At 36.8% G+C, this 72,089-nt stretch overlaps 4 protein-coding genes across 5 annotated transcripts in view; 3 read left to right on the forward strand and 1 right to left on the reverse strand.

Moving 5' to 3' along the window:
• The first annotated feature begins 28,594 nt into the window (after positions 1-28,594).
• Positions 28,595-50,783, forward strand: LOC145605756 (multiple RNA-binding domain-containing protein 1-like). Its single transcript, XM_081661823.1, has 16 exons — positions 28,595-28,698; positions 29,931-29,982; positions 30,401-30,508; positions 30,622-30,736; positions 35,173-35,807; positions 35,924-36,055; positions 38,008-38,097; positions 39,442-39,562; positions 44,044-44,367; positions 46,020-46,084; positions 46,603-46,768; positions 48,959-49,063; positions 49,144-49,245; positions 49,363-49,536; positions 50,165-50,296; positions 50,489-50,783. Coding segments are annotated over exons 2-16 (2,412 nt in total). The 5' UTR covers positions 28,595-28,698; positions 29,931-29,980; the 3' UTR covers positions 50,630-50,783.
• Positions 50,784-53,534: 2,751 nt separating this feature from the next.
• On the forward strand, positions 53,535-58,176 carry LOC145603660 (putative prolyl 4-hydroxylase 4). Its single transcript, XM_081659608.1, has 7 exons — positions 53,535-53,815; positions 53,918-53,975; positions 54,073-54,177; positions 54,758-54,815; positions 57,069-57,244; positions 57,524-57,596; positions 57,686-58,176. The coding sequence occupies exons 1-7, from the start codon at positions 53,676-53,678 to the stop codon at positions 57,973-57,975; spliced, it is 900 nt and encodes a 299-aa protein (XP_081515734.1). The 5' UTR covers positions 53,535-53,675; the 3' UTR covers positions 57,976-58,176.
• A 1,276-nt stretch (positions 58,177-59,452) lies between these two features.
• Positions 59,453-66,873, reverse strand: LOC145605262 (protein VTE6, chloroplastic-like). Of its 2 annotated transcripts, none has more exons than XM_081661311.1 (7): positions 66,406-66,873; positions 63,916-64,169; positions 61,830-61,953; positions 60,368-60,472; positions 60,099-60,190; positions 59,861-59,963; positions 59,453-59,772 (listed from the first exon to the last, which is right to left on the reverse strand). In XM_081661311.1, coding segments are annotated over exons 1-6 (1,008 nt in total). In that variant the 5' UTR covers positions 66,838-66,873; the 3' UTR covers positions 59,453-59,772; positions 59,861-59,962. The 2 variants fall into 2 exon arrangements, with proteins under 2 accessions (XP_081517437.1, XP_081517436.1); XM_081661310.1 differs by having other exon boundaries at positions 59,453-59,777.
• A 3,286-nt stretch (positions 66,874-70,159) lies between these two features.
• The window catches only part of LOC145605788 (large ribosomal subunit protein uL13c-like), a 2,220-nt gene continuing 290 nt past the window's right edge, over positions 70,160-72,089 (forward strand). The window contains exon 1 of the mRNA XM_081661855.1: positions 70,160-70,542. Coding sequence (XP_081517981.1) covers positions 70,276-70,542 — 267 coding nt within the window. The 5' untranslated portion in view covers positions 70,160-70,275. The remainder of the gene's footprint in view (positions 70,543-72,089) is intronic.

Genomic DNA, 72,089 nt, shown 5'->3' on the forward strand with positions numbered 1-72,089 from the left:
TATATATATACACACACACACACACATGTCTTTTTTTTTGGGCCAATATTTATATAATGAATATCTTGTAGCTTTCTGTTTCATTATGTATTAAATAATGATGAAACCTTGTTTACTAGATAAAATCAGGAATGTTCCTCCTAATTTGTAAAATTTAAGAATTAAATTGAAAATAAGTGGATAAAATAGATTTTTTAAGTACGAATTAAACTTTTAGATAATGTTACAATGTATATGTGTAAAAACAATGTTGTTAAAAAGGTTTCCAATTAATGTAAATCAAACATTAACAAATGTATGAATGGAATTTCAGTTCTAGTCCAAACGCGTGATATAGGTACGGCATGTTCTCTTATGTTGAAATCACGTTCAGTACAATTTAGTTCATCTCAGTTTATTTCAACTTATTTTAGTCTACTGCAGTTCGATGTAGTTCAGCTCATAATGTCCTTCACTTACATAATATTCATTTAAGTGTAGTTCAGTTCAGCTAAATTCATATCGATCAGTTCAGTTCTGTTCAAATTAGTTCAGCTGAGTTCAGTCAATGAGAACAGACCTTTACGCGGTACATGTGTACCTTTAGCTTGTTAATGCACACTACTAGGGTGGAGTGAAATGTGTAGATAAATGAGTTCATATAATAAGAACAAGCAGAAGGAAGTTACAGTTGAACTTAAGTAATATGAACTGGATTGAACTGTATTGTTGTGCACTAAACTTAACTTACCTGGATTGAACTGAATTAAAATGAAATCAGCCGAATTGATCTCGACTAAATTTCAACTTATGAGCACACTAGTTAGCTACCTATCACACCGTTTATGTTATCTTCTCAATGGATGAACTTAGATGAACTTAAAAAAACCAAACTGAAATAAATTAAAATCAAATAAATTGACACTAACTAAACTATTCGGAACTGAAACGAATATTTCGTAAGATAAGGAAATTAGGACGGTAAATAAGTTGATGTTGGCTGGAATGGACTGAACATAACTCCACTTATGTATTTTGAAATGAATTGAACTGACCAGCCTAAATTGAACAACACTGAAGGTTATTATTAAACGTTACAATATGTTAATTTTTCCATCAACTTCCAAGTAGAAATGAACATTTAAAAAAATGTATACTGTCCACCTAAGTACAAACTTAAATTCGATAATATAATCACCAAGTAATTAGGCATATAAAGATTTTAAATAAACAATACATAAAAGTAGCTTAATTTAAACAAAAAAAAAAAAAAAAAAAAAAAGAAAAAGAGGATAGGGTGGTGATCAGTACTAACAAAAACCATCACCTATTTGACATATGTACTACTAGCCTATCAATACTGTTAAAATAAAAACATATACTTCCATACGTTAGACAATTAGATCTAACAATGTCTTAATTACTATCTAACATAATCTATGGGAAGAATTTTTCGAAGAAATTCCCCTTATAATTAGTTATAGTAAATTAAGTAATTGGTGAAAATCAGTCCCCAAAACTCGATGATTAATCTTCAAGCAGCTTGCAGACTTTAGCAAAGTCACAGTAGAAAATCATCAACTTCAAAGTTTGTTGAGAGCAGATTATTTGGACCCTTCAAATCAAAATCGCCGTTTAAATCCTCGAGACGACCATATTCAGACGACGTGTAATCAGGAACATAATTATAACCATCAAGTATGGTTTTAGGCGCGTCATCGTAATTAAAAACTCCATTCAATAACCATGATATTTCCAACTCCTCCATATCAGAACTTCCATTCACTAGTTGACTCAAAACACGATCTTCCGGTTTCCGGTCTGCATCGAAATCGCAACAAATACTGCTAGTGTTATTGTGGGTAATAGTTCTAGTACTAGCTATGGCCCCACAACTTTTATCTTCTATGTTTTTATTTTCTATCTCCGCCACGTCATGTCCTCCTCGCTGAAACCGTTGCACAGAGGAACTCGAACACGGTTGCGCTGCCACCTCGTCCGTCTTTTCAATCTCCATAGAAATTGACGGCAAGACGCTTTCCGGCAACGGTGGTAGGTGAAAGTTGATTTTAGCGTCCGGCCCACGTATTAGGAGAGCTGCTTTGTCGTAAATCATGGCAGCTTCTTCGGCGGTGTCAAATGATCCGAGCCAAACCGTTGAACGTTTCCCCCGATATCGAATCTCCGCTACGTATTTCCCCCAAGGACGCTTCCGGACACTTATGTATTTCGGAGGTTTCTCACTTTGAACACGGTTACCAGATTTCTTCTGTTTTTTGGGCTGGGGTAGGGATTGACCTAGCGCCTGGACCGCCGGTTGGGCAGGTATTTCTGGTTGGTTTTTTTGAAATCGGATCTCAGAAATATGCTTGACAAATCGGGGTCGAGATGTGGGACTGTCATCCTCGTCACCGGAAGAGTCAGTAGCGTCGTCATCTCTTACTGAAATTTTAAGGATTTTAGGTGAAGGAGATGGGGAAGGTAAATGGAGTAGCTTTGTGGTAACACTTTGATGCTCGATGTATTTAACCGATGGCATCATTTTCGGAAGTTTTGTTCACCTGAAGTGAAAAATGGAAGATCAAAAAGAGGTTATTGAGTTAATAGGAGAGTATGAAGAAGAGATACTCCTTAGATGTGCGGCGTTTTATTTTTTTGGATAAATGGAGGTGGAAGTTGATTTTTATGGTTTGATAAAAGGATGAGAGAGGCTGAGAGAGTGAACTAAGTAGTAGCAGAAGTAGTTAATGTGGTTGATGGAAGAAGACTGGGGAATAGTGCCTGTACAGGGAGGAATTTTTGTTTCTTTTTTTTTTGTTGTTTTTTTTTTTGTTTTTTTTTTTTTTTTACACGTCACATATGTTGCTTCTTGATTAACACTACATAATACTTAATGAGATTGCCTAACTTGATTGTAATAACCTTTAAAATTCTTTGTTGAGAGATTTTGAAACTATATAATATTTAATAGAGATTTTTAAATTTTAGTTAAAATAAAATATGGGTGCCTAGTTTTATGTTACAAATGAATTTATGTTTGGATTTAAATTTTTGAAGAATCTAAAATTTGTGTGCCAATTGGCCGAATTATAATTCCCCCCAAATTTTCTCTTGTTGCAGTGTATTTTGTTCAATCTTAAGAAAGGTATTGTTGGTTTTTAAAAAGTCAATTATAATTTTTAGAACTCCAATACCTCTATAGTTCTAATCTTCTACGTGGTTTATCTTTTTGAATTGATCCAATCTATATCTATACTTAAACGCGCGAAGACTACATGCAAACTTGACACATGTTGCTATGTCATTTAATTATTCCCGCTCACTTTCATATTCCTAAGTAACACAATTTTAATAGAGTAACTAGTGTATGGCCCGGGCTTTGCCCCGGATGATACTTTGAATAACTTAGTTTATATATATTTTTTATGTGAATAAATTTGAAAACAATGACAACAATAACACATTTTGGATTATTTTATGTTTTTATTCTACGTTATAATACTAGTACTATATGTATTTATGCATAAATGTGGATACATTGATTATAATTTAATTCTAGCTAAGTTGGTAATGCATGCGGTTTCCATTCAATGAAGTTAATTAAGGTTCGAATATCTTTACATGCATTTTTAATATAATTTGGATAATTGAATGATGGTGTGTTTTTTGTCTAGCACACGTTCCTTTCTTTTATATCATGCATGTGTTAAATTAGTCATCTCCAATAATATACGTACCCAAAAGACATAGTAATTTACAAACAACTATAATTCTAGCTAATATAAATTAAACAGTATTAAAAACAAAAAAAAAAATTAAATCTGCATTCCTATAACACTTTTTAACTAGAACAACTAATGTCTTATCCAGAACTACACTTTTTAACTTACGTCTTCATTCATCTCCAATACCAATATTGTCCATAGCGACCAAATAACGACATGTGGTAATTGTTGTATGGACGCCTTATCCCCCGATTGGGTCCCCTTTCATATCTGAATTGAGGATCACCCAAGTGCCTCCATTCCCAGTTAGCCCTATAAGGACTGTCATGCACAAAGAATGGGATGAGTCTACCCCATTCCCTACAAGTGAGCATGACCTTGGATAGGGTTCTCTCGGACATAAAACCCCATATTTTTTCAATTATGTCCTGATGTTCCCATAAGCACACGTCTGTCGGATCTTGCGGCTCAATCTTATGAAAATTACATAATTGAAAGTATAAACCCTTTGGCAACCGTCGCTTCCACCTCGAATCGGGGGCCATAGCCATCAATACAAAATGAACACAAGAGCATTGATTGGTATCACGATGGGGGTAAGAGTCTCTTATCATCTCCTTTTCCAAGGCTTCCCTATCATATTCCAACCTGTACCAAGGCTGACATTTGATGCATACATAATTAAATTTATCTTGATTATCACATTGATACAAATTTAAATTATGGAGGGAGATACAACTAGGATGGATTAATAGCATAAACAGTATAACATAATATATTTGTGATACAGACAAAATTACACATCTTAGCATGAAACTCAACTATTTTACAAGTATTAGGGTCCCAGGAATCTGCATTTTATACCTCAATAAATTTATTTGTTTCCAAACACAATATTGAGTTATGTTCTTATTAACCAAGTAATATTGTTAGTACTCAAAAAATAACATCAGTAATTGAGTAAATTGGGATAATTACATATTTCTTCCATTGTAGAAGCGCATTATTGTACAGTTGCTGGTCCCTTTGCTGACATCATCTTGATATAAAAAAAAAACAGTTACGAGTTTTATCTTTTATGAAAATATATTAATTAGTCTATTTGCAACACAAATTTATACTACACAAATTAACTACACAAATTAACTACACTTAGTATCTTAAATAGCATGTATGTTTGATGCAAATCTAGTACGTTAGTTGTTATCACATAGAGAAACTTTTGGAATGGAATACTCTAGAATGAATTACATGATGTGTATAATTTTATTATGCAAATATACCTTTTTTCGTTTTCCTTTAGATGATGATCCATCATCGTGCTCATCCTCTAAAGGCCGTTTTCCCTTATGGTCAATATCCTAGCATTAGAAGAAAGTCAAAAGTCAAAAGAGCCAATAAAGACATTAAGTAGACTAATAGTTATTGGCATTTAACTTATAATATTGTTGTTTCCAGTAGGACTTTATATATGAAACAATAAAAATTCAAAGAAAATGAAAAACAAAAATTTGGTTGCATGCTTAAAATCATCTTCATTGTTGGTAGGAAATGTGTGTAAATTTAGTACCTAAATTCCGTATTTTTAATGAACATTATTTATTTATTTTTTAAATAAAAAGGGATAAGATACTACATCACAGTGTTTACAAAAAGAGCAACTGCAAAATGATATACAATTACATATATTTGAGCGGAAATACGTACGCGATCACCCATGGAGATTTCGTCTTCTTCGGATAACTCTTTGATAACCACCATGATCGTGATGGATTAGAGATGTTTGATAGGTTTGAAAGTTGAATAGAGTGGATGGAATGTGAAGATGTATTGTGTTGGAATTTATAAGAGTATATAAATACAATGACGGTTTTGTCTTATAAATGGGTTAAGTGTGGTTAGTGGGTAGTTTTTTTTTTTTAATTAATGAAAATCGTTAACAATTAAAAAAATATATCATAATTGAGATGAGATAACCTCTTTGATAATGATAATTGTAAATGCGTCTGATTGGAATCGGTTTTTTTACTAAATAAATTTTGCAAATATGATAAAGTAGCATTATATAGTGTATTGACATACTTATTAAAAATTTGGACCCTAATTGTCAATTTGATACATTGTGATAAACCAATAATGGTTAAGCATTATACTAAGAGGTCTCCATGGTTGTGAATACTTAGGTCGTATGTTAGTATGTATGCATAAAAGAAAAGGAACTATTTAAATATAAAAGAAAAAGGCATTATGTGGAAGTAAATAAATAAATCAATCAAATTTAAAATAAATAAATAAGTAAGTACATACATAAGTAAGTAAATAAATAAATAAATGCTGATAAAAAAAACTAAAAATAAATAAATGATAAATTATAAATAGGGTTAATTATTAACATGTTGAAATAGGATGTTGTACCTTCGAATTGGGTTAAGTAAGTGACTACTTGAGTGAAATAAGTAGAATGTATTTATTGGCACATATTTGAAAATTAAGTCTATTATTAAATTTCTTAGCCCTGGGTCGTGAGTTAACTAAACTAAATCACCAATGGATACAATTGTAAGTAATAATGTAATTACAATAATATATATTGTGACCAATACGTATACATAATACCATAGCCGAATATTTACATTTTCTTATAATTTAAATTAAATTTTTTGATCAAAATAATTAAGCAAATAATAGAGTATGTTATATTAAAATACTTAGGAAAAGCGAATAAATGAATACTTTATATCAAGATACAACAGACCATCCAACAATAAAATTATATACAACAGTCAATTGCAATAATGCAATTAGATTTTGCACTTTATATTTTTTTTAATATAAATAGATTAACTATTGTTAACGAAAGTATTTTCTAAAAAAAAGGTGTGCTTTGGCATATGTATTTTGGCAAAAATACAGTGTAAAGTATGAAATGAGTCTTAAGTTGGGTCTTGAATATTCTAAGCTCCATTTAAGACTTTGTTTTAAGAATTTGCGTCAAGAATGCTTAATTTTTCTGAAGACTATACATGACAATATGACATCAACACATAATTGAGGTAACTCCGGGCTAGTGTGGTTAGTGTATTTTTCTAAAACTAATATTGGATGCAACAGTGACAAAGATTGGATAAGTGGGTAGTGTTATTTTTTCAAAAGAAAACCGTCAATAATTAGAAAAGTTAAAATTTACAAGAAAAGTTAATAAAAAAAAATTATGTGAGTATCAAATAAAGGGAATTCTGGGGAGGTTATGTTGTTACATCATAATAAGTGAAGTGAACGTGTTTGGAATTTGGATAAATGGATGTAAGTGGTAGGAGGTGGAGAGGAAGTTATCCAAAAACAAATATCAAATTTAAAAAAATTAAATGAGTAAACGTTAAAATATAAATTACATTAATTATTATCATGTTGAAATAGGATGTTGTATCATCAAATTGGGTTAAGTAAGTTACAATTTGAGTAAGATAAATAAACAATAAAATATCTATCAATAGAATACGTACGTTAGATTAAAATACATGAAAATAACGAGTGAATGAAAAATGATGATGTAACCGAGAGTCTTATAACTACGTCCAAGATTATCCATGTATTTTCTTAAGATTTTTATCACATGCCACATCATATTTTATTATTTTTTAATATTTTATATTTATGAGAAGACTCTATAAGATGTAACTGACTTTTGAACTTCATTCGTCAAACGGTTCGAATCCTGAGAAAACCCCCTTTCCCCCAAGTTTTATTATTATTTTTTTTTTTTCGAATTTTAGTCCCAAAATTTTCACCCCATTTGCTTTTTTCAACAACCATTAATATTAATTTTTTCTCCAATTTGCAACGATAATTCGACCAAAATTTCCTCCAATTTGCAACAATAATTGTGTAAATTTAAATTTTCAATGTAAATTTTGTTTTCACATTTACTTCCATTAATTTCTCTCTCTACTTCTTACATATCCAATGTCAATTTGCTTTTTCAATGTAATTTGACTATTGTTATTTATGTTTATTAATTCCCGTGAAAAATGCACATAAGTGACTAATCGGACTATAAAAAAGGGACGGAGGTAGTAATTGGTTTAATCTTAAGTGTATGTATGTACACCAAAAAAAATTAACATACGGAATATTAAACTTTACAGAAAAAAATTGTTATAAAGTAAATTATAGTGCTCCACTATATTACGTAGTATGAAATTCTGAATTTATAAAAAAATTAAGAAAAACCCAGAAAAATCAAAGAAATTAGAGTCATTACAGAGTACAATAAAAGAATTAAATACATGAAAGTTGAATGGGTATGGTCCAAATGAAAAGTATTTAATTCGGTGCAAACAACTAGAGAAAGATTAAACATATGTTTCGAAAATGCTGAGCAGGTGAACTGCTAAACGTCGTTCCCATTTTACATACTAACGCTCCCTTTTGACATGGAAGAACAATATTGTCCTTTGTGTAAGTGGTAGTGTATAGTGGTATAATATAATTCCCGACCCCTCTACTTACTACTACGTAGGGTAAGTATAATATAGTGAAACGCTGTGCTAAACTTCAGGATAGTACCAAATGCTTGCTAAAACATCTCCCAAAACTTTGATAAAAATCTTGGATCTCTGTCTGAAATAATATCTTTAGAAACTCCATGTAGCCTCACAATTTCTTTCACATAGGCATCTGCCAACTGATTCACATTCCAAGTATCCCTTATTGCTATGAATCTTGCTGTCTTCGTTAGACGATCAACTATGACCCAAATAGCATTATTTGCTGCCCTTGTAAGTGGTAATCCCATCACAAAATCCATAGAGATAGACTCCCACTTCCATCCTGGCACATCTAACGTTTGCAGCTTCCCTCTAGGTCTCATATGTTGTATCTTAACTTTCTGACATGTAAGGCACTTTGCCACAAACTCGGGTACTTCACGCTTCATGTTTGGCCACCAGAAATGTTACTTAAGATCCTTGTAAAGCTTATCTCCTCCCAGATGTACAGAGTACAGGGTGTTGTGATCTTCTTCTAAAATCTTCCTTTTGAAATCTTCATTTTTAGGAATACACTATCTCCCTTTGTATTTCACTGTTCCACTATCATCTACATCAAACTCAGTTGTCGCTCCTTCTTCTTTCATCTTTCTCACCTTGGTCAACCACTCATCTAACATTTTCTTCTCACGAATCTCATCATATATGGTAGGTTTGACTGACATTGCATTCAATTGAGCGTTCACCTGACCATACTCTACAACCTCCAAGTTCAACTTCCTAAATTCTTCACAAAGTTCCTTGGCTAAAATCATCAAGTTCACTGTATGACTTGTCTTCCTACTCAAAGCATCAGCTACCTTGTTCGCCTTTCCTTCGTGATATAGAATGTCTGTGTTGTAATCAGTTAGCACCTCAAGCCATCTCCTTTGCCTCATGTTCAAATGAGTCTGTGTGAATATGTATTTAAGACTCTTATGGTCCGTATACACCTTACATCTTACACCATACAAGTAGCGCCTCCAAATCTTGAGAGCAAACACTACAGCTCCTAGCTCCAAATCATGAGTAGGGTAATTATGTTCATGTTGCTTGAGCTGCCTCGATGCATAAGCTACAACCTTCCCATGTTGCATAAGTACACACCCAAAACCATTCTTAGATGCGTCACTATAGATTTCAAACCCCTCCCTGATGGTAAGGTTAAGACGGGTGCTGAGGTGAGTCTTTGCTTCAATTCTTGAAAAGATTGCTCACACCTCACATCCCACTGAAACTTAGTGGTTTTCTTCATCAAATTTGTTAAGGGTTGAGCTATCCTCGAAAAGTCTTGCACAAATCTTCTATAGTATCCAGCAAGCCCTAAGAAGCTTCTCACTTCAGTTACACTTTTGGGTCTCGGCCAATCAGAAACTGCTTGAATCTTAGATGGGTCCACCGCAACTCCTTCCTTTGAGATCACATGGCCTAGAAATGCTACCTTCTCTAACCAAAAATCACATTTTGAAAATTTGGCATACAACTTCATTTACCTAAGCTAGAATCTCCAACACTTTCCTTAGATGTTCTTCGTGCTCGTCTCTATCCCTCGAGTAATGGTCGTATCTTGTGCGAAAGGATGTCTTTGGTATATCTTCCTCAGCAATCCTCAACTAATGGTATCCTGTCCTCAAGTCAATCTTTGAAAAGATCCCAGCACCTTTAAGCTGATCAAACAAGTCCTCGATCCTAGGCAATGGATATTTGTTCTTTATAGTGACATTATTTAACTCTCGGTAGTCAATACACAGCCTTAAGGATCCATCCTTCTTCCTCACAAACAAAACCGGTGCTCCCCAAGGTGAAACACTTGGCCTTATATAACCCTTCTCCAGCAACTCCTCCAACTGTACCTTCAACTCTTTCATCTCTACTGGTGCCATTCTATATGGTGCCTTAGAAATAGCTCTAGTTCTAGTTCTAGGCACTAAGTCTATTTTGAAATCCATCTCCCTAATTGGTGGCATCCCTGGGATTTCATCTTAAAACACATCTTGGAATTCTCTCACTATTGGAATGTGATCTATGGACTTCTCTTCTACACTCACATCTTGCACGTGGCATAAATAAATAGGGTAACCCTTTCGGATATAAGAATGAAAAGTCATGGATGACACAATACTAATCCCTGGTTTTGACACAACTCCCTGGTAAGAGATTCTATTCCCCCTTGGCCCCCTAAGAGACACCTTTTGGGTATGACACTCAATTCTAGCCTTTTACTTGCTAAGCCAATCCATTCCCAATATCACATTAAAGTCAGTTAAGTCAAACTGAATAAGGTTTGCAAGCAACTCAGTTCCAGCAATGTTAACTGGAATGTCTTGGTATATGGATCTACAAGGAACTACCTCCCCTGAAGGAATTGTTATATTGATTTGACACAAAGATGAAGGTTTTAAAGCATGTTTATTGACAAAAGCAGTGGCTACAAAAGAATGAGATGCCCCAGAATCAAAAAGTAATTAAGCAGGTTTTGAGTTCACGAGAAAAGTACCCGTCACAACGTTGGCATTAGAGTCAATCTCCTTCTGGTTCATGACATAAATTCTTCCATTACTGGTCCTACCATTGCCATTGTGGTTTCTTCCTCCGCCATTGTTGTTGCTTTGGCCATTCCCTCCTTGAGCAATGCCATTTTAGCCCAGAGAATTGCTGTTGTTGAAGCGGTTGTTGTAGTTTGAGTTCCTCCCATAACCACCTCCATTATTGCCATTGTTGTTACCTTGCCCATTCCGAGCCTGATTATTGCCATTCTGCTTCTTTGGGCACTCAAATTTCTTGTGACCAACCTCCCCACATTCAAAGCAAGTGAGCAAATCTCCATTGCAGTTGCGTTCTGGATGGCTCTTGTCACATTTACGGCATGGTCGATTGCGAGATCCTTGCTGATTTTGTTGCCCCTGACCCCGATGGTTATTGCTTCGATTGTTGTTGTTACGTCCTCCTTGCTGACCATTTCCACCATTCCCATTGCTATTACCCCCGAGGCGTGGTCTCTTGTCATAACCTTGATGGTTCGATGAGCTCTCACCATTCCCTTTCCTCTTATGCCTATCCTTGACCTCCTGTTCACGTTTCAAAATCCTTTCAATATTACAAGCTCTATCATAGGCCTCCTTATAGGTAGTAGCAGTACCAGCCCCAATCACCTTCTTTTGAATCCTAAAAGTCAATCCATCTTCAAACTTCTGAGCTTTGGATTTCTCATTAGGCACTACATTGGGACAAAACCTAGCATAATCATTAAATTTCTCAGCATACTCCTGCACACTCATACCAGCTGTTTGGTTAAACCTACTAAACTCACTGTACTTCTGCCTCTTGATATGCTCAGGAAAGAAACGATCCCTGATTGCTTTCTTAAAAGCCTCCCAGTTAAAGTTCTGTTGGGCTCTTATAGTGGCTCCTTCATTCTCCCACCAAATATCAGCAGCCTCACGTAAATAAAAAGTGGCTTGGTCCACCTTTTGAGCATCAAGGGTACCAGCAGCAGTAAAAATCTTGTCAAAGTCGCGTGCCCAGTTCTCAACCAACATGGGATCTTCCTTCCCCATGAATAGTGGAGGTTTCAATGCAGCAAGTTTCTTAGCCTTGGCAGCTTGAGGGTCGTTGTCAATGTTGTTGTTGTTGTTGTTGTTGTTCAGCTGGTTTTGCAACAACATTCTAAGATTCTGGTTCATTTGCTCAAGAGCTCTCAACCTTGCAGCAAGTTGTTCAAGAGTCTCAGCCATTTGTGCAATTCTTCTTCGACGAGACCTAGTGTAAACGTTGTAATTTTGCATACACAATCTGCACAATTTCAACACTGGTGTTACCACCACACACATTTTTAACACGACTTATTAGATCGTGTGAATATTAACAACCACATTCTTTCATGTCACACATCAGCACCTATAGACAAGAATTAAGCAATTTAAAGAGTCGTCCAATTATCCGAACCAATTATTGCATCAACTTAGCATTAGACTATCAATTCGCGCATTGCTTTGTGATTTCACTATCACCCGACCAAGTCATTACTAGTCTTGACTAAAGTAAGCATAAGAAAATAAGAGCTTTGTTCTATATAAATACAATAGATAGAAAAATGAATTGATTTTTATTAATAATCATAAAATAACAAGGTATAAATATATTAATCAAAATTATTTTATTGTAAAACCAGAAGAGAATGAAAATTGTCTTTTGAAATAAAATACTAGTACTAAATAGCTCAATAAACTACTAGTTACAAATAAACCAAAACTATAGTTTCTAGTCATAAGAAACTAGCTTTTATTTGCAAAGTTAATATAAAAATTTAACCAAATAAACTAAACGCAGCTTTAAAAAAAAATCCAATTATTATTTTCCCCTTGACTCTGACGAGCTTCACTTTCCTGGGGCTCATCTTCCTCATCATCATCCAGGTTATAGTCAAAGTCTCGCTTGGCTTCCATCATTGCCTTTTCAAGGTAGTTCACAATAGGGATCCATCTTCCATCATAATAATACTTATCATTCGGTTTACCATTAATGTATAAGTCAACATACTTCTTTGTAAGTTGAGCATAGGGTCCCTTCCCAATTAACGTGTGCAAAAGGATTTGAGATCGCCTCTCTGGAGTGAGATAATCAGATTGGCCCCCAAGTGATTAGGGGATTTTTTACCCTAGCTGCGTGGACCAATGAGGGGCTGCCACGTGTCAAGGGCTGGCAGGTCACCTCTGACCTATCCCCCAGTTGACACGTGGCCTTCCCAGATACATTCTCAGAATGGCGGCTTTCAGAGGCCCAATTTCCCAAATGCATTGATTGTGGCGCAGCCCATCTGTCCTAGGCCAGATGACCTAGGGGAGGGCACCTTTCCCAAGGACCCTATAAATAGGGAGATATTCCCCCAAAATGGGGGATATTCAGAAATTCACTTTATTACATCCTATTTTCTCTCTCATCAGAGAACTCCTGAGCTTAGAATCCAAGCAGATCCCCACCTTAAATTCCGCACTTTTTACTTTCCTTCAAGTTACTAACTTGAGCGTTGGAGGCGGAGCACCACCCAAACGGTGTCTTCGTTAATTTTGCAGGTACAGAAGCCCTCCAGACCAGTCTTCGAGTTGTAACTCTCCCAAGGGACAAAAACACCCAAAACATTTGGCGCCGTCTGTGGGGAGAGTACCTCAAGATGGTTCAAAATTCTGTACCAATTCACAATTCTACCTCTCTACGTCCGGGTACTCAGTCGGGTAACCCGGAAGACTTGCAACCGGTTATTCAGCCGGTAGGATTTGAAATCCCCCAGCCTCCACCTCAGCCTCAGCCAGAGGTATTCACTGAGGAGGAGGATGAAGAAGAAGACAATGATGTTGAGACTTACATCTTTAGGGATGGTTCTCTCATCTCTAATTCCATCCGTTCCAGAGATCAGCTGGAACGAAATCTAGATCAGGCAGGCCCTAGCAGCCGGCCCACTGGGAGGTCAGATGGGGAAACCCGGAAGACCAGAGGAGAAGCTCCAGTCACCCGGAACGAGCTCATGAAATTCATGAACTCCTTCAAGGGTGAAATCAAGAAGATGATCAACAACAAGGCAGACTCTTCCAAGAGTCAGCCGGCTAAAAAGACTCCCAATGATGGGAAGAAGAAGAAGCCGGTCAAGGACAGGCAGCCAACTCCCCACCCAAAGGAGAAGGCAGCCGCAACACTTGATTGGTCTAAGATTCTGATGCCCCGGCGACCCCAGCCGGAGGCTAGAAAAACGTCCACCTTCGATGCTAGAGAAGTCATCAATCGAAGGAGGCAGCAGCAGTCTGAGTCAGCTTCTACCTCAAGCTTTCCAGACAGCTTCAAGCAAGCTTCCGCAAGGAACTCTATGTCCTTGCATGAGAGTCGGACAGGCGGTAAATCCGTCAACACCGAACCTCAGCTGATGATAGGGTCTATGCCATACGCACCCCAGGCGCAGTATGGGCAATATGGCCTCCAATTCATGCAACCACCTCCATTCGGAGGTCAGGCGGCATATACTAATGCCCAGCCACTGGACTGGCAGCTCCGGCTGATGAGGCTAGGCGAACAGCCGTCTGCCTTTGCAGCCAATATAACCGAGGCGGCTCAGCCGGCCAAGGTTAAAAACATTTTGGTTGGTGCTTATGATGGCACCACCAACCCTGAAGATCACCTGATGGCATACACCAACCTAATGTGTTTACAAGGTTGGGATGATGCCACCTGGTGCCGCTGCTTTCCGGCTACATTGAAGGGCATTGCCCAGCAATGGTTTGGCAACTTGCCAGCCGGATCTATTGATTGCTTCAAGAAGCTAGCCTTCTTGTTTGCCACCAACTTCTCAATGAACATCCCTGCTAAGAAGACAAGTTTAGACTTGAGCACCATTAAGCAGGGAGAGAGAGAAGGGTTATGCTCATATGTCAGGCGGTTCAACCTGGTCAGAATTCAGATCCAGGGGCTGTCTGACGAGGTAGCATTTACAGACTTTTTCAAGGGTCTGAGAGACGGGTCGACTTTTAAGTTTGACCTTGTCAGAAAAGGGGCTTTCACGCTACAGGCGGCCCTGAGGGAGGCGGAAAGCTATATACAAGCAACCGACCTCTGTACGCCTGGTAACCAGTCAGACTCCAAGAAGTCTGACAAACAAAAAGAGAGCCGGTCTGCTCAGCCGGCGAAGAAAAAAGAAGAGAGCAAGAAAAGAAAAGAAGTCTGGGCGGTCAGTGATTCTGAGCAGCCGTCCCAGAAAAAGAAAAAGAGTTTAAACCGTACGTTCCCCGGTACGAGTTTAACAAGGATTGTAACTCCATCCTCATGGAGGTAAAGGACCGGCTCTCCATTGAGAAGCCGAATCCAATGAAGAGTTCCGTCCAATCCCGGAACAAGAACAAATATTGTCAATTCCATGAGGAGGTTGGCCATGACACCAACGACTGCTTCAGTTTACAGCGGACGTTGGACCGTCTGGCTGACAAAGGACATTTGAAGTCCTATATTTCTAAGTCCCCAGCCGGGGCTAAAAAGAAGAACAAGATTCAGTCCTCTAAGGCTGCCTCCAAGCCTGCAAGTAGTTCGGAAACCGACAGGGATCCGGTCTACACCATAGCAGGCGGATTTTCTTGTGGTGGCCCTACCATCCGGGGCACCAAAAGCCATCTTCAAAAGATGGATAAGGATGATGAGGAGCAGGCGTCTGCCAGCTCCACTTTTCCGGATGTCCTCATTACTGAGAAGGACAGGGGCAGCGTCCGCCGCCCGCATGACGATCCGGTTGTCATTGAATGCAAGGTCGCCAACCAGTTAGTTGGGCGTATCCTTATTGACACCGGCAGCTCGTCGGACATCATCAGTCTCCGGTGCTTGCAGAAGCTGAAATACAACTCCAGCAGCATGCATCCGGTTACCCACCCCTTGGTTGGTTTTGGGGGTGGGATGGTCTATCCAGCCGGAAGAATTGACCTACCCATCCGGCTGGGTGAGAAGGGCCAAGGACGACATATAGTCGTCAGATTCTTGGTCGTTGAGGAGTTGACCGCCTACAACATCATTCTTGGCAGGCCAACCCTCAACGAAGCCAAGGCTGTAATCATCCCTTCTCTCATGCTCATCAAGTATGAGAGGGATGATGGTTCTGTTGGTTCCCTGAACGGGGATCAGAAGACGGCCAGGGAGTGTTACCTCTCAGCCGTCAAGGATACTGTGGCCGCAGACGGCCAAGGGAAGGAACCAATAGACCTTGACAATGTCAAGGATGCTCCCTCACCTCCACCGGCAGCCGGAAAAAAGAGAAAAGCTGCAGAGCTGGTGGTGGTGAAGAAAGAAAAGAAATAGCAGTCACTGACCGGTGAACGGTCAGAGGAACTCCGTCCCAAACCGGCTGGTGAAAGTATTGATCTTGTTCTGGAAGACCGCCGTCCAGAGCGAACTGTTAAGGTTGGGACGGTTGCTAATGCTGTTCTGGGTGCAGACTTGCACCTCCTGCTGAAAGAGTTCAAAGATGTGTTTGCCTTTGAAGTGGAAGAGATGCCAGGCATCAGCCCGGATCTTGCTGTCCACAAACTCGCCGTGGATCCAAAAATGAAGCCCATCCGGCAAAAGAAGAGAAACCACGGTGAGGAAAGAAGTCAGGCGGCAGCTGCCGAAGTAAAAAAGCTATTGGATGCCAGGTTCATTCGGCCTTGTAATTTCCCCGACTGGGTGGCAAACGTTGTGCTTGTAAAGAAACCGAATGGTACCTGGCGGATGTGTGTAGATTACACAGATCTCAACAAGGCATGCCCAAAGGATAGTTATCCGCTTCCAAAAATTGACAGTTTGGTCGATTCAACAGCCGGTCATGCCTTGATGAGTTTTATGGATGCCTACTCCGGCTTCCATCAGATACCTCTGTGGAAAAAAGATCAAGAAAAGACGGCCTTCGTCACTGATCAGGGGTTATTCTGCTATACTGTGATGCCGTTTGGCTTGAAGAATGCGCCGGCTACGTTCCAACGGATGATTAATACAGTCTTCATTAATCAAATTGGGAGGAATGTAGAAGCGTATATTGATGACATGATAGTCAAATCCAAGCAGCAGGCGGATCACCTTGCTGATCTCCGAGAAACCTTCACCACACTCAGGCGGCATAAGGTTATGTTAAATCCTAAGAAATGCGTCTTTGGTGTTGAGTCTGGGAAGTTTCTCGGATTCCTGATTGATTAAAGGGGGATAGAGGCTAACCCTGAGAAGATACAGGCGGTAATTGACATGAAGTCACCCCGCACTGTCAAGGAAGTTCAGAGACTCACCGGTTGCCTGGCCGCCTTGAGGAGGTTCCTCAGCCGGTCAGGTGACAAATGCCTCTACTTCTTCCAAGCAATCAGGAAGAAGACTAGATTTGAATGGGGGGATGATGCTGAGGCGGCATTCCAGAAGTTGAAAGAACACTTGCACTCTTTGCCAAGGCTTGTTAGTCCTTTGCCAAGAGAAAAGTTGTACATGTACCTAGCCGTCTCAGACCATGCTCTCAGTGCCGTTCTCCTTGCTGAACGAGACGGTACACAGCTCCCGGTATATTTCATTAGCCATGTGTTAAAAAATGCTGAACTCAGGTACCCCATGGTGGAAAAATTTGGTCTTGCTCTAAATATGGCCTTCAAAAAGTTGAAACCATACTTCCTGGCACATCCGGTGGTAATCTACACCGACCAGCCCCTCAAGCGGCCAATGTCCACTCTGGAGTCATCCGGCAGAATGCTGAAATGGGCTATTGAAATGCAAAGTCTTGAAATCTCCTACGAACCAAGGAAAGCAGTGAAAGGTCAGGCGTTTGCCGACTTCATTGTTGAAATGACTCGTCCGGTTCTCCCGGATAATGTTGACCAGGTTTGGAAGGTGTATGTAGACGGGAGCTCTACAAAGAACGGCTGTGGTGCAGGCATAGTTTGTGAATCTCCAGAAGGAGATAGATATGAGTATGCACTACGGTTCAAGTTTCAGGCCTCGAATAATGAGGCAGAGTATGAAGCCTTGCTAGCCGGAATCCGCATGTGTAAGGCAGCAGGGGCAACAAAGATTGACGCCCACTCTGATTCTCAGTTGGTTGTTAGCCAGTATGAGGGCACTTATGAAGCGACCCATCCGGCAATGATCAAATATCTTCAGGCTGTCAAAGATGAGGCTGGGACACTTGAGGAGTTCAGATTGAATCAAGTGCCCCGGTCAGATAACCACCCGGCGGATGCACTATCAAAATTGGCATCATCCACCTGCCATGATACGCCTCGGTCAGTCTTTTGGGAAGTTCTTGAAAAACGAAGTATTTATGAAGAGCCCATTGGAATTCTGGATCGAAGTTCTACTTGGATGGATGGCATCCGGGCGTATCTTGCAGACGGCACGCTCCCTGATTCACCTCAGGAAGCAGCCGTCATGAAAAAGAGAGCAGCAAACTTCGAGTTGAGAAACGGAGAACTCTTCAAGGCTGGTTTTCTCAAGCCCTTGTTGAAATGTGTTACCCCAGAAAAGGGGAAGGAGGTACTCGAAGAGCTGCATGCGGGATTTTGCGCCTCCCATATAGGCGGCAAGTCCCTAGCCGTCAGAGCCAGGCGGCATTATTTTTGGCCTACCCTTGAGGCAGATGCCAAGGAATTTGTGAAGAAATGTGATAAATGCCAGAGGTTTGGCAAGCTAATACATCGCCCGGCTACTGATCTGACGGCAATCCACAGCCCAGTCCCGTTTGCTAAATGGGGCATGGACATATTGGGTCCATATACGCCTGCTCCAGGCGGAAAGCGCTATATTTTGGTGGCTGTGGATTATTTCACCAAATGGGTGGAGGCGGAGGCAGTTAAGAATATCAAGACAAAGGATGTCATCTCTTTCATATGGAAGAATATTATCACCCGGTTTGGGGTACCTATGTCTATGGTGTTTGATAATGGTCCTCAGTTTGAAACGCCTCAGCTCAAGACTTGGTTAGGAGATCAGGGCATCTCAAGTTATTTTGCCTCAGTCGGCCGTCCTCAAGCAAATGGTCAGGTTGAGGCATTCAACAAACTCATCTCTGACGGAATCAAAAAGAAAATTGAAAGAGCCGGTGGCCTATGGGCTGAAGAGTTAATTCATGTGTTATGGGCCATCCGGACAACTGCTAAGGGGTCAACCGGAGAAACCCCGTTTCTCATAGTATACGGGGCTGAAGCCGTTTTACCCATTGAACACTATGAGCCTACGCTCAGAGTGATGCTCTATGATGAAGAGGCAAATTGGGAGGCCATGCGGCTGGCATTGGACTCCCTCCCGGAACGCAGGGGAAATGCTGCCCTGCGACATGAGATATACCGTCTGAGAATGACGCGAGCCTACAACAAAAGAGTGCACAAACGCCCTTTGAAAGTGGACGATTTTGTGTTACGGAAAATGGAGGCAACCGGTAGGGCCAATGAGCTTGGAAAGCTAACTCCTAATTGGGAATGCCCCTACCGGATCTATGAAGAAGTTAGGGATGGCACATACCGCCTGGAAACCCCAGACGGTAGACGCCTGCCTAGAACTTGGAATGTAGACAACTTAAAAAAGTACTACTTCTGAGTATTGTAAGTTTTTTGTAACAAGAAGTATTAAAGAGAAATGCTTTTGTTTCAGGTATTGTCTTTTTATTTCCGTCTGGGTTTACCCATACTAATGTTGAAAAAGTACAGTAGTAAATTTAACGTGTGAATAACTTGAGGCCAATGGCCAGATAAAAACTAAGTTTGATACTTAGTATATGAAATCAAAAGTCCATAGTGACAAGAGGCTAACAGCCGGATCCTAAAACTAAGCACAAAACCGTTTAGTAGCTATCAGCCGGTCTAAAAGCTAGACCTGAGGCCAAGGGCCAGATGGTTGTCCATTTTCTCAAAATTCGTCTATTCCAACATGGCTATAAGCGTCCGGCGACACCCCTCCGGGTGCAATCGTCGCAGAGAACAGCCACCATGCTTGTTCTATAAGCCCATGCGGGTGGCAACAATTGAGTGGCTAAAACAGCCAACTCATAGCTATCTGTCTATATTGCTTCTCTTAAGTAATTTCTGATTAAGAATTTTCTGGCTGTCTACAAGAATCAGCCGGAATAACATCGAAAGTCTTTTACTTAGAGAAATTTTCCTCAAGTTACGTACTTTTGGGACAAACCCCTTTTTTGCGTAATGGCTATAAAGCATACTCAGACGGTTTGATACCGACTGGGGCAGAGGTTGCATGCCTGTTATTTGGCCGGCTGTGTACTTGGTTTGGGGCAATCACCATTGTGATTGATTGCCTTACAAACATCCCATACTCTTTTAAGTATGAGAAGTTTCCAAGGCAATCAATCCTCTCTTTGTTTGGATTAAACCAACCACACAGCCGTCCAGGGGCAAGGACAGTCGGATATGTGCCTGCCGCATGCTTTTTATAAGATAGGCAAATTCACAATCACAAGTATATATTGAGTATATATGCAAAAGTGAAAAATTGAGAAAACCGAAAAATTGCAAGTATAAGAAAAACCGACTGAGCCGGTATACTTCATAAATAGAATTGGCTCAAAAGGCCAAAATAATTGTTACCCGAAAATGCATCCGGAAGAGAAACCATTGTTACCCGACCCCGTGGTCGGTAAAGGATACATCAGTTACTCGGCACGCAGGCCGGAAATTCAAAAGAAAATTAAAGTTTGATTGGTTGGCATACTGCCGCTGAATCCAAGAGTTTGATTACTCTTGGGGAGTTTGCTGTTCTGGTTGCTGCGCTGGCTGCTGGGGTCCCGGCTGGTCCTGCGCCGGGGGAAGGTCTGCTTCAGCATTCACAGCCTCTTTAGGCTGGTTCTCTTCGATTTGACCTTCTGCCTGCTCCCCCGCCTGCTCCTCTTCCTCGTCGGAGACATCATATCCTTGCTCATCAGCCCAAACCTTGAAGCGAGGCGGTGCTTCCTCTCCCAGAATTTGAGCATCATACACAGCCGTGGCATAATCGTACCTCAGCTTGTAATATTCGAAGTCCACTTCTGGGTTGAGGAGTTTCCAGGCTAGCCGCAGGCGGGCTTCTGTGTCTTTCTCATTCTCCTGGACCAGACGGGCCTGCTCCTTGGCAATCTCCTTGGCAAGCTCATCCTGGTGCTCAGTCTTCTGGTTGGCCAGCGCCACCACCAACTGGGAGTTATCAGCCCGGAGTCGAGTATTTTCAGTATCAGCACCTTCCAACGCCTTGAGGCTAGATTCAGCAGTCTTCAATTTCTGCTCAAGGTCGTTGGCCCGGTTGTTCGCAGCCTCGTTAGCAGCCGTCAGGGTCTGAATCAGCTCCTCCTGTTTCAACTCCACTGCTTTAATTGAAAGTTCAGACATATAATATGCATGTTCAGCAGAGTTGAGATTTTCGATTGCCCTTCTTTTGGCGTCATTTACCTCTTCTTGCTTCCGCCTGAAGGGCACTCGGAGCCCGTCTACTCTCAGCATTACCTGAGTAAGCCAGTCGGGAAAGTTAGCACTTAACACAATGAAACGAAAATATAAGCCTAAGAGTTAAGACAGTTTACCTCCGCCAGCTGGCCCATTATCCGGTTAAAGTCCACTACCTGTAAATCAGGTACTGAGGCTTTCTCTGTCCGGGTGAGGGTCCTCACCATCCGTTTGGCAAAGCTCGGAAAGTCAGGTGCCCCGGAGGTAGCATCTGCACCAAAAGAAGTACTTGGTGAGAGGGAAGCGGCATAGGCAGCATTCATCCGTCCCCAGCTGCTCACTGAGCCACCGGATGGGTCTACCTTAGTCTTGACCCTCATAAAGTCAAGTGGGTAAGGGATTTCAATGGTAGCCTTACCTTGAGTTCTGGGCTGTGGAGTGGAACCCTCCCCAGCCGCTGCAGTGCCGGCTGCAGCATTGAGTGGCACGCCACTCTTCGATGCCTCCTCTGAGGCATCCGGCATTTTCTCCTTCGTCTTCTTTGAGCTTTCGCTCAAACCTTGTACTTTGGAGGGAGACTTGCCACCAGTCGTAGGACGATCTGGTTTGGCAGTGGAGGTTGTCTGGGAAGGGGTCCGCCTGACCTTGGCAGCCGGGGTCTTGAGCTCCTCACCAGTCCTTTTTACGTGCTTGGTGAAGGAGCGTGGAATAACTTTGTTGGTGCCCTGCAGCAAGGAAAACAAAATGTTAGTAGCCGGCAAAATACTTGAGCAAATTCATTAAAATGAACATTGGGGCAGGCGGTCTTACCCCGCCTTTCTTTGCATCCTTGGCCTCCAAGGACGCTTTCTTAGCCATCAGCTGCTCCTTGCGCAGCTGGGCAGCAGGCTTAGCCGGAGTCTTTGCCGGATCCACCATCCTTTTAGCTTCGGCTGCAAAGTCAGACGGAATATCAGTCACTGAAAAACATAAGAGAAAAATTATTATTGAAAGCAAGGCAAAGTTTTTCAAGTATAGGGATCTACCCTAGGGAAACATTGTGCTAAGCCCGCAGGCGGATAGGAACCTCTCATCCTTGAAAAAATCCGGATGGGGGATCCAATTCTTAGGGACAATTATCTCCGTCCCGTCGTCCATGTGCGCCGTGGTGGTTTCAAAGAAACCAGGATCAATGATCTGCCGGCGGGCTCGTGCAGAAAGCTCCGGGAGACGCATTTCCTGCCTAGGAGTGTCGGCTCCTGATTGTACCGGCGCAGTGTCCGGTTGTGTTCAAGGGATGGAGAGGAAATCAAATAAAACCTTTCCCTCCATCCAGCCCATTTGGACACCTTGTCCAAAGTTATTTGATATTGGGGCAAGGTTGTGAGAGTATACCAAGCCCCATGGCCGCCTGGGGCCCTGCTCAAATAGTGCATATGAGCAAAGGCCGAAAAACTAGGCTCTATATCTTGAAATTCGCAGGCGGCAATATACCCGAGTATATTCCCCCACGAATTCGGAGTTAACTGCCAGACCCCTAGATCATACCCCTTGAGGATCTTCCTGATCCCAGTATGGAGGGGGAATCGGAGGCCGACTTCAATAACCGCCTCGTAGCAGACGAAGTAGTTGTCTGCATTTGGGATATCATCCTTCCAGGCCATAACGGCGTCCGCAGGCGGAACCGTCACATACCACCCGTTCCAAAATGGATGCTTTTCTTTAGAGACCTTGAAGCTGCTCTTTAGTAGGGCCCTGTCAGCCGGCAGCATTCTTATTTTTCTGGGGTCAGGCTTATCTGCAGTCTTCGCCGGCACTTGATAGTCAGCCGCGAAGTTCTCTTGTGTAGAGCCAGAAGCTTCCGACCCTGATCTCTCAGCAGCCTCTTCGCCGCCTGACCCATTTCTTTCCTCTGGCTCAGAGGATGAGGCGGCCTCTTCGCCGCCTGACTCACTCACTTCTTGTGAGGAGGCGCCACTTTCAGAAATCTCCGGCTCATCCGGACTCTCATAGCCCTCCTCCCTAGAAACCTCGTCAGCGCGCACTCTTCTAGCGCGCCGGTGTCTCGGCTTGATAGCCGTTTGTTTAACTCTGGCCATTGTGTCCTGCACAGACACAGAGAGGGAGGGATTTGGGGATGAGCAAAGGAGATCTGATTGTCTGGAAAGGGCACCCCCGGTTCTAGACTCAGCCGTACCAGGAGACCGGCCGAGAGTCCTAGGCCGTGCCGTGTGTGTGGATGAAGAGTCCATTTATTTTGTTTTGAAAAACGAATGTATACAAGTAAAAGAAAACTAAAGGAAGGAAACGGATAGTTACCTTACTTTGAAAAAAGCTCTGAAAAATCTGAAAGCAGCTACAGCCGGTGACCGGGTGTTCTTGAGTGAGCACGCGGGAATCTTGAAATGGCAAGTACACAGTCGGAGTTAGAGCACCTCTCTCTAAAAACTTCTCCTTCTCTCTCTAGAAAATGAAAATGATGAATGAAGTGAGAGAAGAGAAAGGGGGGGGGGTAAACTCCTATTTATAGACAGGGTAAACGGAAAAATGACCGTTAACCCTAGCCGTTTTTACTGTTCACCTCTCACAGGATGACACGTGTCACAGGCACCACGTGGCCTGCCACGTGGCACCTGTGAGGGGCAAATGATTAGGGGATTTTTTACCCTAGCTGCGTGGACCAATGAGGGGCTGCCACATGTCAAGGGCTGGTAGGTCACCTCTGACCTATCCCCAGTTGACACGTGGCCTTCCCAGATACATTCTTAGAATGGCGGCTTTCAGAGGCCCAATTTCCCAAACGCATTGATTGCGGCGCAGCCCATCTGTCCTAGGTCAGATGACCTAGGGGAGGGCACCTTTCCCAAGGACCCTATAAATAGGGAGATATTCCCCCAAAATGGGGGACATTCAGAAATTCACAAAACATTTATTACATCCTATTTTCTCTCTCATCAGAGAACTCCTGAGCTTGGAATCCAAGCAGATCCCCACCTTAAATTCCGCACTTTTTACTCTCCTTCAAGTTACTAACTTGAGCGTTGGAGGCGGAGCACCACCCAAACGGTGTCTTCGTTGATTTTGCAGGTACAGAAGCCCTCCGGACCAGTCTTCGAGTTGTAACTCTCCCAAGGGACAAAAACACCCAAAACACCAAGTATATTGTAATGAAAGTGCTCAATGCAGAGATTTAAGTGGTGCACGTAATGTCGAATATTTTCATTATAATTCATACGAATCCCGTAAGGAGAATCAGGTAATAAATGTGTACTCTTTCTAGCACTCAACTTTCTTGCAGTTTTAAGTACTCGTACCATCTAATAAAATAAAGTAAATAACCACATAATAAGTATTAAATAAAAGTACTATAAAACACATAAATCCCTTATCGTGATTCCCACACTCACGGCTTTCCTAAGCTTAAATCAATTTTAAACTTATATACAGATTTTAAACCTAACTCTTTAATTTAATTCATTTTAGTCCCTAAATTTTGAAAAACCTGGGCTCTGCATACCAATTTGTAACACTCCCAGAGTTCGATGGTTGGATTTTTGAAAGTTAAAGGATACTTTTATTGTTTTTAAAAGACTCGAATTTTGGGGGTGTTACACGGCGCTAATGAACCACCCACTCTCCAATCCTAAAAGCCCCTTCATCTCTTCCTCGAAAACCCCTCCCTTCCCCACCGTCGGTGTTTGAATTACCATCCCCATGCTGGCGAACCCAAACCACACCTCCCTTAGTCATATCCACCCCCTGAACCACCACGCCGAACCCCAAAATTTAAAAAGCGAAAATCGAAACCCTAGATAGGGTTTTGGGGTGGTGGTTTTTGGCTAAGGTGAGCGGTGCAACGTGAGGGATGGAACTTGGCTGCGGGAGAAGGGGTTTTAGGGTGGTTGGTTACGAATTTGGGAGTGAATATGGGGGTTTGGAATCAGGGGTGTTTTCGGCTGAAGTGGTTTGGAATCGGGGGTGGTTGACTGATTTTCGGGTCAGGTGGTTTGTCGGGGAGGTGCGGTGTAACACCCTAGAAATTCCTTTTCTTAAAACACCTCCTAAACCCTATTTAAAATACGAAATAGGAATATCTAAGACGTTACCGCCACCGTGAAAACGGTTAAGGCAACTATCAAAGATACACAGCGGAAGACTTAAATTCAAAACCAGTCAAAATAAGTCAACTTAAAAGACAACCAAACGAAAGTAAAGTTTAAAACCAAAACAAACGAAATCAAATAAATTCAAACTACAACTTGGAACCATTAAAGACCTTTATTTAAAACCAAACCAAATTCTAAACTTTGCGTTAGTCCACATATAAAATAACACCACAAATATCCAGTGCATAAAACACATCGTAATCTAATAGAAACTAGCATGATTCGCTCTTCACTCATGCCCTGTCATGAATATGCTTCAATACCTGAAAAGCTTATCTCTACTTGCTTCCACTACTCTCCATTAAAAATGGGTCATCATAGGGTCAAGATAAAGACATGACCAAAACACACAAGCACACACAATCAGCAAAGCTGAGTACATAAGCGTAATTAAACACACTAACATGCTTTCACCTATCAACACACACTTACCTCCATGCACCTGTTAACAAGCACACACAACACTCAATAAGACTCATTATCTAGACATTAAATAATTTATTTAGCATTGATTACGCATCGAACGAGTTTCCAACTCTACCTCCCTCAATAAATTGAGGTTAACTGACACGGGAGCTAACCGTGCCAGCGACAAAATCACACATAGGTGGCGGAATTCCTGCGCATAATAATAGATAAAAAGGAATGTACAGCGTCCTGTACTCCATTAGAAGTTATGGTTAAATATAAAACCCCATAACTCCCCCATTGTTCATACTCAAGGTATATACGTTACAAGAGTTTTGGTGCGTAACCTCTTTCACTTTACGTTATTTACATATTATTGGACTTGGTGATGACTCATCAAAGCATAATAATTCAATCATCAACAATTATTCAATCAACAAACATCTCAATTTAATTCTTGAATATTTAGTGACCACATAATAATTAATGTTGAACCCTTTTTTATTCTACCTCAGTGTCAAAGACACCTTAAACGCATAAAGCGCCAAAAATCCTATCCCTCGGTGTTAGAAACACCTCAAGTGCACAAAGGCACCAACATACATTTTATTCCTCGTGTACATAGACACTTATATAGCTCCTTCCTCATGCTTAAAGCATCAATAAAAATTATATGAACCATAATAAAATTCCTTTCCAATATTCCAAGCCAAATTAAACATGTAGTTTAATTAAACATGCTCTATAACATGCCATAAATAAAAATGTAGTCCATATAATCATGCCAAAATACAATTTTGCAGTCCATAAACCATCACAAATAATTCATGCTTCACAATTTAATCACCAACACCAATAATTCACAATTCCATACATAAACCTTAGCATAATACTACATGTAATTGATTGAAATCAAGCCTAGCATGATACTACATCACCAAAATATACTAAGTACGCGAACGTACCTCAATTAAGCCATTAAAATAACCGAGTACTCTACCACAATTCCCTAACCAAGTCTCCTACATAAAGGGACAATAATACTAAATTAATTACCTTGTATACACAATTTCCAGCAACTTAAACTCACTTTAAACTACTTAAAATAATCTGAAATTTATTTAAAAACCCCTAATTAAACTCTTTTTTAATGGGTAGTCACACCCTTTTATTAAAATCACAATTATACTAATTTAAATAAAATTCTAGCATTTTAAACTAATCAAAAACCCTTTCAAATTTCATCAAAATACATCTTTGTACTTAAATTATCCATAGAAACATTAAATTATCTTTTACCCTTTAAACTCAAGGATAAATTTAAAGCATATAAAAAAAAAAAATTCGTAAAAATCAAAAACTGCCTGAAAATCATATTTAGAGGCTGAATTTGGCCACGAGAGGGTGGTGCTTACTACCAAAGGTAATGAGTCTTTTTTAAAACGTTGTTTCCACATGAAAAACACTACTTTTTTTTATCAAAATCGGATGAGTTTAGAACCTGGTCGGGATTAATACGGGATTAATATTAACGAACGAAAATCTAAAAATTAAAACACGAATTTACGTGTTCAAAATAATCTGGAATTAAGTTAAACTAATTAGTAGTTATAATCACCAAAATTTCAAAAAATCATTACTATAAAAGCCCTGAATCAGTTGTTCATTAAAACCCTAAAAATCATGATTTTGAATAATTAAAAACCCTAGGTTATAAAATTTACAAAATCTGAAAATTATGACATTTATTAAATCTGAAATTATAAAGTTTAATCATCAAAAATACAATTTGATACTAATTAAATTAATTTTAAACAATAAAATCAAAACCCATAAATCAATAATTATAATTACACAAATTAATAAAACAAAGAAGAAAGAAAATAAGTCTAGCCTTTTTGTGTGGGAAATTTTGGGGATTCATGGGGTATTTATAGATCGAGTGGAGAGTGTAGGGTTAAATTTGGGATTATAAAAATGTGGGCTTAAATTATGGGTTTTGGAATGGGTTATTCCAATAAGAGTATGTAGGAATAATTTACATTGCCTAATAGTTAGTAAACATTTGGCCCAAAATATATTTTACTTTTATAAAACCTTATATTTAAAATATTTTAACCCTTTAAAATATTTAATTAAAATACTTGAGCCCTTAACAATACATTTTATTAATACTTAAATACTTTATAAAAATACATAAAAATACGGGGTATTACATGCGGCGCCGTGTCGCGGGGTTAGGGTGAGGTGCGGCGCTGGTGGGGAGGCTGGGTAGGCCGGCGGTTTTGGGGAGGTGGCTGGCTGGGGTTTGGTGATTGGGAGAAGGTGGCTGGTAGGGTTAAAGGTGTTTTTTTTTTAATAAAAAAATTAATTAACTAATTGAAAAAACAACCTATCAGATGCCGCCACGTGGCAAATTTAGCCTGAATGACGAAGTTAACTACCGTTAATCATTAAGGGCATTTGTGACATTTGTGGGAAATTTAAGTGTATATGACGAATTTTAAATTTTTATGGGTTATCCGGTGAAAAAATAAATAATTGCATTTGGTGAAAAATCTATTTTAAAAAAAAATAGGTATACTCTTTCCTCAAAAAAAAAAAAAAAAAAAAAAAAAAAAAAAAACTCTCCCTATACTCTTAAGAATAACTTTTTTAAAGTACATCGGGGGTCACTTTATCAAATTTAGGGTCACTTTTACAATTTTTTTGGTAATTTTATCAATAAAGCATAAATACTTCGTAACATTTATATATGTCAGGGTAACTTTTATCCATATTAGGATAACTTTTGCTTATTTTAAGGATAACTTTATAAGGAATGTACAATATCTATGGTACATCCGATTTATTTAAAAGCTTTTTTTACTGTTAAACCCCTAAAAAAGAAAACCCGGATAAACAAAGCCCGCCCCCCTACCTCACTCAGCTATTTCGATTGAAGCGTAGTTGACGTTCTTCGTTGAAGCGGCGCCTTATAATACTTGTATCCCCCATTAAAGCAGCTTCTGAGGTAAGTTGTTTGTTTTTGTAATCATCATATCAATTTCATAATCTAATTTAATTGTCATTGCATTAAGTGTAGGGTTCGAAAATCTCAACTATTGCTTCTAAACATTTAGACTATGAAAACAATTTTATGAGCCTAATTTGATTTTTGAATCAAATTTCCCTAAAATTATGTGATTATTCGAATCAAATTTGGTTGTTTATGTATTGCCAACAACCCTTTAATATTAGGATTGAACTATGAACTTTGACCTCTTTTCCCCTCCTGCCCTGTGTCTTGTGTTTGTTGGTTCTTCAACCAATTGAATCAAATTTGGCTGCTAATGTGTTTTATAGAACCCCTTAGGGGGTGTTTGGTATAAATATTGTAAATGAAAGGGAAAGGATTCAAATAAGTAGGGGAAAGGGTAATGATAAACGTTACCTTTACTATATGTTTGGTATTCTAATGGAATGGAAACAATTGAGTAGATTGTGATTGAGTAAGAAAAAGTATTTTGTTTCCACTAGTTTGTCAAGGGTAACAAATTGGAGATTTTGTTACCCTTGGGAAACGGTATTTGTTACTTTTAACACATACCAAACAACTAGAAATGGAAACGCTTGATTGAATCCGTTTCCTACATCTAAAATTATTAAACCAAACACCCCCTTAATGTTAGTATGGAGCTATGAAATTCGACCCTTTCTCGCTAAGGCCCCGGTTTAGTGTATCGAACAATTGTCAAAAAACTTTAGTTTATCTATCTTTTTCAATAGCCTTCTTATGATTAATTGTCAGTCTAATTCTTCATTTGTGTTTCTTTATATTGAGAAAAATCTCTTTTAGTGGGAATCATAACAAGAAATGAAATTAAGCTGCTGTTTTCCTCCTTACACATTTATGTAAAAAAGCTCAAGGCACAAGCCGTGCAATAGGCAAACAGGCAATTGGGGGTCTTGTGGCGTCTTGAGAGCACCTGCTTGTACCCTTTTCGCCTAATGCATAAGGCACACTTTTTTTATATCTCCCATTTTTCCTTGTAATTTTCAAGTCCTTGGTGTTTGTTCATGTTTTTTGGCTGTAAGATTATACCGGAGTATCATATTTGTTGTGAAATAATATATCTTTGCGACTAATAGTCTAGTATATTTCTTTATATTTGTTTGGCCTTTGACTACATTTTGCACTTCTTTCTAATTTTTGTTTCACTTGTAAGTTGTAACAATGTGTGATGTATTCTCTTGTCCTTGTAGGTTATAAATATTTCAGACGCCAAGTGCCACTAGTGTATGTGCAACGCAAGATGTATGTTAGCTATTGCATTTCAGATAAATGATTTTTGTAAATAAGATCAGAGAGCATTTTTTATTTTCTATGTACATCCAGTGTAAATAATCTGAATACGTGCCAATCATTTTTTTAATGGAAACAAAAAATCCTAAAGATGATCCTCCCTGACATGTTTGAGGCTAATTAAGATTTTGCCAAAATTTTTAGCCTCATGTCTCTCCATGGATGGCAACAGTTACGAAAAGATGATCAAACTTTGCTACACTCCTACGGGGTGCTTTATATTCCTTTCACTTAATAAGATGACTCTTCTATTTGGCTACTCCGATGGGGTGCTCTATCTTCCTTTTATTTTAATAAGATGATTTTCTTCTATTCGGCTATGTGTACAATATCTTGTTTTTCTTTTTTAATTATTTTAAAAATTCTGTAGGTCTCGAATTATTGTGAAGAATTTGCCCAAATATGCAACTGAGGATCGTCTTAAAGAATTCTTCTCTGAGAAGGGTGAGGTTACTGATGCCAAGCTCATGCGTACCAGGTCACATTTTTTTTTGGGCTTTTATTGCTCCCAGTTTCATGGTTTCCTTATGTTTTTATAATCTATTGTAATTTAACGGAAAACTGATTGATTGGATATATTGCAAATTGCAGAGAGGGTAAGAATAGACAGTTTGCTTTTATTGGGTACCGAACTGAGAAAGAAGCTGAAGAGGCTATAAAGTACTTCAACAAGTCTTTTATGGATACATCAAGAATTATATGCGAGGTTTGTTGCATATTTTAATGCCTTTTAATTTAATTTTCTTTTCTTTTAAAGAATGAAATGGTAAGTGGTTGCTAAAGAGTTAGGACAAACCAAGATTTGGAATACAATAATGACATTAGTGAGTGATATGCAAATTGTTCTTTTAACTTTATTAGTTACTTATTCTTTAAGGCTCAAGAAAGAATGAATATTATCTTACCTCGGAATTTGTATAATTAATTACCTATAAACTCATAACCGAGCTCTCCATCCCCTTCTTAATTGCATCTTCTTAAGAATTGTATAATAGAATCGGTTAGTGAATTGGTTGGGTAATAGTAAGTAACCATTGATGTTCCCATCATCTCTAATTCCTTTGAGGCAATTTGTTCAGCTTCCCAGTGCCAAATTGAAATCTCTCTTGTGTAACATTTATGCAAAACTTTGAGTTGTGTTCTTCCTCCTTTATTGTCTACTAGTTTATATTATTTATTACTGTGAGATTTCAAAGTTTTTTTTTTTTATTTGAGTATATATTTTTATATAAGAAAAGGTTTAGTGACTAATTAATTAAAAAGTTCCATAATTTCCTACTATTTCAAATGCATCTCCCTCATTAGCAGGGTTGTTATATATTTATTTATTTATATATACTTTTTTTTTGTGACTAAACTAATGGCTCTAATCTAATTGTTCAAGTTAGCTAATTGAAAATTGGAAAGGGAAGGAGTGAAAATTGAGAATTAAACTCTATTGAATGAGGGATTGAGTTGGAGGGAAGGAAGGAAAATTGAAAATTAGACGCTATTGTGTGAGGGATTGAGTTGGAAAATTGAAAGAAAATATTTATACATGGGAAATTGATCTTGATGTTTGAAGTGGGAAGATGAAGATTCATTGTTAAAAAAAAAAAGATGAAGGGCGAGAATGAAAGTGAATAAATAAAGATGGGTTTATTGGTAGCTTTGAAAGAGACGAAAGGAATGGAGTTAGAATGGTCGTTGATTGAGTTGTCTATGAGGAAATGATAGATTTTGAAATACAGAATGGGTGAAAAAGTGATAGTGATTATTTAGTACTCCCTTCGTCTCCTAATACAAAGCCTCATTTTCTTTTCGGGTAAACCAAAATACAATGCCTCTTTCTATTTAAAGGTTGTATTTTTTTGTCATTATTACCCTGTCTTTGATGAGTTGTCATCTTTTTTCCTTTACTTTTGTGTACTTTTAACATCAACTTCGAACACATTCTCTCTTTATCTCTTTAATTGTTCCCAACCTTTTTCTTTCTATCTCTCTCTAACCCCACATGCACATATGTACTTTTAATCATAAGTTTTAAAAAATTTACGACTTTCTTAATTCCCACGCAAAAACCAAAAGAGACTTTGTATTAAGGGACGGAGGGAGTATAAAATGATAGAAAAACTAATCAGCATAATTTTGCATAGAATGTCTCATGTGAATGTCTATTGTGATGCATCTTTGCAGTTTGCTCTAGCTGTATGTTTTTATAATCTATTGATTTTATTTAACATTTATGCTTGAACCTTTGGAATCTATTTGTTCTAATGGGAGGTTATAGATTTATACTTTTATAGAGGAAAATATGAACTTGATAGTAGAGCTGTATATGTATAGATACTTTCGTAAGACATTTCTTGAAGAATAATTATGCAGATATTTTTTATCGCTCCTAAATTTATGACCCAATATCAATTGAGCCGGAAAAGTTATCACATTTATATTGTTAATAGTTGTATTAATAGTGGTGACTAACTAGTATTGATGCTTTCATGTTTACATGGAAATTGTCCTATTTTCTTTAGCTGCCATGATATCTTCATTCACTATCATCATAGTGCTGCATAATTTGGTGATATATTACCCATTACCTAGAGTATAATTTTTATTCGATGTGGTTTTGGGTAAGGAGACCTTATCATGGAAGAGATAAACTATTGAGGAAACAGAGTAGATACCTTGAATCACTCCACACATAGCTAAATTCCTTTTAGGAATGGTATATTGGGTCTGACTATTAAGCACTTGATGTCACTAGAGCTACTAACTGAATATAGGAATACATGCATATTTTTGTAGATGCAAATATTCCTTAACAAGCTAAACTCAAACCAAGCAAGGCTTGGCTTAGTGGAAAGTTTGCATATGCGGGATCAAACCCCACAAGTTGTACTTTGGGGTGGAGATCCCCTTACCCTTTCCCCCACTCCCAACACGGGCCAGTTTTGGTATGGTATGCCTTCTCCTTAACTACCAAAAAAAAAAAAAAAAAAAATATCACAGCTCAAAAATGCAAATACCCGGCTTAAAGAGTTCATATGCAGTCCTAGAATCAACCTAGGTGCACTTCTAAAACATAAATAAACACTTAAATCTTTCAATTTGAATTTAACCCGGTTTTTAAAAGCAAATTTGAGCAAAGGCCTTTAATCAATTGTATGAATTTACTCTAATTCAAACCCTAATGTGATAATTCTAATTATTAAAACCCTTATTTGCGGGCTGTTAAGAAAATTGTAAAATGGAGGTTTCTTGTATGACACAAGTTGTTTGGCACATGGTGGCCAACACTGCATCTCTTGGTAGAAGTCTTCAGTTATGAGTTTTAGGGAAGTTTCTCTTCTTTCTCTCTTCCATTTGTGTTTCTTGCTCTCTTCATTTTCTTTTGTTTCATGTATGTATTTCTTCCGTCATCCTTCTTCTTTATAGTTCTCTTTCTTCATGTAGAACACATAAGCATTTTACTACTGTTATTTTATTTGTCATTTTTGCTTCTTTGTGGGCCAAACACCTTGCTAGTGACTAAAAGTCATGTGGCCTCTTCTTTCTCAAAAGTGATCTCAATAAATAAAAGTTTCTATTTTCTTTATTAAATATTGTAGATCTTACATTGATTTTTTAATCATGATAAATTTCTCTAAATGGAAGTAAAGTACTTTCTCTGCTTCAAATGATAGTTTTGTTTAACTTTTGCACAGTTTCCAATGCGACATTGAAGCACAAATATTTTTAAATATGTATATTTTAAAATTATCTTCTTCATTCTTATTAAGTTAATTGTTTTAACTTTTGACACTATTTACAAACTCTACATTGATTTGTTGTTAGGAATAAACATACTTATGTGGGATCTTGTTAGAGCTGTCTCGATGAATATTTATATAATATCCACTTTTTATTAATTTCTCTTACTGATAAGTAGAGATATTAATCGTTGAACTTATGTGTTGGCAAACGTGGAAATAAGAAACGTGTCAACTATAGAAGAATGGAGTATATATATTTGATAATGTGAAACTATTCATCAAGATGTATCAAACAACACCCACGTGAATATTTTTTTAAATAGGTTTATTGAAAAATAATTAAATATCAATTTCAATTTTCATTTGAATCTATTAAAAATTCAAATAAGATTATCAATTGGAATCGATGGGACTATGGGAGTATCACAACAAAAGCAAAAAGGAAATGAAAATGTAGAAAAATACGACTTGCATTCACAAGGTCTGCGTCTTTGCTGTTTGCTATGCCTTAGAAACAATAACATATGTTGGCAAGCGTGAAAGCATAAAAAATAAAATAATTGGAGGAATTACATTGATGGATACTTTTTTTCATGTTGCTGATTGGTACAACATTTCATGAGGGGTCTTTTGGTCTATTGTTGTTTTAGTTTCGAAAATGAACAGATTTGATGTAATGAATTGTACATGTAGTATTGATTTTTTTCGTAACAAGGCACAAATCCACATCAACATTGAGAGATAAAAACCAACATATGGGTAAATATCACCCAAAAATTGGGTATATAAACTTTCCAATAGAGAGAAGATGGAGGTTTCTTACGAACATGAAATAGAAAAAACTAGCCAATAAACAAGAAATTAGGGGCGCATCAGCTAAAAGGTCGGGGTAGCCCATTTTTTTAGGGTTTTGAAGGAGGAAGAGAGAAAAGAGAAAGGAGAGGGCCTAAGGTGGAAAACGTTAACAGTACTTTGAATTGAGATAATATTTATTGAATACAAAGTATATTATTATCAAGAATGCATTTTCATTTGAATATAGTCTGTTTGATAAAGTGTTATCACTACACCCTTGTGCATTAAGGACAGTGCCACTGTATCCTAAATTTCAAAATTATATCGAATACATTCGAGAAATGCTTGTATCTGATATTGAGTGTATGTATAATTGTATATAGGTTTTATGTGAGGTTTTCCTTCTGCCAGCTGGTCGTTTAATGTCTGTTTTAATTTTTAATTTTTTAATTTATTTTTATATTAAGTTTGGTAATCATTCATGACATGGACAATTTTTTTGCACTATTCCAAGCAAGATTAGCTTTAATCTACCTTCTATAAATGTTTAAGTCATTTTTTATTGATTTCAGATATATTGACCAGTTAAAATTTTTTTGGGGTTTCTGTTAAGGTTGCTTGGAAAGTTGGGGCTATGGAAATTCCTCGTCCTTGGAGTCAGTATTCTAAGGAGAAGCAAGAGATAAAGCCTGAGAAGAGCAGTGAAATTCTTAGTGGAAAAACTAAGCCAGACAAGAAGAGCTCCAACATGACTAATGAGAATGATGACGCTAAACTTAAAGAGTTTCTTCAGGTTATGCAGCCACGAAGCAAGTCGAAAATGTGGGCAAATGATCTTGTAGTTCCCACTCATGACCAAAGTGGTAAAGGTAACAAGGAGCATGGTATGTCAAAACAAGATCTCAAACAGCAGAACACTGATGAAAATTCTGGTAGGAAAGTTGAGATGCCTCGTGAAAATCAAGTGCTCGTAGGGGATGAAGAAGATTCAGATACAGATTACTTTAAAAGTAGGGTAACAAAAGAATGGTCAGATTCAGAAAGTGATGGGGATGGTGAAAACGAGTTGAATCTTGATCCGTCTGAAGGTAATTTGGATAAGAAGGATTTTGATGAAGAGGATATTAATGGAAGTGATTTTGTAGAAGCTAGTGTGAACCCTGGAAATGTGTCAGCTAACTCTGAAGACACTAATGAAGTGCTTCAGTCTGGTCGCCTTTTTGTCCGCAATCTTCCCTACGCTGCAACGTATGACTTTTCCATTTTTTTCTATTTTAATTCTACGTACACTAGCATTAAAAACTAGCTAATTATTAAGATTTGATCTTTGTTTTCTTGTTTTGTCTTAATTGCATATTTCTCAGTGAGGATGAGCTGGCAGAGCTCTTTAGTAAATTTGGAAACATTTCAGAGGTCCATCTTGTGATTGATAAAGAGACTAAGCGGTCCAAGGGTTTTGCCTATGTTCTCTATAGAGCTCCAGAAGATGCTCTCAGGTAATTAATTTATTTGGCCTGCTGTGTACCTGCTGATATAGCTTATTGTTTGACGTTGGAATCTTGTAGATTTCAAATAGAATGATATAACAACTTATTGATTTATTGGATTAGATCTTAATATTTTTTATGCAAAAATTGGCCACAATAACATAAACTATTGGCCCTGTGCATGGGCAGCATAGCCACAACCTTATCTCATGCACAAAATATGGGGTATGGATGTGACGCATTACATTATAGTCCTTACTCTTTGGGTGATTTATGTTTTGATTTTTTCTTCTTCTTTTCTGCATGAGCAACAATTTTTCTTATTATCTAATTTCATTAATCCAACTCCCAACTTCACGTGACCTTTCAATTAATCAATCAAAGCCTTAATCTCGTAATAAACAAGGTCCACTACATGAACCAAAAGTGATTATTCCTTATAATAATCCACAAAAATCTTCCTCCATCTCTTACGATCAAATATCTCATTCTCATGCAAATCCATATGCAAATACCAACGCTGGCGATTTTTCCTTAGCTTGGCTGCAATGCGTGCGACACCCACTTTCTTGCTAATAACTTCATTCCTGATTCTATCTCTTAGAGTGTTACCGTGCATCCATCTTAACATGCGCATTTTTGTAATCTCTGTATTTTTAATGTGCTTCTTCTTAGAAGCCCAGCATTTGCTACCATAGAGCAACACTAGTCTTATGACAATCCTATAGAATTTGCCCTTCAACTGTAAAAGAATGCTTTGGTTACAGTACACTCCCGTGGCACTCTCCATTTATGCCACGTTGATTTCCTGTGGGCCACGCCTTATCAATGTCACCATTCTTCTGGATGATCAACACAGGATATTTAAAAGACCTTTTAAAAATTAAATCCTAGTCCTTCTCTTTCTCTCTTTGACCACCACTTATATCATCTTCACCCTTCTTTCTCTTTCCTCTTTTACTAAGCCTTAGTCATCATTAATTTCTCTCCAATTCTTTTTGGCATCTTAACTAATAAAATCATTTTAAGAAAGAATTTATTAGAGGAGATGTGATCCAATGACCATTGATAGAGGATTTGAATGTGGTGAGAGTGCCAGAGTTGGTGTAGTTAGTGTTAATGGGGGTGATAGTTGGGAGGAGAGAGTGGGATTGGGGGAGGGATGCAAGCTAAGGTCGAGAGAGTGGGAGGTAGTTGGGAGGAGAGAGAGTGGGATTGGGAGAGGGATGCAAACTTGAGCATCTAGGTTTTTTATGTTTTTGTAATTTTTTATTTTTAATGCTGAGTTTTTATAGGGCTATTATTCCTTCGGTCCTTCCAATAAAAAAAAAAAGATTGGGCTTTTATCATTTTTTGATCTTTTGGTTTTGACTAGATTATGGGTATGATCAAATACTCTAATTGGATTATTGTTATACTTTTTTAGACTATCTTGATTGACGTATTGTATTTGTTGTTGTTGGCTGCAAGTTGGCGCTATTTATGTTATATTTTTGGGTTTGTTGGTTGGCGAACAGACGTGGATGAGGAGACCGTTTGTGGTGATGGCAGTGAAAAGAGAGTGTGGAGGTTAGGTTTGAGCTACTGTTCTGAGGTAGTGCTGGAGTAAAATAAAAGGGTTTACTAATGAGGGGAAGGAATTAAAAATATGAAAAATGCCAAAAAAAAAATAATAAATTTTTTTGTTTTGTAACTCCATTGAATATCCATCCGGTAGGAGAGTCATCTATGTTTGTGTGGCACCCATATTACATACTTTGCGCTGGGGTTTGCACTAAAGATCATGTACCGGGGGAACATAGCTTGTGGCCTTACAACTGGTTGTTTTGGTTGTTTTGTTTTGTTTTAATTTTTTTTTTGTTATATATATATATATATATATATATATATATATATATATCAATTTATTATATTTTTGGGTAAACTTAAAATTTAAATATTTTATATATATTATTTCTCAGGGCTTTAGAGGAGCTAGATCATTCAATATTCCAAGGTAGATTATTGCATATTATGCCAGCAAAACCAAAAGATCTGTCATCTAATCAAGGGTAAGTGTCTTGTAAACTATCCTTTGTTTTATTTCATTGCCAGCAAGTCCTGAACGAAAAGATGCATGCTATGGTATGGTAAGCAAAAGATGCTATGCTAGGGTAAGCTTTGACTTGCTCGGCTTGGCTCGTGAAAGTTTCGAACTGAGCTCGAATTTGAGTCGAGCCTCATCGAACCAAGCTTTGACCGAACTGAGCTGAATTTTGCTCCTCTTACTCTTGCTTGCCGTATAGCTCCTCAAATGCTATAATCTTGTTTCCATGACTTCCAAAATCTCCGGAAAATACTTCTAAATCCTACACGTAACAAGAGAAAGACGAGTGAAAGAATAGAGGAAGAAACAAGCAATTTAGGCATGAAAATGCAAATTAAGCACTAATCCATAAACCATATTTAAAAGAGACAAAATCAAGCTTTTATTGGGAATGAAAGCTACAAAAAGGGAGAAAACAAGGCTAAGATACTCCCTAAAAGTGCCAGAGATGGCATTCATCAGTTGTCTATAATTCAAATATTGTTTTTTTAATAAAAAAATTATAAATAGGAAGCTGGAAGCACTGAGAAATGTGTTTATGACTATATGAGATTTCTTCAAGTTCAAAGGCTAAGAGAAGGGAAAGAGAAACAGAAAGTGGAACACTTGGGAATTACGAATTTCTTCAACCCTCCCCTCAAGAAATCGGATGAGAGGGGTGGGTGGGTTCAGTATTCTTTTCTTACTCTCTCTCAGCAAACTCTAGCTGACTATTATTAAATGTTTATCCATAATGATCTAGGTACTAGATCTTAATTCCCTTACAGAATAACTCTTCTGCTGATGATGTGGTGGCAAATATTGTGGCTTTCTGGTCAGTGCTTGTGGTCAGTTGGTGGCCAGGTTTTGATCTTAAAAGTCTTCAGATTGGGAGCAAATATATTTGAGTAATGGAGGCAAGTATGTATCTGGTATCTAAATAGGAATAGGTCATCAATCAGTGATTGTGAAAAATAGTTTTCAAGAGAAGGATTTGGTGATTGCGAAATATCTCTCTTTACCTGTCAATAAGAATCTTATTGCATTCAATATTCAATATATATCTTAATCTCGTTTTGTTTTTTGGTGTACATTTGTGTATATTTGGTCCTATCTAAACCCTATTCGAGCAAGATTTATGCTGAGTTGTGCTTCAATAAGATGCAATACGCAGAGAATTTTGTGTCTTGATAATTCATCCCAAATGAAGTGAACAATTTATTTTACCACAATTCCTACTATAATTTTGCTTATCCGTCTTATGGCAGCATTTATTCATGGATTTGTATTGAGAACAATTTAATAATTCAATCTGAATTATTTTATTCAGAAATCTTATTACGGAGGGGAAAACCAAAACATTGAAGGAGCGGAGGGTGGAAGAGAAAAAGGCATCAGAAGCTGATGGTAATACTCAAGCTTGGAACAGCTTGTTTATGCATGCTGACACTGTATGTCTCTATTTCTTATATGAAAATCTTTGCCCCATTTGTTATGCTTGAATTTTCAGTTGTCATGCTGTTGGACTCCTTTTATGTTATAGGAGTCTGCTGTTTGTGCGGTCTGTACAAATGGTACCTACTTGATGCTTATCATCGTAATTCGTAATATATCGTAGTATATATGACTCCTAAAGTGTCTGTGCTGTAAAAAAAAGTTTGCCATTGTTTGTGATTCGTGTCGGGTGTAGTGTTATGTTCAACTTTAAAGCTATGTGCTATGCTGGTGTTTGTTTGATTCTTGAGTCTTAGGTGCTGTAGGCGTTTTTTGCATGTTGGGCTTTGGTTACATTATAGGTAAAAGTGGTGTATATAATCATTATAGGGCATTCTTTAAAGTGCTAATTTTTGACGTCTACTGAAATTTCTACCAATCAGGCTGTATCTCCACTTTTCATCTCAAAATCAAGGCCTAGGTTACTTATGAAATCTTTCTGTTGCTCACATGTGAGACTTTTTCTCTTTTGAACTCTGGCCATTTTAAGTTCCGGTAAAATATCAAATTTTACTAATGATGGCGTATGACATCAATTATCGTCAAATCAAAGCTAGACCGCATGATCATCATGCTTTGTCCGCTGAAATACCTAAATAATAAACTACTCTCTGATATAATCCACCTCTTTTGCTGATTTTGTTTTAAATAGAAATACAATTCTTCCCTTAGTTATGCTTGAATTCTGGAGGTTATCAGCTATATGGGTCACTCAAATCTTGATTGATTAACGTAATAGGCTCCTAAGACAAGATGGAACTCATCATTGACCTAAAAGGAAGATGTCATTTTGATAATTGGTAAATATAGCTGAGTTTATTAATTCTATCAATTTCTGATTTTTGTTTTTAGTTGCTCACGGGGCCAACTGTCCTGTATTTAAGTGTCCTTTATATGACTACCTACTGGTTCATTTATCTTACCTGCCATATGTAGCTACAACTGTTTGGGTATTTGTGTATTTGTATGCATGCCCATCTTGCATTCTCTTGAAAGTCATCGTAAATCTCTTATTTGCAAAAGAATGAAGCTCTTGGAAAAGATTTTTGTTATTGCCCAATAGAAAGACACAGGTGGTCCAATTGCAATTTGCAGGGCATGGAACTTCAGTACCCCCCATATTAGTCAAATGGGGGCTGGTTTATGGAATCTTAAGTTCACTGGCTGTCCCTTTCTTGTGGGCTGTCAAGTTTTTTTGTTTGGGTATGCATTTATTTGGTTTGTTTTTGATAACTATTTTCTGTTTTGTTGGCTGTTCCTTCCTTGTGGGCTGTCAATTTTCATGTTGGGTGTTTGATGTTGGTTTACCACAATAAGTGGATTCAGAAAGAGATGGGGGTGGAAAGGCAGGTTTCCATCAGGCAAGGGGGAAGGAGGGGCTGGATTTCGGCAGGAGAAAGCAATGGTGTTGGGGGATGAGCAAGCTGGAGAGGCTAGTGGGAAGAGAAAAAGGGTGAGGACTGAGGAGTGTCTGTTTGGAGAAGAGAAGGTTCTTACTATTTTACTGACTTTTTAGTTGATTTTAGGGTTATACATTGAGTTCTGTATCTCATAAATGTTGCCTAGCAGGAATTAATCTTAACCAGGGATATCTTGGGGAGTTTGCTTCTCTAGTGGGGGGCTAGGTAAAAAATTGGCAGTTTAGCTATTTGGGTTTGCCTCTTGGAGGCGACCTCTATTCACAGGCTTTTTACGAACATGGTACTTGATAATTGTAGTAGATATTGGATGCTTGAAAGAAGGTATCTATTTATTTGGGAGGAAGAACTACTTTGCAACATTAGTGTTTACCATATATAGTTCTTTATGCTACCACATTTTTGGTAATAAAACGTAAGGTTTGTTAAGGTTTAGTAAAAAAAAACTTGCACATCAGTTGCGAACAAGGTTTGAAAATTTTTATCAATTTTTTTATTTTTTTGTATTGGGTAAATTCTAATTGTGCATACATCTCCAACGTGGTTTTGTAGTTGTTTTGTGGCTAACTTTTAATGTTTTATGGTTAACCTTAAACTTCGATAAATAAATAAAATTACTAACTTACCATCTTAATCCAACCAACCACTAATTCCCCTCTCTCCCTCTTCAACCCAAAAACAAATTTAACTTCACCGCTGCCCCCCCTTTCCACTGCCGGCCACCACCCATGTGGCCTTCTCACTTCCCCTCTGTTTTTTCACTCATAATATCTTTTTGTAGTCTTTAGGGTTGTTGGATGGGTGTTTATTGACGGTTTTTAAGAGGTAGGGGGTTGTTTTTCTGCTAGGTGGGAATGTTTTGTGGTAGGGGTGGATGGTTTCAGATGGGTGTGGGTTGTTTTGGATGGGTGGGGATGGTTTCAAGGTGGGGTTGGGTGGTTTCGAGGTGGGGTTGGGTGGTTTCGAGTGTGGATGAGGGTGGGTGTAGGGGGTTTTTTTTCCGTGTGGGTGTGGGTGGTTTTGGGTTGGCAGTGTTGCCTACTTGGTGGCCGTGGTGGCTGGTTGTTGGTGGGAGCTAGGTGGTAGTGGTGGTGGCTGGACAGTGGTGCAATGGGGCAATTCTGGTAGCTTAGCTGGTGGGCGTAGGTGGTGCGATGTTATTCAGGGATGAGTTAGTAATTTTTAGATCAAGATTAAAAATTGCATTTTACGGCTAGGTTAGCCATACAAAATACGATTTAGGGCACGTTTGAGATATATGCAAAAGAAGAGGGCCACTCTAAAACATGGCCAAAAAATTTGTCCGTATAGAAAGTGCAATAATTAGAGGCCACCATTTAGAAAATCTTTAAAAGATAAGTCTTTCTTTCCCTTGTTGTGTGGGGCTAGTGGTAAGAAAGGAGTGCATCTGTTGTAAATGAAATTTGTTGTATAGCTGGAGGAGATTTTGGGTTTGGAATGTTGGTTTCAAAGAATGTTGCTGTGGCCAATGGCTGTGGCATTTTCCTGTTGAACCAAAGTTCTGGCGTTCTGTTATCCGGAACAAGTGTGAGAATACGGGTATTCCAAAATGGGTGGATGTTCTGTGTGATGTATCAATGACGTATGCTTGTTGATTGCATTAAATTTTGGAGGATGTTAGGAGCAAATTTGTATCTACTCATTACATGACACTTCTGTATCTGCTTTCCATGCTAACAATGTTTACTTATAGATTCAAGGAAGTGGGTAGTGGATTCTTCAGGAAGTATTACTTGCAAGTGGTTTGGTTATCTTTGCCTCTGTGGTATCCTTTTTTTCATGGTTGAAAGATTCAGTTGGAATGCTAAAGTTCTTAATAGTAGAGCTTTTGAATGGACTTTTGAAGTTGAGTTGCTGATGATAGCTCCAAAGGAAAAGACCAGATATGGCTATTTCACTGGATATGTGTATGTTGTGTTGTGCCAATAATGAGTTTTAGTCACATGTCTTCATTTATTGTGAGATGGAAAGTAATAATAGTGGGCTTTGGAAGGGCAAAGGAGAATTTATATGGATGTAACTCCCTTATTCTTATTTTGAGGGGTTGACCTGAGTCTTGGGTTGCTGTCAGAGCTACTTCTGTAACATCTTTGTGGGGACTTTTTTAACTCATTTTGGGATGTCTAGCGGAATTGGGTTAGTGTGTAATCTGTGTTGGTGCTCTTAGGACCAGTTTTTTTCTTGTTTTAACCTCAGCTTGTTCATTTACATGAAATGGTTAGTCTAATGTGTTCCCATGGGCACTTGTTAAGTTACAAAAAATAAATATAGTCCGGCCACACAACATAGTAGTTGAGTTTATTCTAGAAACTACTTGTTGGGACTATTCTTTTGAACATTTTCTTCATAAAAATCATTTAAATTTGATAAAATATGTATCCTTGCTTCCAATTTTTGACAGTTATTTGTTTTTAACTGTCGTATCCATAGTACTAGAATCATCATATGTGATGCTCTGCATATCCATTATTGTACCATATCCATTATTGTACCATGCGTCGAATCGATTTGCATACATGTACGATATGTTATACCCCATAAGTATCTAAAGAGAGTGTGATTAAATTCGTTGGAAACTTTCTTCAATATACATGTCCAACTTTCTCAAGGAGCTTCACTTTTCTTTTGTTTTCCTTTTCTATAATCATTGTGGGGTATGGATTAGGGTTTGTGCATTTTGTTTCCCTTGATCTTAGTTGTTATCAATTGAACTAATGACATGTTTTGTATGTGGTTGTTGTTGTTGCGTGACTATGCTTTAGCCTTTCTTTTACTCCCTTTGTCTCTTTATTTTGTTTGTGAGCACTCTTTTTGTACTGTTAATACGTAGTACTTGCAAATGGCTATTCAAAAACATAGTGTGAACACAAGTTGTCAAAAAAAAAAAGTTTTAGCATTATTAAGACAAGTTAAAAGAGAAAGTGTTTTCATTATTTAGAGACAACCTCTGGCTGTTCTCAGTAGTAGCATTAACTAATATTAGCTTAATTTTTCCACAGATTGTAGAAAATATTTCTAGGAGATTTGGAATCAGTAAAAGTGACTTTTTAGATCGTGAAGCTGATGATCTTGCTGTACGCATTGCTCTTGGAGAAACTCAAATCATTGCCGAGACTAAAAAGGCTTTGACAAACGCTGGAGTAAATGTAGCTTCCTTGGAAGAACTTGCTACCAAGACAACTGAAGGTGTAAAGAGAAGTAACCATGTATTACTTGTAAAGAATTTGCCTTACAGTTCAACTGAAAGTGAACTTTCAAAAATGTTTGGCAAGTTTGGTAGCATTGATAAAATTATACTTCCTCCGACCAGAACATTGGCCTTGGTAAGTCGGTGGGATTCTCAGAAGATATTCTTTAATTTGAGTTTAATGCAATTTCTGTTTGTCTCAATTACGATTTTATAAAGCTTTATTTATTAGCTGGCCTTCTGCTGGATGATTGTCTTTGTTGTCTAGTATATGGTTCCTTTTTTCTTATCAATATGCTAGAAATTATCAAGACCCCCTGTTTTAAGGGTAGAATGAAGTAGGGGTGGGGATGGGTAATGTAGAACTGGAATGACTATGAGAAATTGGAATTATGCAGTGACTGCAAACGTTTTTATTTTATTTGCAAGCGCTAAACCTTTTTGTACTTGTGACTAAAAGTTTCAGTTTGCTATTTTTTTCAAATAATGTGGTATGGTGAGTGTTGGCAGTGAGGGGTTATTTATTAATCCCTACCATTTTCTTTCTTCAATTTTATCTTTCCTTCAATGATTTACTAAGCTTGAAAATTTTCGCCTAGGAGTTTGTGTAGATCTCTTTGTTGCAAATAAAAGTTAACGGATATAGTAATTATATGATATTATTTTTTTCCATTAATTGAAGAAATACCTCCTCCCTCTTTTTTTTTAAGTGCCCCACTTCTCAAAAATGACCATTTTTTTGAAGTGCCCCATTACCAAATTTAGAAACCCCACTCAGATTATATGTTATTTCTCTCTCTTCCTTTTGACCCCACCATCATTTTATAACATTTCTACCTCTCACATTATACCTAGTGATCCCATTTATATCTCTCTATTACTTTTCTAAATTTTTTATTCCTAACCATACCCACTTATATATTATTTTACTCTTTTATCTAATACTCCGCACACACCCCAATGGGGCACTTAAAAAAACGGAGGGAGTATCCAAATTTAAATAGCAATGACGAAAGGATTCTTCACTGCAGAAGATATAAAAATAACTTATATCTCCCGAAAAAGGTCTGAAGTATTGACAAAGAGATAGAATTGTCTGGCTCTTAGAAGCAAATGTAGTGGGCAGCTAAACTTGATTGATGTATACTTCTTTAGAGGTGATGGAGAAATGGAATTTGTGATATAATGTTTGACGAGTAAATTATGGTTTTGCGGGATTTTGTATTTTACTCTTCTTATAAATAACATAAAAACCATTGTGAGTTGAATGGTGCAAGTCGCCTGTTTGATGGTGTAGCAGTAATCTCTAGTTAGTAGTCATATTTTAATTGTGGTTATCTAGTACCTTTGTGATTAAAAAAAAGAATGTCATGACAAAGATTGGTATTTTTTTTTAACTGCATTATGTTGTGTGTCTAAAGTCTAATCATCTGTATTCTGTACAATTAAATTAAGCTTAATATTTATCTTAGTGTTAAGTCAGATTTGGTAACTCCTATGGCTGGGCTGCAAGATGAGAATGTTTGTTCAGTTTAAATTTCATGCATATATTGTCATCTGGAAAACTTCCTCCGTTCCCATGATATCGCAACATTTTGAGGGGATACGGATTTTAAGGAGAGGAGAGAGATAGAGAGGGATAAAAATAGGTACCCATGTGATGAAGAGAGAGAAAGAGAGAAAACATGTGCAAATAGGGTAATGTTGTAATATTTATGGAGCGGAGGAAGTATTTTATAATAGTGAAATTTAATATGAAGGTATTCTTATTCTCTCTTGGTAATTTAGGTGATCTTTCTTGAACCAGCTGATGCCCGTGCTGCTTGCAGAGGCCTGGCATACAAGCGTTATAAGTAAGTCTTATGTGCTACTATTTGAAGTTGATAGATGTAACCATTTCTTAATTTGGGTAATGTTTGTAAAATTGACTCTTAGTCCTTTGTCTCAACAGCAATTAACACTACTAAACCTTTCCAAATGATTGATATTCTTTTGAAAAAGATGTCACCGTTCTCTGTGTATTTACTCTCATGTGTTTCCTCTTGTGTTGACCATTAAAAGTTATCTCGCGGTCATGTAAGCTCTCTACTGATATCATCTTAATTTAGCAGATTGACTGGCCCTCAGTATAAAATGATAATGCCTCATTAAACCTACCATTTTTAATTCCATACTACTGTATCTGGGAAGGTGATACAACCAATTTCACCTCTGCCTGTTGATCTGAATTATTGGATAAGATTGTGTAACCACGGCACTAGCCATTCACCCACTATCTGTTAATGTTGCCATGTTGTGACCTAGTCTGTGTTTTTGTAGTACTGCTTTATTACTAAAAGAAGCTTTGGTCTATTGTACTTTCTGGCTCCAGAGATGCTCCACTGTATTTGGAATGGGCTCCCAATAACATTCTTAGTCAAGATTTGGACATTGACAAGAGTAATATGATAGTTGGTGAACAAGAAGCTAAGAAGGTTTCACTTGAACATCAAATTGAGGAGATATCTCAAGATGAATTGGATCCTGATCGTGTTGAGGTTTGACAAATTACAATTTGTTTTTCGCTATGTTGGTTAATCTGTTTCCATTTGATAGGGTGTTAATAATAATCTGGTTTATTTATTATGGCTTTTCTTGCTGAAAATAATGAAAGGGGGACTTGGGGACAGGGAGGGGAAAAGAAACAATATACGATCTGTATATCAATTTAGAGATAAAGCTATCTTTTTCCGAGGATAAAAATCAAAAGAAAAAAAGGAAAGATTTAAAGAGAAGGGGACATGTGGTACTAATGGTGAATAAAAATAATCAGCATATGTATACGTTAATTGATCTCAACTCTCTTGGCTAATCAAAAAGATTTCATCATCTCACTAGTGTGCCTAAGGACCTTGTTTCGCTTCTCAACAAAAATTAGAATCCTGGGAAAACAAATTGACCGATAACCTTTTGTTATTGTGTAATATCACTGGTGGCTCAAAAACCCATCAATGCTGTTGTACATATGGCAATAGGTCGTTTGGATCAGGTTCGGGCTCAGCTTTGGTAAGGAATTGTCCAATTTGGTTTCGAGTTCGATATAATATTATGGCAAGTAGGCTTATTGTGATAACACCATCATTGTACACATTGTTGGTCGGGTTGTGTTGGTGTAGGTCAAGTTTGGGCTGTGTCAATAATAGGTGTTGTGATTGTGGGAAGAGTTTAAGTTTTGGTTCGGGTAAGGTCTTTGGGTATGTTTTAGCTTTGCTTGGTCTATGTAGGTGTACAACAAACCTTTTAGCAAGAAATTGTTGGAATATTTTACTTTAAATTGTTAGTGTGCGTGGTTAGTTAACTCCGAAGTAATTAGTTTGTGTTAGGTGGAGTCATCAGGGGTTTTAGTGGTTTCATGTTAGGCATGATCTAATGATCATGGGATTATGCTCCTAATTTTTAGCTTAGTTTTGGACTATATATATGTTACTGTGTAGTATGTAATACAGTGGATTGAATACAACTATGCAAGTTAGTATATGTTATGCTTTCCCCTCTCTCATCTCTATTTATAATTTCAACAGAAATTGCATTTTTGTGAAGGTTTAATCTGTCAATTTAGTTATGGGAAATTCTCAACGGTAACCCTCAACTTTTGCTACGCACCAATGGTGACCTCCCTATTTTTTTATTATACAAAATGACCTTTATTATGAAATTTATCTCACTTATGACATTAATAAGTATTATTTAGTTAAAAAAAAAAAACTAACTATGGTTAACTTTGAAAAAAAAAAAACTATAAAATGAAAAACCACCAACCTAGCCACCACCTCCACCCTCATCCCCACCACATAGCCAGGCCAGCAGGCCCAGCACCACCTCCACCCTAACCGGAGCCACCGAACCCCTCATCTAAACCGCCGACCTCCCACCAAACCGCTAAACCATCACCTCCACCCTTTCCACCGCCTAGATCTGAACCCTAACCTCAAAACTTTCTCTCCTATGACCTTTGATTCTCGCCATGGGGTTGGTTTTGGTCGAGGAGGGGTGGTGGATTTAGGGTTTGAGGTTTCGTGTTTGGGCGGGGATCGAAGAGATGTCGGTGAAGGAGAAGGTAGAGAAGATGAGATAGAGATCGATCGGTGGTCGAATCGGGTATATTGATGGTCTGGGGATGGTCAATGTTCTGGAGTTCGGGCGATTTAGAGGTGGTGTCGGTGAGAAGGAGGAGAGAGAGTGAGGGTCGTGGGCGGGAATTTAAGAATCACCGGATCACCGGAGGTCGGGGAGAGCTTGAGTAGAACTGGCGCACAGCATCACCGGAGGTCGGAGAGAGCTTGAGTAGCATCGGTGGTGGTCAGAGAAACCTAGGGTGGCGTCGCTGGAAAGGGTAATGGTGGCTGGCGGGTGGGGGTAGCTGATTTTTGGTGGTTGGGGTTAATTTTTTAATTTTTCTTTTTTTTTTTTTAAATATAAATCTAACCATAGTTAATACTTAATGAAATAAGGTTATGAATGAGATGAAATTTTTAACTAAGGTCATTTTGTATAATAAAAAAAAGGGGAGGTCACCATTGGTGCGTAGCAAAAGTTGGGGGTCACCGTTGGGAATTTCCCTTTAGTTATTGGCATATAAGAAGCAAATGCCTTATGATAGAACTGTTAATATGTGATTAAGAATTGTGTTGCAGTTTGTATTATCCGTATTTATATATATTTCTCAACTTCCATTTGTTTCATTTCAGTCGCGTTCTCTTTTCGTGAAGAGCTTGAATTTTAAGACTGCTGATGAAACATTGAGGAAGCATTTCAGCAAAAACATGAAAGAAGGGAGAATTCTAAGCGTCAAGGTGAGCATGTCACACTCTATTACAGTTTGAAATTTTTTACTTGCAGTAGCTTGTGACACTCAATTTTGTTCCCCCTCCAGATAAAAAAGCACTTGAAAAATGGGAAGAATGTTTCAATGGGATTTGGGTTTGTAGAATTTGATTCTGTCGAGACAGCAACAAATGTATGCAGGGATTTACAGGTAAAATAAATATTTATGTTTATATTTGTCAACCTCATGAATTGAAAGTTATGGAAAACAAGCAGCTTATTGTGATTTTTTAGAGCTTCCTCCAATTGTAATTTCGGTTATTTGTAGGGAACTGTGCTGGATGGACATGCTTTAATTTTGCAACTTTGCCACGCTAAGAAGGATGAAAAAGTTCTGAAGAAAGCTGGAAATGATCAAAGCTCAACAAAAATAATAGTAAGAAATGTAGCATTTGAGGCAACAGAAAAGGATCTCAGACAGTTGTTCAGTCCGTTTGGTCAGGTAAGATACTTTGTTTCTGGTAAAACTGCTTCTCCAACCAACATCTACACAGATCCAACAAGTCAACATAAAATAAAGAGACTTGAAAAAAAAAAAAAAAAATTACACATTAAACCTGCGTGCACTCATTAAGTCCTTACTCTCCATTGTTTTTTCGAGTGCCCTTTTTAACTTTTTTTACCAGCACTAAGTTTAAGAAAGTTGAATGAAATTGAATATTGTGTAGGTGGGTCAATTGGGGAATAAAAATTATTTATAAGAGTTTGGTCCTGTTTTTTCAACTTGTTTTTAGCTGAAGTGATTATTTTTTAATGAACTGAAATAATTTTTGCTTAGCTTAAATTAATTTTACTAACTGAAAATATGTTTACCAAATTGAAATTATTTATAATTTTTTAATATATATGCTCTTTACAGACTTATTTTTATTGAACTGAAATTAATATGATCTAAAACAATTAGACCTAATCCACAACAATGGTTGACTCAATTTGGTACCCCTCCCTTCCATGTGTTACTTGTCTGATTTTTAGTCAAGTGTTATTTGTAGTATGATTCTATATACCAGGTTTTTTTTTTTTTTTTGGAAGTTAAAATTTGACAGCAATAACTCTTACATGTGTAACAGATAAAGACCCTGAGGCTTCCAATGAGATATGGGAAACACAGGGGTTTTGCATTTATCGAATTTGTCACCAAGCAAGAAGCTCAAAATGCTCTCAATGCTCTATCAAGTACTCATTTGTATGGGAGACATCTGGTAAGTTTTTCTTCTGTTTATATTCTCCTATATTCTTAAGGTTTCATGTGGTTTTTGCTGCAATGCTGTAAATTAATCGAACAGAAAATGTTGTAACATTTTCTTCAATGTTCATGGTTGTGTTTTGCTCTAGCCATGTAAATATGTATTAGGGTTTTTATGCATGAATTCTGAACCAATTTTATTCTTAAGGTCCTAGAAAGAGCAAAAGAAGGAGAAACTTTGGAAGAACTTAGGGCTCGAACTGCTGCTCAGTTTGCTAATGATGAAGAAGGGTTCCAGAATCCAACCAAAATCTCTAAGAAAAGAAAAACTACAGCTCTTGCTGATTAGTGAAGATAATTTTCTTTTTTTAAAAAAAAAAAAAATTATTTTCTCTTGTAAGCCTCTAATTTTTGTTTATCTTCTTTGAATAGCTTAAGTGAGCTTGCTGTGGTTTTGTTTAATTTTTGGTATCTCATATATTTATAGATAAAATTTTCAGGTATGATCTTTAATCTAATCTCGTCACAAAAAAAAAAAAAAAAAAAAAAAAAAAAAAAAAAAAAGATATCTAATCTAATCTAATCTAATAAAACTGAAAGCACAAACAAATACTCCCTCCGATCTTTTTTATTTGACATATCTTGGCCTTTTGCATTATTCACGTCCTCTTTTTGACCGCTTGTTTTTATTTTTTATTATTCATATGTAAGTAAAAACATATTTTTTGCGTGATCTTGTTAGAATCGTCTCAATAAGTATTTATAACAACATAATTTTTTACAATTGTAGCACATTCATTAGTATTACATACATTGATAAATTGATTAGTGTTAATGTCAAAAATTAGAATCTTTGTTATTTTAATTATTATTTATAATTTAGATTTCATTACTCAATTCACTCCCCAATTCTATACGAAAAGAATAGTATTGGAGAGAGTTAATGTATACGTATATAAATCACACATCTTGAGTATTCTTTTTCATTAATCTTGAATTCATTAAGCATGTGCTCAAAATGACCCATTTTATCAATTCTAAAATTCTGAATATTCAAAGGTTTACTCAATTCGAAATGATCAATTCAGACTTGACATGAAGCCTTAATTAAAAACTCAACTTGATGTGAAATGATTCAATTCAATATGACCTTTAAATAATAATTTCAATTAATAATTTTTCAATAATCAATGATAATTCCTTTCAAGATTAAAAACCTTATATTCTAAATAAATATGATATTCAAATCAAATATGATATTCACATTAGGGCTGTCAAAAGCTGATACGACACGATAACCCGACACGAACCCAACACGAAATAAGCGGGTTTTGGTCAAGTATTCTCGACCCGTTTACATAATTGGGTCGACACGAACCCGACACGAAATTAAACGGGTTAGGTTTGGGTTGAAATTTTTAACCCGAAACCGACACGCATAACCCAATTTTATAAATGGGTTGAACGACAACCCGCTAACCCGAACCCGACACGCTTAACTTATTAATTAAGTAGTGAATAAAATAAAAATTTTATTCTAAACTTGTAATTTTGTAAATTGCCTTGGCAACATGTATACATTTAGGTAATTTTTGGCGGTTAATTTGTCAGATAAAATAGATTTCAACTTTTGTAAATTAAAATTTGGCTGTTAGTTTGGGACAATTCTTATGTATGGTTGTGCTGCTAAAGCAACCAACTTTAAATTCCTATAATACTTTTGCTAAAACTATTAACTTTAAACTCTTGTAGTATCATTAATGAATTAATGATGTATGTCTTTAATTTTGAAATTGAATATTATAGTTTATTACATACTAAATGGGTAAAAGGTTACACGGGTTATCCGTTTAATAAGCGGGTTAGGTTTGGGTCAAGGGTTTTTCAACCCGCTTAACATCGACACGAACACGAACCCGACCCGACCCGACCAATTTGATAGCCCTAATTCATATCAATACTTCAATATTTTTACACATGTTTGTCAAAAAAATATTTTTAAACATGATTTAATCTTATATATATTTTCACATTAACATATTTGATCATTGAAGACACTTGAATAACTTATCTATCCACCTAAATGTACTTGGATTCCGAAACTCAAATCAACACTTCGCATTTTCAAAATTCAATCACAAATTCACCTTGCAATTAATATAACCTTAAGATTATCGCAATTCACGACATCTTTAAAGGTGATATATATATATATATATATATATATATATATATATATATATATATATATATATATATATATATATATATATATATATATATATATATATATATATATATATATATATATATATATATATATATAAAATTTGATACAACACTTGTTGTGATATACACATAAATAATGAAATAATTATTATAAACATTTTCTTAATTGTATAACATGTGTTTATCTCTCTCTCTCTCTCTCTAATTTGATACAACACCTGTTGTGATATACCATAAATGAAATTATTATTATATACATTTTCTTAATTATATAAAATGTATATATATTCCTTGTGATTATATGTATTTGATATTTATAATGTATTTTTTTTATTTTTATTTTTTGCTTTTTTTAATTAGTCCTTGTGATTCGCAATTATATACATTTATTTTCATGTTTATAACATAGTTGATTATTAGCTTAGATGGTTAAATAACCGTCCTTCTTATAAGAGGAAAAAAAAAGTAGAAGAAGAAGAAGTAGTAACAAAAAATTTTTAGCATATAAGTATAGATTCAAAATTTTATAAGTTGTGCAATGAGAGATTAAAAATTATTTCTAGATGAAATAAATAAATACTTTGTATCTTTGATCTTGACCCCTTTAATGTAAAATTTCTGGTTACGCCATTGGTTACTCTATATTTAATAAATATGTAATGTAAAATAAATATGTAATCAACTATATTTAGGTCTATTAAAAAAAAATTATATTTACCCAAACCAAAGGTGTAACTACTCGCTAATACAACTTCTATGCAAGAGCTAATTTTTTCGCCCACATCGCGCGCGTAGGATACCCTAGTGACAAATAAAAGGCTCATATGTTAGTTGGATAGGATACGAAATCAGGTTTATAGTATTGAGTATTGACTAGCTACTCTTATTAGGCCCTGTTTGATTCACCTTAATTTTGCTGAATAGAAATTATTTTTACTGAACCAACATTTTGAAGGGTATAATTGGCATTACACTATTCATAAGAGTATCTTTCTGCTTTTTATAAGGTAGGGATTTACTCCATCTTCAGCTTCCTGCTTCCATTTTCGAGGTAGTGATTAGAAATTCACAAATTTCAATCTTGAATATTAAACAAACTCAAAATCGATAACTAATTGATTTAAAAGTTGACTCAAAAATTAAGATTTCTCCATCAAATTCTCACCATGAATCGAGGGTTTCTGCCACAAATCATATCCCTATTTTCAATCGTATTGCTGATCAATGGATCTCTTTGCACGGCCGTGAATTCAGCTCTTTTTAAAATTGACCCTTCCAAAGTCAGGCAAATTTCTTGGAAACCCAGGTCAGTTTTTCTGTGATTTAATCTATTTTATCAGAAAAAATTATAATTAGTGTTGAATTTGATTGACTAAATTGTGGGTTTATCGTTTTTGTTTGAATTAAGGGCATTTGTATATGAGAAGTTTCTGACTGATGAAGAATGTGATCATTTGATATCAATTGTAAGTCTTAATCTGATTTATTTTAGGAAAAAAAAAAATCTATGAAGTTTTACTGCTGTTTTGATTTTTTTTCTTTGATTTTTTTGATTTCAAATAGGCGAAAAAGGAACTGAAGAGGTCAGCTGTGGCAGATAATGAGTCTGGGGATAGCCAGTTTAGTGAGGTCAGGACAAGCTCCGGCGCCTTTATCAGCAAGGCCAAGGTCTGATTTTTCGGCATTTTTCGTGTGGTGTATTTTTTTGATTGATTTCGTTGTAGTCTTAAACTTTTAACGATGATTTGTTTAGCTGATTCTGAACCTGATATAAAACTAAGATTGATTGTGCAGTAGATTATGTGATTAGCATTGAAATTTCGAATCCCGGGCAACATTTTGTTTGAAAAATAAGTGATGATGAACACTGTCGATTAGTTGAGCATTGGTTTATTGGGTGTGTTAAATGAAGAATGAGTGTTACTATGTAAGAGGATATGAAAAAGTAGAAATTGAGGACAATAGCTGAACAATAAGGAAAAGAACTGAATACTGCGATGAAAGCTTTGGGCATAGCCAAAAATTTGCTTGTGGAACGATGAATTAGTTGCATTAAAACTGAAAGGCTTACATGCGTTGCAAATTGGTATATGGAAAAGAAAACACTTTTTAAATAGGATTTGATATTTAGCTTGAGATAGTTTTGAGTCTTCGGAAGGTTGGTCTTGCATTGTGGTGGCAATTTGCATATATCCTTATCTTATTCTTTCCATTGCATTCATCTGTATGTTGTCCTATTTCTTTTCAGGACGATATTGTAGAACGTATAGAGCAAAAAATTGCAGTCTGGACATTCTTACCACAAGGTTCTCTTTCTCACACTCTCTTTTGCTATGTGTCGAATTGCATCTGGTTTTGCAATTACTTTTATCTGTAAATGAACCTAGTACTTATGTTATAATAATAGACGAGGGATGTTTTGCTACTGATGTACTACTTATGTCAGTCACCATCTAACATCATGTTGTACCTGCTTTGTGGTTCTGTTAGAGGTGCTTCGACTGCACAAAAAAAAAAAGGGCTTGGGGGGGGGGGGGGGGGGGGGGGGGGGCGGGGAGAGGGGCAGGGTGTTGGGGGGGTTTGAATTAGAAAGAATCATCAGTAATCCCTCTTGCATGGACTAAAGCTTCATGTGTTTGGAACTTTGGATAGAAAACATGTTCGGCGAAAGTTTATTTTTTTTCCTTACAAAGGAAGTTATAGAGGAAGAGTAAAGTGGCACTAGAAGGGGAGAAGATGGATGAGAGTGCAAACTTGCATGGTTGCTGCATTGTGTGTGTTGTTGGCAAGGTGAGAAGCAGGGAGTGCTGTATGGAAGATAAGGATGTTGGCGAGTGGTAGGCTGTTGTATTCATGTGTCGTGTGTGAATTGCTGTGTGAGTTGAGGGGGGCAGGTTCTGTGGAATTTGGGTGTGAGATGTGTGGTGTTATGTGTTGGTGCTGGGGTGAGACGTGCAGTGCTACGGCTGCTGGGCTTTTGTTGCGTGTGTGGACAGCAAGGACAGATTGCAGAGGGCCTGTGCATTTAATGAGAAGCATGGGTGTTGTTGGTGCAGCGTTGTGTGGGGTGCTGTGGCCTGACTGGCAGCAGGGGGGGGGGGGAGTTCAAGGGCTGTGAGGGGAGTGAGTTAAATTGGGTTGGGGCAGTGGTGTGGGTTAGTGCAACAATGAGGTGGGGCAGCACTGAGTTTGCTTGCTAGCTGCTGTTTGTGTAATGTGTGGTGAGTGGTGGCGAGAGAGATAGAGGCAGGGGCTGTTAGGACGTAGCCTAACGCAAGGTTTGGATGGCATTTTGCTGCAGAAGGTGGAATGTTGGCGAAGTCTAGAAGTTGTTTGTTTACAATTGGCAAAGTAAAGCGCATGTTAAGCTCTTTTGCATGCATATGTTCTCCAATTTGATGAGCTTGAGTTTCTTGATCGATGATATCGTTGACTCAACCCTTCAAACACTCACCTACACAAGCAGATAGAACCAAGGGAGAACAGAATAAAACATAAATAAAATAAGATGAACAAAGTGAATAAAGATGAGAGACGATTCAAGCAATTTAAATGTGGGAAGTTACTCCATAAAATTTACATGAATAAATAGAAAAAATTAGATGAAAGAAACGATAATCAATAATGCGCAACTAGTTAAACACCTAATTTTATCAAGGCTACAAATCGTAAAAATCACGAAAACCAAACAATATACTAGTAATAAGATAAGATTAAAATCATAAAAAAAATCACATAAAAAACTTAATTTAGAAATTAAAAATAAATGACCTAAGGGAAATAAAGGCCCAAAAGTTTAGTGGATAATTATCTCTCACTATTTCCTAATCACTAGCTATGTGTGACATAAATGTCTCTTATTAGAGAGGAGAGGAAATGGCTGTTAAGAGTAGGGAGGAAAAAATGTGGTTTCGCCTCCTTTTAAAAGAAATAAGTATATGATTTTGAGAAAACTATTTTGCACCTTTGGAAAGATTAATTTCCACCTTTTATATATTGAACAAATGGATAATGGTAATTCATTTTCCCAGAAATTGTTTTCAAGTCAAAACAAATGGAGCCTAATATCAGGATAAGAAGTCACACTGGAATCTTTTAAGTGGTTGTTGATATATCGTTTCAAAGAACAAATTTTCATGTAGATCAGATTTGTACAAAGGATGGTGTAAGTCATCTTGTATCCTTTTAACGTCACTCCCATCCCTTATAAGTCACTGTATATGCCTTCACTATATCACTCATAATACATAGAAGTCATCTCTTCAGTCTTCATATAAAATGTCACCCAAGTCTCAACATGTTTTGGTATTGTCAAGGCATGCTTATTGATATTAAATCTTATGGCATCAGCTGTCTCATCATTTCTCAATGGTGCTTCGTATCTAGGTTTCATAAGTTGAATTTAGTTTATTGAGACTTGTTGATACAAATAAAATGTGATTGCATGTTTGCTTGAGTTAAAAATCTTTTCAAATTTGGGCTTTGTGTTTATCTGTCTGTGTCTTTGCATTTAAAAGCAACTAAAGTGCCTTTTTTTTTTCCCCCTTTCAAATTCTTAGAGAATGGCGAGGACATACAAGTTCTTAGATATGAGGAAGGACAGAAGTATGAGGCTCACTATGATTACTTTGTTGATAAAGTTAACATTGCTCGTGGTGGCCATCGTTATGCAACCGTTCTTATGTATCTATCAGATGTTATGAAAGGCGGTGAGACTGTGTTTCCACACGCAGAGGTTAGTTGATCTTTATTTTCTGTAATTAATGCACTACAAGCATTCTTACAGGTTTTTAATGTCACATGCAATGTTTCAAGCCCTGTATTTGTGCTTATTTCTTACTGTAAAGTTTGTGTGCAGCATTTTCTTGTCTTGACAAGTGTAAATTGTAGACTTGTAGTAAAATTGACAAGTTCTGTTTCAATGAGCCAGGGTCTGGTTATAAGAGATTATTTTTGGGCTGTAAATTATTGACTTAATATGTATTTAATTTTGATTTTTTACTACTATGGACAGTTGTCAGAACGTCAAAAGGCAGCTATTGCAGCAAATGATGATTTGTCCGAGTGTGGAAAGAAAGGCATTGCAGGTATGCTCCTAAGTCCTAACATCTTACCAAGAATGTTATTTCTGGGATTATTCTTGCCCTATCTTATGGTTATTTTCAAATTCAATCAGTGAAACCAAAGAAAGGGGATGCTCTTTTGTTCTTCAGTCTGTCTCCAAAGGCTGTACCTGACCAGATGAGTCTCCACGGAGGCTGTCCTGTGATTGAGGGTGAGAAATGGTCTGCCACGAAGTGGATTCACGTTGACAATTTTGACAAAATCCTCACAGATGGTTGTAGTGATCGCAATCAAAATTGTGAGAGATGGGCTGCGCTTGGTGAGTGCACTAGGAACCCGGAATATATGGTGGGAACTGCCCAGCTTCCAGGTTACTGTCGGAGAAGTTGCAATGTCTGTTAGTTTGGCTGGTCTATAATATTGCAGTATGAGGCTGATGTATTGTTGCTGTTACATTCTTTATCCTTACCTTGTTCCATATTTTCCTCGAAAGTTTTGGACATCTTTGTGAGAAACAAGTTATAGGTTGTGCTGTAATTTACCCCTGTAATTTCTTTTCTAATATATACACTAATTGTATTCTTTTTAAAAAATAGCTTTATACATCGATAGCAGTTTCTTGTTGCAATTTCTGTTATGAACCCGTTTATAACTTCCTCTAGTGAGCTCGTGACACTCCTTCCAAGCACAGTTTTAAGCACTTGTAAACTATTAATAGATCTCACGAGAAGGGGACAAATCAAAGGCAACAACAAAGAAAAGGACATTGCTCCATTTAGGTTTCAAACAAGCCATGAGATCGTTGAGTTTAATATGGTCTTGATCAAATAATTTGGGATATACGGATGATGTTACTAACTTAACCAAGTTCATGTAAAGCCATTTTGGCTTCTACTAAATTCTTATATTGAAGTGTTAATGTTTGATTTTAGAATAGAGTATACATACGTTATTAAGTCCTAGAAATTGTACTATGTCGTCTAAATTAATCACATAAACGGCAATATTTTGGTATTTACTTGAAAATAAAATTGATTTGACAGTTATGTTGGTTATCCATAATTAGAATTACTGAAACATCCGTTTTATTTAAAAGTTAAAATAAAGGTAATCATGAATCATGATGTACTCTAGTCCATATTCTTCTTTTTTCCGATTTCAACATCTATTACCATTTGTCCATCTGTATATTCACTGCCCTGTTGCAAGGACTTTGATAACCTTAACTTGGAAGCTCTAGTATGCCCCTAGGCTATCCAGTCCATCAAACTGAACTAGTTTCTTTCTATCTTCCTTGCTTGTAAAAAGTCTAATAAAAAAACATTTTAATAGCCGACATCTATACTTGAATTTAGAAAGGATTTGATTTAAGAAAAGAAAATTTGCGTAGAATTCCCAATTCATGATAAGTTAGAGCGTTTTGTGAAAGTAAAGATCGAGATTTTAGCCAATTCCTTTATGAATCTTATTCCTAAGCCATAGTACTACCATCCTTAGACATTTCAAGGTCCATTGAAGGTTTATATCACGTATTATACACCGATAAAAGATTTTAATTAACATTATTTTATAATAATGTATGTTTCATATGTTCTATATGATTATTTAATTGTCTTTCACCTGGCTAACCTACTCACATAACATACGATAATTAAGTTAAGGAAAAGAGGATCCACTTGAGGAAAACGATTACAAAAACCCCTCAAACAATTTAATTCCTAGACCACGGTGATATGGGGTGGAAAGCGATACCATTACTCCACCCGGTCTAGGATCTTTTCTAAGTACCTTAAAAGTTGGATTCCCTCAAGTTAACCATCCAATATTTGAGTTCAATATTTCAGATATGCTCCGCTCTTTATCCATACAGAGTATATCATCATTATCAAAGAGGAATGCTCCATCAATCAAGAGAATTTTTGTGTGCAATGAACATCGTTGAGCATACAATAAACAAAATAAACTCATATACAGATGCCAATAAAAATTTAGTGATGTTTATACGCACAAGCCATATAACTAGACAGCTAAGTTGGCATTGCACTTGCTTTGCACTCAACATGACATTAGTTTATGAAGAAAACACATATGAAGTGATTATCAGTCACTATATTTCCCCATTGCACACTTGTGAGAACTCTATGCTTCCCATTTGTATAGGATTGAGTATTCATGAGTCTGTTCCGTCATTTTGAACCTCTGCACTGAAAATGTTATCATAGTGAGGCAAAAACAAGGGAATAGGCATTTTCAAGTATAGTTTGTACGAGGATTTTCCAAACTGTACCTGGATCGGTTGGATTTCTTCTATCTTCAAGAAATGTTCAATCTACACGTCTCCTCCATCTCTAGACATTGATGTCACCTCTTTTTCTCTCCTAAAAATTATTCTGTTCACCAGAGACATGTATTTCACTTAAGTTAATTTTCTGAATGACTGAAGCATAAAATTATCATCAAATGTATCTAATATTACTGTAAGATAACACTGCAGTCAAGCTAGATTGAGGGTTTAGTGTATTAACCAGAGCCAGCTACGATTCAGAACTTGTTGAAACAGGATTGCCAAGATGCTACCCATGGATATATTAATGATGTTGACAGCATCATTGTTAAGCTGCAAAAACAAAAGTTCTAACAGGTATGAGATATTTCGGGTTAATTTAATCAACTGCTGGCTTCATCCCCTTCTAGCACAGGGCCAAATTGAATTTGTAACCCGTTGTAAAATCCTTAAACATAAGAGCTCAAGGAATAGCATAAAAATAATACATAGCCTAAATTGGAAGCTTACCCATTGAAATCCTTCCTTCTCTTGAAACAAAGCACCAATTATACTTTCACCGAAATTAGCAATCTGAGAGGCTAATATGCAGATAACTGCTCCAGTTAAATTTATCTGCTTCCAAGAAAACAAGAGCATCAATCAACCAATTGAAAAGCTCAATCAAAATTCAAGTTATACTGATCTTATATATTTGCTCCATCCCATAAAATTTTTCACTTTTAGGAATAGAGATATTCAATAGTGTTATATTCGAAATAAAAAAATTGGTAGTTAACAAAGAGGGAAAAAGGGAAAATAATAGTGTTGGAATGGAGAGAAAATGGTTTTTATGGGATGGGGAAAGAAACAGGTAGAATGATACTTTAAAGTTTTGCCTTGGAACTTAAGCAGAAGTTTACTTTGGGACACTGTATAGTACGAGCGAATTCATAGATGGGATGGAGGAAATCTTAAGTTAATTTGTAACCAACAATTAGTTGGATAAGTAATGAATTCATCAGCAACAATGAAATATCAGAAGTCTGCTTTTGCAGGCAATATTACAGAAGTCAATGCAAATCATAATCTACCCCATGGTAAACACAATTAGTTCACATTAGCTCCTTTCATTTTCTAGACTACATCCACAACCACATAAATGATTGGTAAACACATGAATTCTCAAAGATATTGTGAACTGAAACAAGAAACTTAATAATTATATAATGTGAAATTAATCCCCCCCCCCCCCTCTCTCTCTCCATCATAAACTAGAAGTAATAATTAGTTAAACAAAGTTTACTTTGAAGGTATGTATCGAGACGAGTCTATTTTTCATTACCTATAAATCACAAACATAGTCAAAAGAGTGTGTGTGAATAGTGTCAAAATGAAACTGAGTAAAGCAGAGGTGGTACATAAGAACAAAATCGATAATGATGATCACTAACATAAAATAAAACAAAACGCTTCTTGACAAATAAAACAAGGAAACACTCTCCCTATTTATCTGCCATCACCTCAAATTTGCATAGTTGAAGTTCTTAAGCAAGGGTTTCATTTTAATGCATACACTTCTCACTCATGAAGTTACAACCAATACAGGTGCTCAAATTTGAAGCTCCCCACACAGCCCCTCTTAATCGATAATGACAGTGTCCAATTACATAGCCAAATTTTTAGCAGCCATGAAGAGTAAAAAGAACTCATCATAATCCCCCTCCCCACTGGAATTCGTTGAGCATGGTGCGGTCATGAATTTGATTTACTTTAGTCAAAGTCATATCTATTGGAGAGAAATTAAGGATAAAAATTTCTGAATCTTATATGGTGCACACATAATAGATTAAACGTTAATGGGAAAATCTTGCCCTTGTGGAAAGTTGCTATCCTTATGTAGGCAAGCCTTGTAAAAGCAAATTATCATGTAATACTTTAAACACAGTTAACTATAGTAAGCGTCTAGCTTTATTAAAGTAGAAAGGAGAACCTGGCCATTAAGACAACCAACAATGGCAAGCAAAATTGAAGCTAGAAGCCCAGCAATGGTTCCCTCAACACTCACAGCACCTTCTGTCCCTCTAGGAACAACTTTGAATGTAGTGACCAGATACCTGCTCATATACACTGGGTTAGTATTTAGAAAACTTTAAACTCACACATTATCATTACATCAAATTGTAAAGGTAAACTTGTAAACAATTACTACGTATATCCAAATGACAATAATATTATTCGGTGATTGGTATTACAAATCACTTTCATTAGATTTCCACATACAAATAAACGGCTTACTGATTTCTAATGAAATTGTTTTGCTATATTTAATACTTATTTTTGTTTGAACACTAATTTGCTAACATAAACTTATTTTAACTGAAGTATACCAATTTTGCAAGAGCTTAATCATCTATGGAGCAAGTTGAAAAGAAAAGGCCTGTAAAACACATAATATCCTAAGGAATCAAAAGTGAATATAAAAAAGATTAAGACCCAAACAGATTTTCTGGCTAAAAAAAAAAAGGAGAGAGAAAGAGAGAGAGAGAGAGAGAGAGAGAGAGAATAACATAAATATTTGGTTTACAATTGAATCTAAAAATAGCTATCCACTTAACTAGAGATCATCTATAATTAAGTCTCTCTCCATTTCTCTTTATTCCCATCTCTGACTTATGGGTCAGGAGAGAACTAAAACCTTTGTAAATTCAGATAAAATTACACGGTTATATAGCTCTTGATACTAAATTTTTTCTTAAAATATTGGTATGAACGAATTGTACCTATAATCTGAAATTATGAACTCCGCTTGATGACTTTAGACATTCTTATTTGATAAAAAAATTAAGGAAAATTTGTCAAAAACAACCTTTTAAAGTATCTATTTTATCAAAAACAACCTTTTAAATTTTTTTTTGCAACTTCAGACCACATTAAAATTTTTTTTTACCAAAGACAACCTATTGCTAGTTTTCGGCGTTGACTCTATTTTTCTGATGTTGACCACGAGTGTGTGAGGCACGTGACTTCATACATTGCTAATTATACCCCTTTCCCCTCCAATTAACTCATATTAAAACCCTTTAAAGTGACAAATTACTTTGAGAGAGGAGGGGATTTAGTACGAGTGAATTGAAGGGAAAGGGGTGTAATTAGCAATATATGAGGTCACATGCCTCATACACTCGTTGTCAACATCGGAAAAATAGAGTCAATGCCGAAAACTAGCATTAGGTTGTCTTTGATAAAAAAAAAATATAATGTGGTCTGAATTTGTAAAAAAATATTTAAAAGGTTGTTTTTAATAAAGTGAACACTTTAAAAGGTTGTTTCTAACAAATTTTCCAAAAATTAATATAGGTCAATTAAACGACATGTAGGAGTAACTGTGATCTACATTTTCCTCCATGTCTGTAATTCAAATGGTCATGTTATAAACCATAATGTTTAGTCAATAGCAATCGGTGTCAAATTAGCTTAGTGACCCGATGTGATACTGTGAACAGCTGAGCACATTACGCCATTAAAGTATTTGACATTATTCTAACTTCAGTTCAATAATATGTTGTCACTAGATGACCTATATTCTGAAGAAAGGTATGTTTTAGTAGTGGTGCTCAATAATTTTGTTTAACGATCTAGGAATGCTTTATCTTTTAGGATGTTTAGGTGGATATCTACTCTTTTATGCCTGAATCCTACTTGAAATTTCAGTGTTTATTTATTTATTTTTTACAGAAAAAGGAAATCGTGCATGCCTGACCTAGAATATTGACTATTTGTCTGTTACTACAGCTTCTTTTAAAAAGAGTTCAAAGTGTTTATCATCTTCCTACAATTGTGTGTATAAGTATTTCTGTATTGACAAAACCATAGTATTACATTCTGGAAAAACCAGGGGCTTTTTAGATGTAGAATGTGAATCTCAAGCCATCAGAAAACATCGTATAAAATAACACCAGCCTTCCATAAGCCTGAAGCTAATTACTACACATAAACTGGTGTATACTCATTGAGTCAGATTTTTTTTTTTTTTAATAAAAATAGAGTTTTGATGTATTACAAAATAAAATACTTACGTTGTTTTGCCATATGCTTTCCCTATCTCACTAGAGACGGTATCACTCAGCTTAGTGCAGAAGCTGGCAACAAAGCCAAGTTTCCAAAGCTGAGAAAGTTCCTTCCCTCCTATTCCATATATCGAAAGAATAGCACAAACACAACCAGCTGCACTAGAACCAATCACACTACCTGGCCCTCTTCTTCCTTTCTTCTTTTCTGCAACCCCTTCAGCTTCCTTCTGTGCCATCTTGACCTTGGTTGCTAAAGTTCCCTGATGCAGGTTAAATTATAAATCTCAAATATGTGGGAAGGAAAGAATAAAAGAAAATAAATCCTTTCAATCAGAAATTAAGATAGCGAACATGATGCAGCAAAGCTCTCCAAGTTGTATCTTTTTCATCCTCCCTAATCCACACCCCAAGACAAAACTGCCCATTTCTTCCAAAGAACATTAGTCCATGACTATCGTAGGTCCTACTATTTTCCAAAAACCTTGAAGAATGTAAAAGGAAACTCCCAAAGAGAAAAAAACACAAATGAGAAAGAATGTAAATTGTGAAATGTCCCTCTCCACTCTCCAGGGGACCTTACTTCATCTGTTTTCTTATAAACTATCAAGTTTGGATATCCAAAGTCAAAGTTAGTGGAATTATTAACTAAATTAAATGCCACTATAAAAATCCACCACACAGCTAAACGATGCTTTATATTATCATGAGTCAAGGCCCCAGAAACAATGAAAGAATTATGCTAAAGTGAGAGGGAGGAGGAACATTGGGAAAAATTTTGTTTAGAAAGTCCACCAATTAGTGTAATCCTAGAATTTCCAATGAAATTTACTAAAAGAAATGGCAGAAGGAGACAAACATATCGATCTCATTCTATCCCACAACAAAGCTAATGAAGATAATTATATAATAAACTACTTGTGCACAGTACCAATGACCTAACAGCAGGATATGAAATTTGAGATGCTAATATACCCATAATAAATTTGCATTAAAGGACAGACAGCAAGAATTAGTAAGATATTGCAGTGAAACTCTTTGCTAAATCGCCTAGTATGGTACCACTGGTACAGCCTACATACTTAAGCACAATAGACTTCACCCCATAAATATTGATAAGCCCATCACATTCTTGCATTGAAGGGTGAATAACAAAATTATGAAAGATCTTTTAGAGCTTGTTTTCGATAAGTATAGATGTATAGTATAGTTTGCGCAACCTTCCATCTATTAAAGACAAAAGTTAGACTTAACCCGAGTGAAAAAAGCATGGCCTTGATTAAGAATACCTGCCAAAGTACCTCTGAACACATTATTCGTCCATGGCCAACCAAATTTTAAATTTTGAACTCACTTGCATTTGCCTATAACCAAAAATCAGTGTCCTGATCAGCAATTACTTGTCTTAAAGTTACATGTGTCTCATTGTAGCTGCTAAGTATTAAACCAAAAAATTACATTAGATGCAGTGAGGTTGTCGTATGTAAGAAGGGTGTGATCCTGACGTCTGATGTAAAACAGACACGAGAAACACTAGCTTGGGGATAAAACAATGATGTTTTGATAGGGAAAATCCAATGAATCCATCAGCATCTTCATGCATCAATTTCTTCACATGAGGATTTTAATTCACCAAATGAATGTTAGCTGCTAAATATCCATAGGTCATGATAGAGAATTATATGAATCTATTGTGGTTTGTAATTCTCTCAGAACACGATCAGTATGGCTCATGAATTGATAGCTTCAATTCCATTTATCTATGCAGCATTAGAAGCTTAGTTACGCTATCTATAATCCAGAACAGGGTGGGACTACAGGTATATACAAAATCATAAACTCTCAATGCATATTTCTGATTCAAACGAACCTTATGGACCAAGTAATAAGACATGTATATATTTGAGGGAAAACAACTGGAGACTCCAAATCCCAAAATCGAATACAAATGACAATCCATATCCTTGTATACTAAAATCCTATAATTCTTCTTTGCTTGTAAGCACAAGCAGGCCTATTTAATTGATTTGTTCAGGATCAAAAGGTTAGCATGCAGAATAACAAATGCTATCCATCTAACAATCTACCTAGATAAGTTTACCAAATTTGATAGTTTTCAACTCAAACGCGCCACAATCGAGTCGATAACAAACAAATGCTGGTGAAACACTAGACAACCCGAATTTCATCCACGCCTCGCCTTGACAAATATATACGCATTTTATCCTAAATCTAGCAGTAACAGACATGCTATTCACAAATTTTTGCAGTAAATTAACAATCATCAATGATATCATATTGAAAATTTCAGAAGGCAATCAAAGCAGAGACAACAAGATCATCACTATATAACCCCAAACACATAAATTACAGCAACACCCAAATCCTGAAAATCAATCAAAATTGAACCCATGATTCCAAAATCCAAAATTTGACCAATTAATTCGAAATTTCTAAATGGGATGATTAAATTTAAACAGAAGAATAATGAAAACTTACAAAAACAAAGTAAGAGGCAACAAGAAGAAAACCAGGAGGACCAAAAGAGCGCCATGTAAGAGTACCCAACAAGAAAGCAGCAGCAATGCCGGAGATAGAAAGTCCTGAGACCAAAATCGGAGAACCCAGAACAAAGATGACTACATTGGAGAGTACGGCAGATTGCCACGTGGCGGGGTTTGATTGGACGAGGTTGATTGCACCTGAGAGTGGAGCAACTAGGTCAGTTGGAGATGATTTTGCAGTCAGAAATTCAGACATTTTTGTGGGTGGTGATAATTTACGGTAGATTTGATGGTTTTTGTTGGATTTTGAAGTGGGATTTGGATTGAAGGTGGAGAAGAAGGTGGGTTTGTTTGGGTTGTTTGAGAAGGTTTTGGAAATGGAGTTTGATAAAGAGGATGTTGTGATCAATGCTAGTGTTAAAGCCATGATTGCGGCCTTTGCGGGAGTTGCAGTTGACTTGCGTTCGAGTAGAATAGAAAAATAGTTGCAGTCCACAGTGACAAGGTTTAACCAATTGGCCGTTAGTGTAGTGGTGAATGAGACTACACTTGGTAGGAATCAACTGTGTTCAAACCCCGCAATAATAATTGGGAAGGGATTGGAAAATAACCACTCATAACTGATCCGAATCCAGATTAGCCTATAAGGTGAACGGATGGAATACCAAAAAAACAATAACAAGGCTTTAAATATGAGCTAGGGTGTAGTCTGAGCTAGGGGTGCTAATCGGGTGAGCCGAGCCCGAACTGTGGTCAGCTCAACTCGTGATCGTTTTTAAATTTGTTCGAACTCGAACTAAGTTCAAACCTATATGAGTCGAGCTTTTACCGAGCTGAGCTTTGACTAAGCGTTGACCGAGCCGAACTCGAACTGTTCACGAACAACCTTGATTTATCCTTATTTCTAGTTTACTTGTCTTCTTTATTGTTCATTATTACATTTTTTTATTTTATAGCGAGTTTATTTTTGTAATTAAGAAAATACTAACTTATTATTGTGTAATATCTATTAATGATATATTTATATTTATATACATGATTTTACTAATATGGTAAAAAATAATCGAGCTTGTTCACGAACTTTTCGCGCCGAGCTTGGCATAACTCAGCTTGGCTCGTTAAGGTCTCGAGCCGAATTCAAACCCGAACCGAACCACCACAAATCGAGCTTTGACCAAATCGAGCTCGAATAGCTTAGTCTCATTATCACCCCTAGTCTGCGCTTTGCATTGGGTTCCTACTTTAGTTAAACCTTTTAACACAAATTGTTATATATGGCTGGCCTGCTATAATTGGACTTACTTCGTTAGTGTTGTAAAAGTTACTCGGTCAAAGTTATAGGAGTTACTTTGTGTTATAGGGGTTACTTTGTGTTATAGGGGTTACTCGTTTGATGTTATAGGGTTTATTTTACAAATGGCCACAAGGTGTGGACAACCACACATAAGATGTTTTGATTTATATATGGCGTCTTTTTTCCTTTTTTAATTAGGCCTTGTGAGTTGTAATTATATTAATTTATTTTCATGTTTATACAATTATACTATGGTTGATAATTGAATTAGTTGATTGGGTGATGTGGTATAATGAGAGGTTGAGAATGTGATGTGGCGAATTACGAGGCACATAAACGTTTTTAGGAATGCTTTTTAATAGATTAACTAGTGTGTGTCCCGGGCGATGCCCCGGAGTGCTATTATGTACTTTGAACTTTTTTAATTTGATAATTATGTTCAACTGAGTTTGATTCGGGCGTTGCCTCGGATGTTACGGTTTTTTTTTACCTCATATGTATTTATTTTATAATCTTGTGAAAAATAAATAAATTAAATAACCTCTAATTTGAAAGGAATATATAATGTTAATTATGTGAAATTTAAAACACTAATAAAAGTTGGTTGAGATGGTAAGTGTACAACCTTTATTTGTTGGAGGTTGCGGGTTCGAATCTAGATCAAACCATAATTTATTTATTTTGTTAAATGAACTTGCAAGCTTATATGTCGCATGCACTTTGAATAATGACGTGGCATTGTGACATGGTTTCATCTACGTTGAAGAGTGCCACGTGGCACCGTTCCTTTAAAAGGAACGCCTTTTAATATATATAGATAGACTATAGTTGTGGATCAAGAGAGATAGCCCCTAAAACCTTAATCGAATATTTTTCGACACGTAAACCTTAACAAAAATGTACACCCTCCGTGTTTTTTTTAAGTGATACACTTTGACAGGCACATAGTTGTGGGTAATTTAATCGACTTAAATAAAATAAGAGGTAAGTGGGGTAGTGGAGTATTAAAAAATTGTTAAAGAAAGATAGTGGGGTTAATAGTTTATTGAAAAGTAATGAATGTGAGAGGAAAGATATAATAAAAAAGTATTAGTGGGTTTGGGTGGGGACCATGAGAGGCAGAGATATAATATTTTAATGTATTTTTTGCCAAAAAAGGAAGTGTATCACTTAAAAAAACACGGCCGGAAATGGAAAGTGTATCACTAAAAAAAACGGAGGGAGTATCGATTTGTAGACAACTATTTTTGGCTGTAAAAACGAGGCACTTACATTTTTTTTTTTTTTGCTATTTCCGACTTCAATTCGGTCCCTTAAGCCCTAAAATGGCCCCTAAAACCTTAACTGAATATTTTTTGACACGTAAACCGATGAAAAAGTTGAAACGGGCTGCAATTTACAAGAATTTTTGGGCTGCAATTTGCAATTTTTTTAATGGCTACAATTTGCAAAATACGAACTTTAAATGACTGGAATTGGCAAATTTTTCGCCGAAAATTTAGGTTGAGTACCTGAAGGGTGAAAAAAAGTTATAACACCAAAACGTTCAAAGAATCAAAAACTTAAATCATAAATGTCAACTTAACTCATACTTTAAAAATGCGAAAAACTAAAATAAAAAATTCTCTCCCCTCTCTCTCCTCTTTTTTCTCTCCAAAACCTTAGCCTCCATTGTTGAATTTTGAAGGGGCTTCCATTGATTTTAATCGGTGGAAAGCCCCAATCCTTGTTTCTTTATTGTTTTTTTAGGTTTATAATAATGCTTCCTCCTTTTGGGAGGAACTTTTCTCCCTAAAAAAAAAGGGTTTCCGATCTCCTTCGAAAGACAAGGGTTTTTCGACCTCCTTCGAAAGACAAGGTTTATCTCCTCTTTTCGATGGAGAATTTTCTTAGTTTTGAATCCATGGTAGTAGATCTAATGGATTGTCGTGAATTTATTTCGTTGGTGAAAAAGTTATCAAGTTTTTGAATACGAACAGATGAATCAGAAGGAAAACATCCTCACGGCTATAAAGGATCGTTAGATTGTCTCTCCAACAAGGCTGTAATTTTCAGCGATATAAGCGGGAGATGCTCCGCAGTGCAAGATCTACTCGACGATCGTAGTTTTTATGAAGGAAAATTCTATTTGATTCAATATCTTATCTATTTGTTAACGTCGAATCTCTATTGTAGATGTCGTATGACTTTTAATTAATGAAATATTTTTGCTATTAAAAAAAAAATGCGAAAAACTTTTTGAACCTTTCTAATTGGGAATGAAACCCAAACCAATCCGAACCCAAATTGACAACTCTTTAATCCTCCCCGGCTAAAACTTTTTGATATTTAGAGAGCCACAAGGGCACGGGTGCGATCATAAGATATTATGGAATCGAGAGATAACTCTAACCACTTAAACTATCCCCGCTGTCCTCAGCTAAAGTTGAATTGGGGTTTTGTAACTTTTGTTCCACCCCCTATCTTCAAAATCCTAGTTTCATTACCCTTGCGAGTGTGCACTATTGAGTGTCATCTTATCCAATTCTTGGCTCCCTCATTCTCTCTCTGAGCTCGGAGACACATACAACAATGGCGGCAATGGCTTGTGCTTCTTCCCTAACATTTCCATCAACTCAAACCCAGAAATCCATCTTCGGAACCCAGTTAAAGCAAACCCCAGTTTTCAGATTTCCTGGGTTAACCAAGAAAGCAGCAATTGTCAGCCCACAAGCATCCTCTAAGTCTTGTACTGAGCAATGGCGTCAACTCAAATTGAAAGTGAAGAAAGAGCTTGCTATACCTCATGTTCCTTTAGCCGACCGCTGGATGTTTACTCTTGATGAAGCTGCTGGCCCTGTAACTCTCTTTCTCTCTTCTCATTTCAATTTCTGCAATGTCTTTTTGTTTATTTTTATATGGGTAATTTCTCAATTATTGATTTTATTGGTCTTGATGTATGCAACCGCGAGGGCTAACTGTATTTTGTAATGGGGTTTTGGTTTCGGAATGTATGACAAAATCACGCATTGACTGGTGTTATTTTTGTTTTGTTAATGAATAGATTGAATGTGTTTGTGGTTTGATAAACTCCAATTATGCTTGTTTTTGGTGTAGTGGGAGTCATATATTAGGGAATTCTGATGTGGGTTGTTGAAGATTGAGGCTAATTATTGACTGGAATTGTAATTAATTTAAGTAACTTAATAAGGCTTTTTTTAGTGAAATTTGGGAATGCATTTGGGCTAAAATACTGTATTTTAGTACAGTATGATGTTCAGTGTTGGCATTTTGGTTTGTTGAGCATAATTCTGCAATGGATAGAGTGGTTGGAGCTGTTTTAAGTGTTTAGTTACAATGTCACGGAAGCTGATTTACGCAAATATGTTTTCTCTGTTGGGAAAGCCAACAAAAATGAGTATAGAAAAAGCTGGAGTGTGGAAATAATTAACCCAATGTCGATAGTTACATCAATCATATTGTAAGTTCTTTGTGTAGGTAGTGTTATTGGATACTCTTTTCAGGGAATTTTAGTGGTGTAATTATGGCATTAGATTTTACTAGGAAGATTTAGGTTTTTCATTCTTATTGATACAAATGGCTTAAATTTCTGTACATGTTCCATTTAGCTGGTGTTTGCCGTAGGATCTTTCTTCATCGGCAAAATTTTAAAGTTGGTTTTTTTAAAGTAGCTATTTCTAATTGAGTAATTGCGATTATTATTCAGTGACAAAGAATGACAGAAGTATATTTTTCTGAAGAATCAGGCCTTTGAATTGAAATTGCAACCTGCCAAACCCAGAAAGAACTGTCTTGTTTTTCCCTTTATAAGATTGAATTTGTATAGAAGCCTTGGTGGAGTGTGAATGTGCATACTCCTTGTTTTTCCTCCTCTTTGTGCTTATCTAAATTACTTCAAGGTCTAGGCAGGCAAGGCAGCTAATGAATGTGGTCTCCATCAAAAGTCATATTTGCACATTTTTTATTAATTGATATCTCCTTATGTTCACCATATTTAGAACTTAATCGTTTTCCCTTGATAAGCAAGACAAAAAATGATTTTGGGGTAGAAAGTGGCTCCTACTACAAATAAGGTACTATTTAATCAGGAGGATCCTCAACTCTTAGGGATAACATTTTGTGAATTTTAATTTTTCTTGATGAAATCAGTCATGTAATTCAGAAACATTGTTAAATCATAAAGCTATTCAAATCCATGTTAAAACACAACCACCCCCCCCCCCCTTGGGGTAATGTTCATTCTTCGATAATCTAGCCTGGAGAATGTCTAACTTGCACCATGTCAAGCTCATACTATTTTTATGTGGCTGATAATTCATATGATTTGGTAAAAAAGTTGTGAATCAATTTGTTTGTCTCATGCTTATTTAATTTTTTCTCTGCTT

Source organism: Chenopodium album, chromosome 22 (assembly GCF_948465745.1).
Source record: "Chenopodium album chromosome 22, dcCheAlbu1.1, whole genome shotgun sequence".
Classification (NCBI taxonomy): domain Eukaryota; kingdom Viridiplantae; phylum Streptophyta; class Magnoliopsida; order Caryophyllales; family Amaranthaceae; genus Chenopodium; species Chenopodium album.

Excerpts from the sequence above, each read along its gene's own strand:
- LOC145605262 (XM_081661311.1), bottom strand. The coding sequence starts at position 66,837 with ATGGCTTTAACACTAGCATTGATCACAACATCCTCTTTATCAAACTCC. Across the intron at positions 64,170-66,405 it reads TTGCCTCTTACTTTGTTTTT|GGAACTTTAGCAACCAAGGT; the intron begins GTAAGTTTTCAT and ends AACCTGCATCAG. Across the intron at positions 60,473-61,829 it reads TTGGTTGTCTTAATGGCCAG|ATAAATTTAACTGGAGCAGT; the intron begins GTTCTCCTTTCT and ends TCTTGGAAGCAG.
- LOC145605756 (XM_081661823.1), top strand. Across the intron at positions 30,509-30,621 it reads GCCAAGCTCATGCGTACCAG|AGAGGGTAAGAATAGACAGT; the intron begins GTCACATTTTTT and ends TGCAAATTGCAG. Across the intron at positions 46,085-46,602 it reads CTGGCATACAAGCGTTATAA|AGATGCTCCACTGTATTTGG; the intron begins GTAAGTCTTATG and ends TTCTGGCTCCAG.
- LOC145603660 (XM_081659608.1), top strand. The coding sequence starts at position 53,676 with ATGAATCGAGGGTTTCTGCCACAAATCATATCCCTATTTTCAATCGTA. Across the intron at positions 53,816-53,917 it reads CAAATTTCTTGGAAACCCAG|GGCATTTGTATATGAGAAGT; the intron begins GTCAGTTTTTCT and ends GTTTGAATTAAG. Across the intron at positions 54,178-54,757 it reads CCTTTATCAGCAAGGCCAAG|GACGATATTGTAGAACGTAT; the intron begins GTCTGATTTTTC and ends ATTTCTTTTCAG.